Source organism: Pleurodeles waltl, chromosome 11 (genome assembly GCF_031143425.1).
Source record: "Pleurodeles waltl isolate 20211129_DDA chromosome 11, aPleWal1.hap1.20221129, whole genome shotgun sequence".
Lineage (NCBI taxonomy): Eukaryota > Metazoa > Chordata > Amphibia > Caudata > Salamandridae > Pleurodeles > Pleurodeles waltl.
The window spans coordinates 559,014,030-559,086,118 of NC_090450.1; positions in this window are offsets into that span (position 1 = coordinate 559,014,030).

The window sequence follows — 72,089 nt, forward strand, 5'->3', positions numbered from 1 at the left end:
GCTCCATCTTCCTAGCTATAGAGGTGTGCTGCACCTGTGATCCAAATAGCTGTAGCTCTACTCGTACGATTTCCTCCACCATGACCCTGAGCTCCTCCTCCGAAAACCTGGGGTGTCTTTGGCGTGCCATTGGGTGGTGTAGGTGATGTGTGGGGTGGTGTATATGGTGATGAGTGTGGTGATGTGTAGTGGTGTGTGGGGTTTTGTGCGTGGATGTTGTGTGGGTGATGGTGTTGTGTGCCTCTGTGTGGTGGGGTTGTCTATTGCTGTGCTCTCTCTCTGGCCTTCGTCTCTAATTTTTGGTCGTAGGGGTTTTTGGGTGATGTGGTTGTGTGTTTTATATTGTGTTGGGTGTGTGGGAGTGGCGTTTGTATGTGTATCAGGTGTGTGTATTTGGAATTGTCCAATGTGGCTGTGTTTTGGAGATGTGTGTGTATTTTGAGCGCAGCGGTGTGTACCGCCAATGGAATACCGCGGTTGAAAGACCGCCACGTGGATTCGTGGGTCGTAATAGCATGGGCATGTTTCTGTTGGCGGGACGGTGGAGGATTTGTTTTCGCCAGTTTATCACTGACCTTTGGTGTGGCGGACTTGTGTGGGTGTCTGAATTTCGGCAGATTCCGAGATGTGTGTCATAATAGCTGTGGCGGAATTCCGCGGCGGTATGTTGTCGGTCTTCTGCACGGCGGTAAGCGGCTTTTACCGCCAATGTTGTAATGACCACCTAAGTCTTCAATCTTGAGGAGAAACTGATCAAACTACAAACCTCAGTTGATGTCCCATCCTATATGACTAATATGAGTATTTCGCAACAGAGGGGCTTTTTTGGACCTTGAACCATACCACTTAACAAGAGCCCAGAGTGGCCAGCATGAGTAGACAAATCCATGAAGTTCTAAGAATATACAAACAAAACGTTTAAAACATATTAGTTGAGTTGTATAAAAAGCAAGTTGGCACTGCTATCCTCAATTAAATATGAATACATTGACATCAATGATTAGCAGGATCAAAGCTTGCCACATCAACTGCCAGCTTCCTTCCCTGGATTCATCAACTCTAAGACTGCTGCTCATCGCCAACAACTTCTGCATATAAAGGTACACTGTCCATGTGAGCTACCACTTTATTCCATTTCTAGAAATACATGGCTACACCCACACATCTTCTGCCACAGCTGCTTTGAAATTAAAAAAAAAAAACCTGGACACTCTTAACTGTACAGAACCAACTGGGAATAATGTTCCTAATGAAATAATATGTAAAATAACAATACTGATAAACATCACAAGCCCAAAGAGCAGACTACACTAAAATACAAGAATGTTCTGTGCACTCAAGATTTTGTTTCCATTTAATCCGATGGAGCTTTCCCTTTTAACCTTTTTTCACATTTTACATAGCACCTGTTTATATGTCAAAAAACAATGTAAATCTTGATGGAGAAAAGTGTATTGTAGTAGAAGCATTTTAATCATGAAATGGTGTATCTTGAAAAACATTGCATGTGGGGGTCTGTTAAGAGCACCCTACTAAAAGTGTGTCTTTTGCATCACAAATAAACCTTTCACAACAGGTAATCACAAAGCAACCCAATGGAACATGCCCTATGACATCCCACATGGACGCACAACAACAGAATATGTGACATCTCAACAAAACGTCAAACTAGGGAAGGTGGCTTCAGAAAAGATCCCAAAAGAATAGATCAGCAGATAGAGCATTTTCAAGTAAATCCATCACAGCAGTGGTTTAAAAGGTTTGAAATTTGCTCAGAAAGTGTGCTTGGTGTACATTCATAGAGCTATTTTAGACAAATTTGCATATAAACAAGATGCTTGGACCCGTCATGAAGGTGAGAAAGATAGATATACCTGGACCACTGGTGTCTAGCTATACTCTGATCAGTGGCGGCTGCTACTGAACGGGGGTGGTGGGGTTATAAAAAAAGAATACCTGCTCAATATGGAGACACATTTGTTTCTCCTCCTTCCTCTTCCTATTCCCGGCAGCACACAGGCTCTTACACTACCCACAGCCAATCATAACCCTGCTGTCACCAGCATTATAGCAGCATTGTGATTGGTGTGAGTGGCCTGCTTAGGCGCTCACACAGGGAGTGGGACCCTGTGCTCTTTCTCCTCCCAGCTGTGTTACCCAACACAGCGGGCCAAACAGACATGCACACTTATAGGTGCACATACCACTCGTCCTCCAGCCCTCACCCAGCGAGCCCTTCCAAACTCTAATCTGGCTCCAAATGATTTTTTTTTAAAATAACATTGCGTTATTATCATTTTATTTTTCCTTTTACTGAATGAAGTGGGGCAATGCTCCATATCCTTAGCAGAGGAGCAGCCGCTGGCTCTGATTGGTCCCTTTAGGTGGACTAGGCAAACCTGTTTGGCTGGCCAAAACAAGAACATGTTGAGGGAGCCATTGAAGGACTCAAGTGCATGTGCCCTGCTTTGTGAGTGGCATGGGGGGGCTCCCAGAAGGAATCCAACACTTGATTGACTGGCAGAATCATGGACAACAAGTTGTGGCAGCCAAAACAGGACTCTGGGTCACGGTCCTCATTGAAATGCACTGTAGTCAATTTCAGGTTTTGCAGGTCACTAAACGACGCACATATAAAGGGTGATAACACATTTTATTTACAATATACATAATTTTTTTGTGGTATTATACTCATTTTTGGAATTTGGTTGACTTCTCCGGTGGTTTTACCCTGTGAAAAATGCTGACCTTCTGCTTGGACATGATGAACCATGTGTGAGAGAGAACTGTAGTCTCTCATGATTTTCTCAAAGAGGTTATGGAAGGTGCTCCAGAAGCTAAAATGGGTACACAGTTTCCATAAATTCACTCTATCTTCCTCAGCTGTGTGAAAAAAACACTCTGATATTGTAAAAACTTTAACTTCCAACAGCAGCAGCAGCTTGTCTGTTGATTACGCAGTGTTTCTCCTGCAACTTCCCCCACTGTTCTAATGAACAGCTATAGTGCTAATATTCTGTATTTATGACAATGAGTGGCACATATGAAGCTATCTTGGTGGAATCAAAGCTGTAAAACTTAAAGGATTTCATTTAGAAATTAACCAGAGGCCTTGTGCAAGAGTCCAGGAGAGCCCTCTCCAGGGGGTCAAACTGTTCTTTTTTTTTTGGTTGGATGGGTACACAAAAACATGGAGGATCCACAGATTGAAGCCAGAAATAAAAAAGAAAGGCGTTCCTGCCCTTTTTCAGTAAAATCACCCCATCCATTATTTTCATTTAGTCCCGGGGAGGTGGTGGTTCTCTGGGCAGCCGTCCCTTTCCATTAATTAAATAAATCCCCGGGAAGGTGGTGGGCCCCCGGGGCTCATTTGAGCAGATGGAAGGGGGTCCGCACGGCCCCCCTCCAATATCATTATTAAACCCTGAGGAGGTGGTTGATCTCCAGGGCTCTTAAGAGCCTTAGGAGGTGGGCCCCCTGCACCCTCCTCCTTTTATTTTATGTATATATGAATATGCCCCCAGGACCTGGCCCACCAGGGGATTTCTTTGAAAAGAAGTGCAGGAACCATTGCATGCTTTTTTGTTATGTTTTGCAGCAAATTTGCTGTGAATTTTGGGATTCAGCTGAGTCTGAGTCCCACGATGGCGGCCAACACTTTTTGGTTGAAGTGTTGACAGCCAATCAGATCTCTACATGAGTTCAGGAGAATTTGTGAATTATTCTTCCAAGTAGATATACAAATTTAGATTTTTTCAATATCTCAAAATGCTAAATTGGTGTAAATTCGTTCAGTGGTTCAGGCTGCAGCCATGCCTAAAATCTCCATGAGAACCAACATGGGAAACACACTATTTTTGAACCCCTATTTTTCTCAGCCCCCAATTGACAGATCGCCCCAAAACCTTCTACCCACAAGTACAATCAGCGTCACACTTCTTTTTGCAAAACTTTGTGGAGATTCGTCAAACAGTGCCAAAGATATAGCAGAGTAAAAGACTGCTTGTCCTACGGAAACCTGGTCTTAACTATAACTACCTCTATATATATATATATATATATATATATATATATATATATATATAGTAGGGAAGCACTTATCTGAGAAGAAAAGAGGGATCCCAAAACACAAAATCCCCATGAGGATCTTCCCGGGGCTAAAATATGTATATATATATTTTTTTTTAAAGCTGTGATCCCGCAGGAGTCCCGTGGGTCTCCTGAGGAATTGTGGTGCCCCAAAAAAATGAAATGGTGGCTAGGAGATAATGTGATAAACTAAAGGGAAATGGGTGTATTGCCCCCTCCCCAAGCCTTATCGAGTCACCGGGGAACCCATCTCCCAGGGTCAAAGTATGAAGATAAGGGAGGGGCCCTCAGCACCTTCTCAAGGCCAATTATAGCCTCAATGATCCCATTCCCAGCGCCACTTCTTTTACTTTACTATTAAAAAAAGGGAGGTGACCCATCTACCTGAGCCTGTCTTGGCCCTAGGGACACAATTCCTCAAGCTTGAAATAATTATTAGCGGAGGGCAGCACTAATCCCCCCACTTCCCTGAACCCCCTTTGGGCGCTGGGGATCCTATCCTATGGGGCCATTACTTAACTAATGGGGAGGAGGTGTGCACCCCCCCCCCCCAGAGCCTTAAAGGGCCTCAGGGACCCCATCCCATGGGGCCTGCTAATATGCTGTATTGGAAAACCCATCCCTACGGCACAGTAGTTACCTGCCCGCAGGAACATGTGCAGGGGAAGTAAGTCAGCTCACACCATGCAGGAACTTTGAAAATGCTTCACCCCAGGTGAGAGCAGGCTTTTTTTCCTCTGCCTGTACTGTTGCAGGCAGGGAAACTCAGACTGCACCTACCCAGCGGAAGCAAAAAAAATATCTGCTCCTGCCAGATGCAAGCAATGCTGGTTCCCGATGCAATCAGGATGAGTGCATGTGTGGAGCTGGGTGGGGCTGCAGGGACCCAGGGTCTCCCCCCCAGTGTATTGTTTGGTGGGAGCCCCGGGTGGCACAGAAGGTCCTGGTGTATGAGGTCCACAGGGCACCTCTACAGGATCAGGTCTCCCCTTGTGAAAAAAGAAGGCCCCAGAGATGGAGTCCCCTGGGACCATAGTGGCATGGGGAGGGGCTGCAATTCCCCTTTCCCTTTATAAAAAACAAAGATGCAGAGGAATGGGGTCCCTGGGGCCAATGGTGGTACTGGAAGGGGGACTGTGTGCCTCCTCCCTTTCATAATAAAAGAAGTCCCAGAGGGATGGGTTCCTCTGACCTATAGTGGTATGGGGAGGGGGTTCCACACCCCCTTTCCTTAACATATTTATTTTGGGCCCTAGGGATTGAGGCCCCAGGGTAACTATTTGAAGGGGGAGAGGGGCAGTGTATTCCTCTCCCCTAAAGGCCCTGGGGGATAGGATCCCTGGGGCCCCGTGTGGTTTGGGGGGCCACACACCTCCTCCCCTTTACAAATATCTTTTGGCCTGGGGCCTACAGGGCCACTATTGGTTCTGGGATCCTTTGGGCTCTTAGTGGCTTGGGGAGGATGGACATATGCCCCCTCCCCTAAATAAAAAAACAAAGCTTCAAGAGATTCAATCCCTAGGGTCCAAAGTGGCTTGGGGAGGGGGGCCCTTCCCTTAAAGAAAACATAGACCCCAGGGGATGAGGACCACAGGGCACAAATTGACTCAGCGAGGGGGTTACAGACCTCCCTCCTAAAAAACATTTCCTGGGGGATGGAGTGCCCGGTGCTTGAAGTGGCTTGAGTAAGGGGGCTGTGCAAGTCAATTGGACAGCCCCCTGTGGCCAACCTCACACTTTGCATGGTGGGGTGTGAGCTGGCTGTGACAAACTCCACACCGCACATGGCTATAGGGCATGTGTGGTTTGAGGATAGCTGCCTCAGGAGGTTGGATGCAAGACCCAAGCGCAGGCCAGGTCCGGTGGCCAACTCCACAACGTGCACAGGTTTGCTGACTGTGGGGGGATTGGCTGAAAGGCCTGGTCACAGACCAAGCCCTGTAGCCAAGCCCCCACCACTCACAGCCAAAGGCTGTGAATAGTGGTGGATGGTTTTAGGTATGCTGATGAAATATTACTTTACATAAAAAAAAAAAAACTAATAATGGACTGAAAAAACAAAGGTTAGAAGTGATGTTATATTCAGGAGAAAGTTTCAGTGACAACATAACGTTTTAAACAACAAAAAACACAGAAAATCACCAGTTATAGTTATCTCTAGTAACTGTAACTCGTGCCCTAAAATAACTATAGCTCGCGCCCCCACAAAATATGTGGATAATGAAAGAACTTGTAGAAGATTGAGGATTTTTACAGTACCATTGTATTAAGATCCAGACCTAGCCATTCTCGAAGAGTGGGCAGCTAACAGGCCAGTGGAGACCATGGGGGTCATTACAACCCTGGCGGACGGTGTTAAAGGTGCAGTAATACCGCAAACAGGCCGGCGGACAAAAAAAGGGAATTATGACCGTGGTGGAAACCGCCAACATAGACAGCCAGTTTAACACACCGCCCGGCATGGAGGTATAGACAAGCAGCGCAGCGGTCACCGCCAACAGACAGGCGGAAGACAATGTACCGCCCACAGTATCACAACCCGCCAATCCGTCACCTTTTCCGGGGCGGATTCACTGTGGATAAAACACGGCGGAAACAGCTTTTGCAATGGATAAAATGCTCACCTCAACACACTCCACGAGGAAGGAGGACACCATGGAGCCGGAATTACAAATACTCCCTGCCCTTGTCTTCCTGCTCATCTACGAACACCAGCAACGGCGGCGCCGAAGACAACGGTGAGTACTGCACCTACAACATAGGGGAGGGGGGAGGCAAAAGTCAGGGACACACACATGCAACACCCCCACCCCCACCCTCGCACATTACAACACACACACCAATGCATTTCCAAACATCACAGTAACAACCCACAACCCCTCCAGAAGAATACAAAAACAAAAGGAAATCAGTCCAAACATTGTAATGTATCAAAATACAGTTCCAAATATATACAGATATATATACACATTCAAAATTATATACATTACGAGAAGTGGTGCAGGTATGCACATATCAATCTCCGTGCACCACTGGTCCAAAAATGCATGGGCGAGGCCCACACTAGATACCTGTCCAAAAACGGAGAGAACTCTAGCAGGGGCATCAGATAGAAATACAACAGGCACCTCAGGGGGAAGGGAAGGGGGGGCACCTCAGCCAGATTACAGCACCACGCCAGATCCACGACGGGGCTCCATGCCCATTGATGTTGAGGTACTGGGTTTTTCAGAACCGGTACTGATCCGGTAACCCAGCGGTGCCAGGGTACACCCAAAGACCTCGGGTACTTTCCTGATTCAGACCACAGAAACTCAGAGTCTTCTAGGTGAAGTCAAAGATCAAATTTATTGGCTGCAGCCAAGTAACAAGCGTCCTAGAAATACAACAGCGCGGTTTGTATGTTCTCAGGAGACTGTGTTTCAATGCAAAGTCAGGTTTCCTTATATACAGTTTTTTAAGCTTCAGGCAAACATTCTTGACCTTTTGGTTGGTCATTCACATGTTTTCACTACAAAGGAAAAAACATGTCATGATGAAACCTCATATTTCATGTCATCCAACCCATAATAAATTACCCGGCAAGGCCTAGTATTTTACATCAGATAAGTGTGGACCCCTAATAAAAACGGGCACCTCCCCCTCATAAAGTAAGAAGAAGAAAAGAGCAGGTGCAGGTGTGAGCAAGTTAGGCAGGGTGTGTGAGCGATAATAAGGGTTTTATGAGTCCAGGTCAATGTTTATAAGGCCATGGAGATGTTGCTGGAGCAAAATTCTAGTACTTGGTAACTCTCTCTGGACAGGTCTCCTCGAACATGAAGTAGCACAAAAGGCCACATATGGCAGGACAAAATAAGGAATACCTCTATCTGCAGTAGGTGGCATAAGATCACACACCCAACAATTAGTGATGTTCACTACTAACTAGTGTTGATGCAGAAGCTGTACAAAAGAATTGCTTACGAATTCTGATCTTCTAACCTGCTCATGTTCAGGAAAAGGGTGAAAAGAGTGCAAAGAAACAATAGTAGGAAAAGACATAGGTTGGGAAGTGGGTGCAGAAGTCAATTGAGTAGAGAAAAACAATCCCACCATAAATGACAACGTCATGTTTAAAAGACACTAGAAAACACGTTATTAAGAACAGATAGACAACGGGAGAAAGTAGTGACCACTATTACAAATTAAATAATAATTTTTCACAACCCTAACCAAAAAGCAAATCCTAAAATTATCTAGTAACATTTTTAGGGCTCCTCTGCATTTCAGTAATTTTTGTATGTTCAGGTGGAACAGTGGTGACTCTCATCAATGCTCTAAGGTGAAAAGGGGGTACTCTTTCCACAGAAAATGGACTTTATTCTGCTTTTACTAAACAGAATAGTACTTTAAAACAATGCCAGCAAAACAATCAGTCTCCTAACACCTAGTCTATACAATCACACGGAAACCTCTTGTGAAACCAACTATGCCCAGAGTCCGTTCAAAAAGCCTCTCTGGCAGGCTTCTATTGTCCATCAAATTTTCTTTTGTTGTTTTCTTTCGCATGGGCCTCTCAATTCAGGCCTCTTCGTGAGAAAAGTACTGCTTAGTTGGAGTGCCCTCCTGGCAAACACCCACAGCTCACTCGAAAGTCTCAATGTCTTAAAGCAATGCACCAGTGTCTCTCCTCTGTGGCAGACACTACAAACAATGTGCTCTTCATTGATCAAGGGCACAAATCATCTCGTGCAGACCCAAGCATCATTAATTGAGAAATAGCTCAAGCTCAGCAGCACTTTCAGACTCCAACACTCATTATTTAGTGTCAGAGGACACTCAAGCTGCTCTTTCATGGGCACCACAATATAGTGCCTTTTTCCAAACTTGAAATCTCCGGTGCACTGCCCTTCTTCCGTTGGAGCAAAGAAAAAGGGGGGGTGTGGCCAAAACTCAGGCCAAGGGGCTCAGGGGATTGCACACTGTCAAAGGTTACCAGCACATGACAGGTAGAGAAATGAAACCTCCAAACAGCTCTGCCATCAACAACAGGAATCCTTCTCTTTAGCTCTTTTACACTGAAACTTTGGTTTTGTGATGTCCAACGCCGTCTGATGGAGCAAGTACGATACCATGCGCTGGTGATCGCTGTCCAGCTTTGCTACTTTCTGGGTGCTGAGACTGTAGGGCCAAGACGTCCGTCTTTCATCTGTAGCTGTCACTGATGGGAATTAGGCTTAAATCAATGTCCTGCAGGTTATTATGACTTGATACCCGCAGAATCTAGTGACGTAGGAAATGTGCCACAGTTGTTAGTTTCCTTCAATTTAGTAAAAAAAACAGTTCATGGTTTTTAACAAGGGGACTGCAAGCAGGTGGTCTGCAATCTTCAAAGGAGTAGCCATACACCATGGGCATAAAATACAAAGACAAAGGCAGAAGGGCAAAACAGGGTCTCTAGCATCTTTAATTGGGTTCTCTCCATTATTCTCTGCCATCTATAGCTACATGAGAATTCTATCTGAATGGATTTCCTCACACAGTGGCATTGTCTAATGGGGTAAACACATATTTTCCTCAATGATTAAGTCTAGGTGTTCCTCCTTACCTTAGAACATCTCAATAGAGAAATCACATGATACCGATTATCAGGGACATGTAGAAACCTTCCTTTAAAAACTGTGCATCAGGTGCACTATGCAATACACAGGCTAATAGTCAAATGTGCAAACAAAAAGACAAGAACTAGAGGGTCCTGATATTTGCATGATTAGGACACATCTGATCCCACCAAAAATTAAAGTAGCAGGAACAGAAGGGAACCGAAAACCAAATTAAAATAGACATTGAAAATTCGTCATGTTCAAAAAGGTAAACATAAGATATCTCCTATTGAGATGGAAAACTTGTCTTACTATAATATTGAGTCAGTTAACCAGTCTATCGCTACCCTGACAGTCAGGCTGGAAAACATTGAAGCAGGCCTAAGGCAAATTCTTGAAAACCAGTCTGGTCATACCAAAAGGAATTATACATAACATGGGGGTCCCTGGTACATCACTGCAGTCTGGAAATGTGAACCTGAACAATACATCAATAATAATAAAAGGGCTGACTGGTGAAAGGAATTCGAAAAAGAGAAATGGGACTAGGACATAGGTAAAATCTCAATAACTAAGCATGATGCGACATTGGTCAGGCGAAGTAACAAAAGAAAAAATCTATAGGAAGAACAAAAAAAATTATTTGGGTGATAGTCAGGCATGTGACACAACACCGAGAGTACGGGTGATACACAAAGGCCAAAGTTACACAAATTTTAACTCTACCATTGGTGACTACACCATATACGGTACTCCTAGCTAATGTTTCAGTTCCTTCTTCAGGAAAAAATTAAAACCTGGTTTTCTTTTAAGGAACAAAAGCCATATGCTACTTAGGAAACAGAACATCATTAACTAATGTAATATAGAAATTAGGCCACCTTGAGTCACAGATCTATAATTTCATCCTTAGGTCCAATCAAGGCTACATAAATGTAGGGCTGCCTGTTCCTTTAAGGGAAGGGGCAGTAACGTGACTAACTGCAGGTGACACACTTTGATCCTGTATATCTCTTTTTATTTTCCTTCAATACCATTATAGCCAAATAGACATGCACTGGTGAAGTGTTGTCTTTTATGTTCACAGCATGAAATATCATTATCTGTGGAATTTAGTAACCAGAACAAGTTCAACCAACTGTTGCGTAGCGATGGGCATCGTCATGACCATCCCCTCACAACACAGGGGAGCTTGTAATAGTATCAAAAGCAGCAACAAACATGCAAAAAAAACAAATAAAAAATAATAAAAACGCACAAAACGTCAAGCTATCAGATATACTTGCTGTGTATCAAGCACAAAAAGCATAGACAAAACAATAGCATGTGTGAATAAGCGGTGACACACAACACCATGTCATGTACTTTATGCACTGTAAACCTGCAGCCCAAAACCCAATATTTGGGCCTGTTAAATTTGTCAGGTTTAAAATCCTTACCCTCCTTTTGACAGTAGATCACCAGGCAATGGAAATCTGCTGTCGAATATAACTTTACTGTTTCTCTTCTAACATACAGGACCAGCAAGAACAATTCATGATAGGACCAAATACATGAAAATAAATTTCCATTACTTAACTGTTACCCTCTTGTCAGTTACTTCGCAACATCAAGCCACCTTAGTTTTACCTTTCTAAAAGTAAAAATTGTTACACTGACACTCCATATTAATTTGGCACCTACAATTTCCACTGTGAAAAATAAGTCTTAATTGGCAAATCGTTCTCATTAAGGCATGTAGCCTTCAAAATTTTAGAAAAGGGCTGCATCTTATTTTCTGTTTAAGACTTAATGCAACACTTCGTTTTCTGTCAAATAAAAGCAACTAGCAGGTATCATTTTATTTTTTTAGAGCGGAGACACAAATGTATCAGTTCTGCAGAGCATTTAACATGATGTTGGGACTTTCGAAGAAACCCCTTTTTTTTATATTTTCCCTTTGGAATTAAGTTCTTTAATTGTGTTGATGTTCTTCTGGAGAAACCAGAAATCCCACTTTTAGAGGCCCGTAGGGTCATTCTGCATTTCACAGAGACAAGGCCCTAATTTAAAAGGTCACAAGTGTCAACATGACAGCCTCCTCCATTGTTTATGGGAAAACTAAAGATAGCATCTCAGCAGCGTGACTTGAGCCAGCCTCTGTAGCTCTCCTAGCTTCTGCCACTCTGAATCTGTCAAAGACAGTAGGCCTTCCTATTTTCCTTCTAACCTGCAATAATTCACTCTATTTAAAAAAAAAAAAAAAATTCCCTTTTAGGCGCTAAAAAAGAATTATCTCTATTTCCAGATTATTAAACTACATTTACTGTGAATAATTCACAAACCTTAATAACACACATACCAGTTGTTAGAATAAATGCTTGTTGCAATCCCATGCAATGGTACATATTTCATCAACCTCGAATGAATGAACGTCTTAGTAGGCCCAGCTGAAGTAAGAACCTTCAACCTCGATATTAAAACAAGCCTTTGTACTGGCACATTGACTCATTGAATCATAAGAAGGCACAACCTGCAAATATATATCAAACCTAAATGTATGCATTTACTGAAGCCTGAGACACTTTAAAAAGTACTCTGAATGAAAGAAAATGCAGTTTAAACAGTGCTTTTGCACAAAATCGACTTTGATATTTTAGGCATTAAAAAATCTATATCCTACAATTTTCTTGCATAATATGCATAACCAGAATGTCTATTACACATTCCATGAGTCAGCCATTGAAAATATTAACTTATACTTTATAGAAATGAGCTTGTTTGCTCCTGCGCCAAGGGAAAATTGCACATACAAATGTCATTTTAGCGGTGCAACATAACTTAAATTAAATTTTAATGTTAGGAGGTCATATTATAGGTATTAAGCTTTATAAATATTAAAAAACGATTTTGAAAGGCACTTATTTTTTAAATAATTTTTCCATAATTAATAATTTTCTTTAAAAAAAAAAAAAACAACAATTATTCTTTTTTTTGTGATAATTCCACATATAAAAGCAAGCTGCATCCCTTGCCTATTATTTGGGATACATTAACTCACAAGCCTAAGCGCATAAGCCTAACTTGAAATGCGTCACATTTTTGCGCCACTTTCATTTAAAAGGAAGGTTATGCAAAATTCCACCCGTGTTTAACTGGGAAAGTGCTGGCTGAATTGAACATTCCTATCAAATATACTGCAGCTGAAAAGTTTGCCTGTGAACATCTAATACAATGCATCTAAGAAAAATGCTGTAAATTTATTTATTTTTTTGCAAAAATAGATAATTTCGTTTTTTTTTTTTTGGGGGCCCTATTTATATCTATTGAATGTGTTTTCTAATTTATTAAGCATTTAACGGCAGTTTTATATATGTGCACAATTGCTCATTCTATAAATTAAAGAGCAATATATAGCTATGTTAGCACATCACATGGTTCATTTCTGGATTTTTTCTAAGTTTCTACTTAATATTAATTAACCAACATTTTACTTAACAAACTGTAAACATCAAGAAGACCCACAAACACACATTGAGCTCATTTCAGATATAAACAGAAAACACTCAGTACACACAATACAGCACGCTTTAGCCATTTTTCATAAATAGCGCCGTCGCAATTTACTTACAGAACCGTTTGCAGATCCTAGTTGTAAGTCATATTCACAAGAAAAAAAGAAAACTTTTCTCAATTATTTCCAAGAATAGCGGACCCATACTTTATTAAACGTGATGGGGCCTACTCCGTGCTTCACATATAGTTCATAGGTTGGAGTTCCAATCGGAGGAACCGGACATGAGTCCTCCAACCGGGAGTCCCTTTTACAACCAAGACAAAACAAATTTCCAAGTCTGCTAAGACCAGGCATCTTCGCTCACTAGTCTAGCTTCAAACTTCAAAGGATTATCGTTTACGATAGTCTCGTGAATACACAAGTCCTTCGGCTTTGGTACTTGCAAGTTCCAAATCAAAGTGATCCCGAAGGGATACCAAACCAAATGTCCAACTAAGGACCAAACCAAGTGTCCAACTAAGGACTGGGAGACACTCCACTTATACTTAACTAAAAATATCGATGACGTCACCAGAAGACTCGTCTTATCGTTTCGCTCTACCAAACATCAAGGGTCCAAATCAGGGCGATAGCCAGGGCAGCAGTCCTTCGTAGCCGTCGGGAAGCGGAGAACCTCGCAGCAAAGACTTTCGGACCACGTCGACATGCAGGGGTCGATGAAGTGGCGGCCTTCCTCCAGAATTTTCACACAAAGCTCCCCACGGACCTCAGGCTTGGACCGGTACCGCTGGTATCGCCCCACGTTTGGCGCCAACTGAGGTACTGGGTTTTTCAGAACCGGTACTGATCCGGTAACCCAGCGGTGCCAGAGTACACCCAAAGACCTCGGGTACTTTCCTGATTCAGACCACAGAAACTCAGAGTCTTCTAGGTGAAGTCAAAGATCGAATTTATTGGCTGCAGCCAAGTAATACGCGTCCTAGAAGTACAACAGCGCGGTTTGTATGTTCTCAGGAGACTGTGTTTCAATGCAAAGTCAGGTTTCCTTATATACAGTTTTTTAAGCCTCAGGCAAACATTCTTGACCTTTTGGTTGGTCATTCACATGTTTTCACTACAAAGGAAAAAACAGTGTCATGATGAAACCTCATATTTCATGTCATCCAACCCATAATAAATTACCCGGCAAGGCCTAGTATTTTACATCAGATAAGTGTGGACCCCTAATAAAAACGGGCACCTCCCCCTCGTAAAGTAAGAAGAAGAAAAGGGCAGGTGCAGGTGTGAGCAAGTTAGGCAGGGTGTGTGAGCGATAATAAGGGTTTTATGGCCTGGTGTGCCTTGATGCTATCTGATTCGGCCACTGGGAGAGGGACTGACCAAACAGGTTTGGCCTGAGGCAATGGTTCCAGCTTGCCCAGGTCAGAGAAAAGTCAATCAAGGTGTACGTGTCCTTGGAATCAAATCTGACTGTATTATAAGCCTATGTGAGGGCAACTTTTAAAAATGGCTGCCGTGTATAAAATGGGAGCCACGAGTGCAGGACGAAAATGGCGATTTCGAGGTGAAAACGCTGCTGGAATTGAGCGAAAATGCTCATGCTTAGTGTTCTAGTCATTATCGGTCTTTTGATACTAAAATCGTACTGCTGTGGCAAAGTAAATTACATGGGTCCAGAATTTTTAGAACCACAATGTATCCTGGGGAGTGCAAAGCCACAGTCTCTCAAGTCTCTACAGTGGGTGGTTTGCCCACTGTTCCATCCTGGGGAGTGCAAAGCCACAGTCTCTCAAGTCTCTACAGTGGGTGGGTTGCCCACTGTTACATCCTGGGGAGTGCAAAGCCACAGTCTCTCAAGTCTCTACAGTGGGTGGTTTGCCCACTGTTACATCCTGGGGAGTGCAAAGCCACAGTCTCTCAAGTCTCTACAGTGTGTGGTTTGCCCACTGTTCCATCCTGGGGAGTGCAAAGCCACAGTTTCTCAAGTCTCTACAGTGGGTGGTTTGCCCACTGTTCCATCCTGGGGAGTGCAAAGCCACAGTCTCTCAAGTGGATAACAGTCTCCACTGGTTCTGGAGGGGTACTGGTGCCCAGAGTGCTTCATCCTGTAAAGGACAGACGGAGCGGATGCATGTCTCCACTGGTTCTGGAGGGGGAATGGTGCCCAGAGTGCTTCATCCTGTTAAGGACAGACAGAGTGGATGCATGTGTCCACTGGTTCTGGAGGGAGAATGGTGCCCAGACTGCATCAGGCTCCCTGTGACGGTTCCTGTTCCGTCACTGTCCCAGCTGCACATGGGATAACGATGCTTGATGTGGTGGTGTTTTCCTTGTTCAGCGGTGCTTTGCCCTGTTCAGCGGTGCTTTGCCATGGTGGTCTCTGACCTGTTCAGCGGTGCTTTGCCCTGTTCAGCGGTCTTCACCATGGCGGTCTTTTCCTTGAGCAGCGGTGCTTTGCCATGGCGGTCTCTGACCTGTTCAGCTGTGCTTTGCTTTGTTCAGCGGTCTTCACCATGGCGGTCTTTTCCTTGTGCAGCAGTGCTTTGCCATGGCGGTCTCTGACCTGTTAAGCGGTGCTTTGCCCTGTTTAGCGGTCTTCACTATGGCGGTCTTTTCCTTGAGCAGCGGTGCTTTGCCATGGCGGTCTCTGACCTGTTCAGCGGTGCTTTGCCCTGTTCAGCAGTCTTCACCATGGCGGTCTTTTCCTTGAGCAGCGGTGCTTTGCCATGGCGGTCTCAGACCTGTTCAGCGGTGCTTTGCCCTGTTCAGCAGTGCTTTGCCATGGCGGTCTCTGACCTGTTCAGCGGTGCTTTGCCCTGTTCAGCGGTCTTCACCATGGCAGTCTTTTCCTTGTGCAGCGGTGCTTTGCCATGGCGGTCTCTGACCTGTGCATTGGTGTGTGGCATGACGCTCCCTCATTGCCCAGTGGGGCTGTGGCTGCCAGGGCCCTCCTGGGAACTGACTCCGGCGGTGGTCTCCTGACCAGTGACGATACTGCTGCCCTCTTGGGCACTGACTCCAGCGGTGGTCTCCTGACCAGTGACAATACTGCTGCCCTCCTGGGCACTGACTCCGGCGGTGGTCTCCTGACCAGTGACGATACTGCTGCCCTCCTGGGCACTGACTCCGGCGGTGGTCTCCTGAACAGTGATGACGGTGCTGGCGGTGGCGTCCCGGCCGCCAGGGAGGATGGCGCCCTTCTCCGCCGTGCTGCTCTTACCAGACTTCTTCTGGCCCCTCACCACCTTTGGAGGAGTCACAGCTGACTCTGCAATCCCCCTGGGACCCTTGTGAGCAGTTTTGCCGCCAGGAGTCTTCACCCTGTCCCGTCGGCCACTTTCCAACTTGAGGTGCTTCACAGGGGGTGGACTGGCAGTGCTTTGGCTCCGTGTCACATTGGCTGCCCTGGTGGCCGGTGCACTCCACACACCTTGAACACGCACCACAGGTCCTGGTGTATTTTGGGCTGAGGTGCTACTACGGGACTTATGAATTGGAGGGGTGGGGGTGGTGGCAAAGAGGTCAACGTTGCTGAGGAAGAGTTGCTGATGAAGACTGGGATGGGTAGCTGGAGGGGGTCTGGGAGTGGAGGAAGAGGAGGAGGTTGTAGGAGGTGTAACTTTAGGTGTTTTGGGTGCAGGTGCAGGTGCAGGTACTGGAGGCTGTCGTGAGGTGGATGGATGTTGGGTGTGTGGGTGCCCGTGTTTGTGTACTTTGGGCGGGGGCGTCACAGACACACTGGGAGTGGACACAGGGGACGTGTAAATCGTAGTGGGGGTAGTGAGTGCAGGTGAGCGGGGTGTGGTGCTGGGTGTTCTGGTGTGAGTCCTAGTGCCTGTAGATGTAGTGCATGCAGGTGAGAGTGTAGACGACACTGGGTGGGAGGAGGGAGACGACAAGGAGGGGGACACAGTGGAGGCAGTGGATGTTGCTGTGTCTGTATGTGGGTGATGCTAGCGTGAGTGCCTGTGGGTTGTATGGTGCCTATGTTTGCCTGAGCTACTTGTGTGTGTTGAGGTGTATGCATGCTTGTTTGATGGTGTGCTTGGGATAGGCTGGGGTACAGGGGATTGGGTCTGGGTGGATGAAGTTGGAGGGGGGAGGCTAGACACAGGGACAATGGCTACCATCAGTGCTGAGGCCAGAGATTGCAGTGTTCGATGATGGGCAGCCTGACCAGAATGAATGCCCTCCAGGAATGCATTAGTGTGTTGCAACTCCATTTCTACACCCTGGATGGCATTCACAATGGTAGACTGCCCAACAGTGAGTGACCTGAGGAAGTCAATGGCCTCCTCACTGAGGGCAGCAGGGGTGACAGGGGCAGGGGCTGAGGTGCCTGGGGTGAAGGTGATGCCCACTCTCCTGGGTGAGTGAGCACGGGGCGAACGCTGAGGGGCTGCTGGGAGGGCGGTGCTGGTAGCGGAGGTGACGGCTGTACCTGTAGAAGTGGGGGGCACAGATTTTGCCGCCACCACAAGGGAGCTCCCATCGGAGGATGAGTCCGTGTCGCTGGTTGCTGATCCGGAGACCGCCATGAAGCTCCCCTTGCCCTCCGTCCCACTGGTGTATTCGGAGTCCGTGGTGTGGCCCTCCATGGCCATGTGGGATGCAGCCCCCTTGTGCTCCTGTGCCACTGTACCTCCGCCTGATGATGCTGATGCACAAAAGAACAGGGAGAACAGAAAAAAGGGGGGTGGGGCGACAGAAGAAAGACAGGTTGAGTGCATGGCTTACCGCTACCGTTGGCGGACAATACAGACACAGCAGCCCCCTGCACTACGCCGTGCTCTTGGCCACTACAGATGCAATTCCTGGGATCTGGCCTACATGGCTATAGTGGACATCTGCACACATGGATGCCACAGGGGCATGTATACCTATTCTTGGCCCTCTACTGAGGTGCGGTGGAGTGGCACATGGCCTGCATTACAGAGGGGCCTAGCCTACGCAAGTCGCCCTGGCCTAGGGAAACCCACAGCCCTCCTCCCCCACCCAGACCCCTCCACTGTGCGTAAAGTCCCCAGAATGAGAATGTACTCACCCCCTTGTGTCTGCTGTGATGCCCTCAAGCGCCCATCCAACTCCAGGTAGGCCACCGCCAGGATCCTGAACATCAGGGGGGTCATGGGGTGACGGGCACCCCTCCCACGTTGGGAGGCCATCCCCATCTGAGCCTCCTCCGTCTTCTTGCTCCAGCGGCGAATGTCCTCCCATCTTTTCTGGCAGTGGGTGCCCCGTCTCTGGTGGACTCCCAGGGTCCAGACATCCTTGGCGATGGCATGCCAAATGTCCTTCTTCTGGTGGGCGCTGACCTACATGACATGCACAGGGGAAGAAGAGAAGACAATACCAACTGCCCGTCGATGTGAGTGGCCCCCATCCCTACCCTTGCCATGTGGCACATGCATTCACAGTCCTTCATGTTCCCTGAACTGTGCCCCCTTCCTTCTTAAAACCAGCCCTCTCCACCAAGGCATAGCCCATACAACGTACTCCCTGTGTACTTACCTGTTGGTCTGGAGGACCATAGAGTAGCGTGTACTGGGGGAGGACCCCGTCCTTGAGCTTCTCCAACTTCTGAGCAGTGAAGGCAGGGGCCCTTTCCCCAGACGCAGCAGCCATTGTCTCTTCCAGACCGAGATCACAGCAGCACTTGCAGTGTAGGTCCTCTCCTGTCGAAGATCAGGTATTGAGTGATTGAACAGATAGAAAATGGCGGTGACATCCGCGGCAGTGACGTCCGCGGGGGTGCGTATCATCACCGCCGGCGCACTTCATCATTGGCTCCTGGGACCCACAGGGTCCAATGTTAACCAATGCAGCATTGCGCCGCGGTCTACGACAGCCTACCGCAACGGTGTACAACGCCAGCGCAGATACCTCACATCCCATTGTCCCACTTTAGAGGTCAGGCAGCCGCAATTTCAGGGGCCCACATGACTTCATTCACACATACCTAGGCCTACACTCAACACACATACAGGAAGAGTTTTTTATTTGGTGTCGTGTTCTGTGTATCTGTGGGTACATACCTGGAAATTTGTTGACTCTGTGGTCGCTGTTGTCCTTCCTAGGCACCGTCAGCTTGGACATGTGAGAAGATGGCGGAATCCTCCGGTGTAACGACCGTTGGTGGACCTGTTGACAATGGAGGAGCAACATTTAATCATCACCTACAGGTTTGACCGTGCCAAACTATGTACCCAATTGGAGCCAGACCTGATGTCACCAATCCGCCATCCCACTGGAATCCCCTCTGACGTGCAGGTGCTGTCAGTGCTCCATTTCCTTGCAAGTGGGTCTTTTCAGACAACAGTGGCCATGGCATCAGGGATGTCCCAGCCTATGTTTTCCAACGTGTTGTCCAGAGTGTTGTCTACCCTGCTGAAACACGTAAGGAGCTACATCATTTTCCCTCAGGTGGAGGATTTGGCTACAGTTAAAGGTGACTTCTATGCCCTTGAACATATCCCCAACGTCATAGGTGCTGTTGATGGCACCCATGTAGCTCTGGTCCCCCCCCACAGGAGTGAACAGGTGTACAGGAACCGGAAGAGTTATCATTCGATGAATGTACAGATGGTATGTTTGGCAGACCAGTACATCTCCCAGGTAAATGCTATGTTCCCTGGCTCTGTGCATGACGCCTACATCCTGCGGAATAGCAGTATCCCGTATGTGATGGGTCAACTCCAGAGGCACCGTGTGTGGCTATTAGGGGACTCTGGTTACCCCAACCTGTCCTGGCTATTGACCCCAGTAAGGAATCCCAGGACCAGGGGCAGAGGAACACTACAATGAGGCCCATGGGCAGACTAGGAGGGTGATCAAACGCACCTTCGGCCTCCTGAAGGCCAGGTTCAGGTGCCTCCATATGACAGGTGGTTCCCTATTCTACTCACCAAGGAAGGTGTGCCAGATCATCATCGCCTGCTCGATGCTTCACAATCTTGCTTTGCGACGCCAGGTGCCTTTTCTGCAGGAGGATGGTCCAGATGGCGGTGTTGTGGCAGCTGTGGAGCCTGTGGAGCCTATGGACAGTGATGAGGAGGAAGCTGAGGAAGAAGACATAGATAACAGGGAGTCAGTCATACAGCAATATTTCCAGTGACACACAGGTGAGAACATTTCTTTCTTACCATGACATTCACTTTCACACTTCTACCTCTATCATGTCTGTCATTCCATAGCACTATTTGGTCTCTGAGTTGTACCTTTCCATTACGGTTTCACAGGTGTGGTTATCAACGTATGTCATCTGCTTGCATCCTTCAAGGACTTGCGATGTGTGACATAGGTATGTTGGCTTTACAATAGAAAACGCATTTTGACACTGTCATTGATAATACAAATTTACCAAATCACAGACTAACTCCAGATTGTTTTGTGGTTCAAGGGTGTTTATTTAAGTGCTCAAAAATGGAGGGGGGTTGTAAAATGGTGATGGGGGATGGTGGAGGAATGTCCATGGCAGAGTCCAGTCTATTGGTCACACAGGTGCACTGCCCATATGGGCATAGGAAGTGGAGCTGGGGCAGTTAAAGTATGGACAGGGTAATAAAGTGAGACAGCGGGATGACAATCAGGGTGGTCTCATTTCCTGGCAGGGGACTTGCCATCTTGCTCTGTCCTGTTCCTGGATCTCAGGGACCGCTTGCATGGTGGTTGTCCGTCTGCAGTGGGTGGGGTGCTGGTGTGGTGGTCCTGTGGCGGGGCGTCCTGTCCACTAGCGCCGGCGGAGGTGGTGGGCAGTTCATCGTCCATGCTAGTGTCAGGGGCCCCTTGGAGTGCCACGGTGTCCCGCATGGTGTTTTGTATGTCCTTCAGCACCCCTACGATGGTGCCCAGGGCGGAGCTGATGGTTCTGAGTTCCTCCCTGAAGCCCAAATACTGTTCCTCCTGCAGGCGCTGGGTCTCCTGAAACTTGGCCAGGACCGTCGCCATCGTCTCCTGGGAATGGTGGTATGCTCCCATGATGGAGGAGAGGGCCTCATGGAGAGTTGGTTCCCTTGGCCTGTCCGCCCCCTGTCGCACAGCAGCCCTCCAAGTTCCCCTGTGTTCCTGTGCCTCCGTCTCCTGGACTGTGTGCCCACTACCACTGCCCCCAGGTCCCTGTTGATGTTGGGGTGGAGGGTTATCTGGGTTCCCTGTAGTGGTGGACACACCGCTGATTGACGTGTCCTGGGTACGGAGGTATGGGCCCGCTGGGTGGGTGCTGTGCTGGTGTTACCAGAGGGTGGAAGATCAGTGTTGGGCTGTGCCTGTGCAAGGGGAACCGACTGTCCCGAGGCCCGCGATGGTCTGGGCTGGTCATCAGGATCCAGTAGGGCAGAGCTGCTGTCGTCACTGTGGGCCTCTTCTGTGGGTGGAGTGGAGATGTCTGGACCCTCTGGTGTGGTGACGTTCCTTAGTGGTCCTGCAGGGATATGAGAGCATGATTATTGCATGTGTGTGTGTAATGGTGTGCAATGGGTGGGTGTGCGTGTGCCCCAGTGCAAGCATTCCTGTGTGTGGGTTTGTGTGATGATGGTTAGGGGGTTGTTCTGGGTGTGTGCAGTGAGCATGCTTTGGTGAGGGGGGACCATGCTTAGTTGTGTCATGCAGGGCTTGGTGTTGGGATGAGTGGTTTGTGTTATTAGTACATTAGTGAGGAGTTGTAGTGATAGGGGAGGGGGTGAGGGTGAGGGTGGGGGTGTGTGATAGCATGCAGGTAGGGTGGGGGATATGATAGTTAAGATTTGACTTACCAGTGTCCATTCCTCCACCGACTCCTACGAGGCCCTCTGGATGCATGATGGTCAAGACTTGCTCCTCCCATGTTGTTAGTTGTGGGGGAGGAGGCGGGGGTCCGCCGCCAGTCCGCTGTACCGTGATGTTGTGCTTGGAGACCACAGAACGCACCTTCCCCCGTAGGTCGTTGCACCTCTTCCTGATGTCCTCCTGATTTCTTGGATGCTGTCCCACAGCGTTGACCCTGTCCACGATTCTGCGCCATAGCTCCATCTTCCTGGCTATGGAGGTGTGCTGCACCTGTGAGCCAAATAGCTGTGGCTCTACCCGTAGGATTTCTTCCACCATGACCCTGAGCTCCGCCTTGGAAAACCTGGGGTGTCTTTGGCGTGACATGGGGTGGTGTGCGTGATGTGTGGGGTGGTGTAAGTGTTGATATGTGTGGTGATGTGTAGTGGTGTGTGGTGTTTTGTGCGTGGAATGTTGTATGGGTGATGGTGTTGTGTGCCTCTGTGTGGTGTGGTTCTCAATTGCTGTGCTCTCTGTCTCTCTGGCCTTCGTTCGTGAATTATGGTCGTAGGGGTTTGTGGGTGATGTGGGTGTGTGTTTCATATTGTGTTGGGTGTGTAGGAGTGGTGTTTGTATGTGTCTCAGGTGTGTGTATTTGGAATTGTCCAGTGTGGTGGAGTTTTGGAGATGTGTGTGTATTTTGAGTGCAGCGGTGTGTACCGCCAATGGAATACTGCGGTTGAAAGACCGCCGCGTGGATTCATGTGTCGTGATAGCATGGGCGTGTTTCTGTTGGCGTGACGGTGAAGGAATTATTTTCGCCACTTTAACACTGACCTTTGGTGTGGTGGAGTTGTGTGGGTGTCTGAATATCGGCGGATTCCGAGATGTGTGTCATATTAGCTGTGGCGGTATTCCGCGGCCGCGGTGGTGTTTTGGCGGTCTCCTGCACGGCGGCAAGTGGCTTTTACCGCCGATGTTGTAATGAGGGCCCATGTTTTCACAGGACCCATTACGGAGTAGCACACCACTGTGGTCCAACCTCCACGTATTGGGAAGCGGAAACAAACAATACAAAGGGAGACACTCACCTCCAGGAAGCCATACACGTCCGGAGCCGCCACAGATCCTCCCCTAGACGTCATCCTACTGCTCCTGCTCTCAGAAAGACAGAGGAATCCACGCAGACGAGGACAAAAACAACCGTGAGTAAACACACACTCACCTGTGAACTGTTAAAAATTGTAATGTAACAAACCAAAACATAGGGAGTGGGCGCGAGGGGCTGCAAGCACACATCACAGCACATTGACACACACACTCACATAGATCATCAAGGAATCCCACACATAAACAACACTTCAATAACACATTTAAATGCACTGCAACACAACACAGGCCCAGGGTCACACAACCCCACACAACATACAAACTCACAACAACAAAACAGCTACTTCACACATACAAGTACAATTCACACACTCACACACAACACTGGCCACACATACAACAAACACATATATCCATGTACCATCGTTGAAACAAAATACATCCATCACACTACACAGCAATCGACACACATATCACACACACCCAGCACATAAGATCAACTAGGCCATGCACAATACATGCACACACAAACATACACAACACACTAAGGGGGTCATTCTGACCCTGGCGGGCCACGGATGACGGAAGCACCGCCAACAGGCTGGCGGTGCTTCCTTGCCCATTCTGACCGCGACGGTAAAGCTGCAGTCAGAAAACCGGGGCCGGCGGTTTCCCGCCGATTTAGCCCCGGTTGGGCGAATCCGCCATGGCAGTGTTGCAAGCAGCGCTGCCATGGGGATTCTGACCACCTTCCCGCCAGCCTGTTTCTGGTGGTTGTCACCGCCAGGAAGAGGCTGGCGGGAACGGGTGTCCTGGGGCCCCTGGGGGCCCCTGCACTGCCCATGCCACTGGCCACTGGCATGGGCAGTGCAGGGGCCCCCTAACAGGGCCCCAGCCAGCTTTTCACTGTCTGCCTAGCAGACAGTGAAAAGCGCCACGGGTGCAACTGCACCCGTCGCACGGCCGCAACACCGCCGGCTCCATTCAGAGCCGGCTCCTGTGTTGCAGCCCTCCTTCCCGCTGGGCCAGCGGGCGCTAACATAGTTAGCGCCCGCCGGCCCAGCGGGAAGGTCTGAATGCTGTCAGCGGTCTTTTGACCGCGTAGCGGCCAATTGGCGATTCCCGCCTGGCGGGCGGCGACCGCCGCCCGCCAGAGTAGGAATGAGGGCCTAAGTGACACACCACAACAAGACCGGTACAGCAGCAATGACAGTAGCAAGACCACATATGGAAGGAGCCAATACTGGGACATATGTAATGTATAACTAGGCCCAAAATAACATATCCACATGAACTGGCCACATTCACAACTCAGACACAAGCATTACCAACAACAAAGGTACTACACAGGTAAACATATGGGTGAAGGGCAAGTATACAAAGCATGTACCACTCCAGGCATCATATAAAACACCAGATAGCCCTGAGGGACACACACCTACACTGTCACATGCACACAAAGGCAAAGCAAAAAAGTACAACTCAACACACTTAGGGCCTGATTACAACTTTGGAGGACGGTGTTAATCGGTCGCAAATGTGACGGATATACCACCTACCGTATTACGAGTCCATTATATCCTATGGAACTCGTAATACGGTAGGTGGTATATCCGTCACATTTGGGACGGATTAACACCGTCCTCCAAAGTTGTAATCAGGCCCTTTATGTCTGCATTGACAAAACTCCACAGCACACACCACATGCACACAATAGCCACATCAGGGTACAAGGCATACACCATACATGTCCACATTGCACATTACCACAACAAACACATGCCACTACAAACACAACACAATACCATGACAACAACATTTATGATACACACACAGACCTAACATACTACATAACCCTTCCCTTGGGGGACCACAACACTGCACACAAACCTATATACATCAAACCACACATGGATCTGCAAGCAGCACACACACACAAATATTTACATGCAACCAATGTCAGCCAGGAACAACATACACCTAGGGAATCAAATGCAGGGCAAAGATGTACCCAAAAAAACAAGAACTGGTTGGCTTTAATATCATAGATATGAGAAATGTCACAGTCCAAGGCCATTGGCCTGTCCACAATAGTGCCATAAACACCAAAGGCACAAAAAGGTGTCCCAACTTGACTCCTGACTGCCATGTAACTTCCACAAGTAGGGGCATCAAGGGAGCAGACAGGCACCTCAGGGGACACTGGGAGGTGATGGGGGAGGGGGCTTGGGAAGTGTGGGTTTAGGTTTGGGTTTGGGAGAGGGGACCATCTTGGGGAGAGTAGACTTCTTCTTGGCAGAGGGAGGGACATGGGGGCTTGCCGAGGGGGTAGAAGAGGCCTTACATGTAGGAGGGATGAACTTTTGGGATGCCGCAGGGGGTGGAGTAGGGAAAAGGTCAAGAATATATTGGAAGACTTTCTTAGACACATGGTGACGGTCATTAGAAGAGGACTTGAGTGTGGAGGGTGAGGGAGTGGTTGTATAACATGTAGGTGTGGATGTTTTGGGTGCGTGTTTGTGGGAGGTGGACTTGTGTGTGGTGTCTGTCTGTTGGGTGGGTGACTGAGGATGTTTATGTGCTTTGGGCTGAATGGGGGTAGAGGTGCTGGGGGATGCCGAGGTAGGTGGGTGGCTTTCTGTTGGGGTGGTGGGTGCAGGTATTGTGGATGTGCTGTATAGGTGTGTCTGTGGTTGTGGTGACAGCAAGTGTGGTGACTGGGGTGAATGTCTGATGGTCTGCTGGGGTGGTGTCTGCAGGTAGGATATACGCAGTGGCTCGGTCAGTGAATGTTGGTGTGGTGTCTGTAGATGTGCCTGGTGTTGTGTTTGTGATGCTCGGGCGGAGGGGGTGTCAGGGCAGGTTGTGACTGTTGACGTGTCTGCAGGTGGATGTTGTTTGTGTTCATGCCTGTGGTGTGTCTTGTGGTGCTTCTGTTTGTGTGTACTTCCCTTGTATGTTGAGGCAGATGATTCCAAATCTGTCTGTGTGCTTTGGCTGGGTCAGGGAAGGGGGATTTGGACTGGGAAGAGGAAGGTGGAGGGGGTACAGGAGACAAAGGGTGACTGGCTGCCATCAGTGTGGATGGCAGAGCCTGAAAAACCTCTGTAGGCCAGCCATTGCACCACGAATGCCACCCAGGAATGCATTTCTTTGTTGGATCTGGCTTGCCAGTCCCTGGATGGCTTTCACAATGGTGGACTGACCCACAGAGATAGACCTCAGGAGGTCAACGGCGTCCTCACTGAGAACAGCAGGCCTAACAGAGGATTGGGCAAATTCGCCTGGGGCAAAGGTGACGCCCACCCTCTTGGGTGAGCGGGCACGGCTAACTCGGTGGGGAGTTACAGGGAGGTGGTGATCGAACTTGGGTGGGGGACACAGTTATTACTGGGGGGATCCCCGATGGGACTGCCACCACTAGGGAGTGGTTACTGGAGGAGGATTCGGAAGATGTAGTGGAAGATCCGATCCCCCCAAACCCCTCCCATGGCACTCCCACCGCCCTCTGGGCCACGGGGTCCCTCCTTGTCAGTGGTGTCTTAACCAGAGGTGCCGTGGCCAGAAGCTTCCCCACTCAGCTGTGCCCCATCTCTTTTGCCTGCTGGTGCTAAAAACAGATAGTGAAGTAGGTTCAGGACATACACATAAGAACACTTCCCGCATAATACAGATGGACAATACATATCCTATGAACAACTGCCCCTTCGTAGGAAGTGGGCAAAAAATGGCTACATCATGTACCAACACAAAACAATGCATGTGTATCATATACATTAGGAAAACACACCATCAGAGCTACCTTTTTGAAATTACATTAGCACAGATTACCTAGAACAACCACAGTAGCCAAACCATCCCTGACCTCCTAGATGACCTATCTACCAATAATGGGTGGCATATACTGCAATAAAAAAAGAAGCAGTAGACATGCAATGGATTCCCATTGCCAAGGTAGCTAAAGATTGACACAGACTCAATGCCATCCTCACTAATCCTTGCCCTGAATCATTTAGCAAACCATTGTATAGATTGCCAAGTAAAGAAAGGCAATGCTGGTATAAGAAAGCCATACCTACATCAAGTGACATTGGATGTTCCAAATCACCATGGACACCTACCATAATATAACATATCAACATGTAACAAATGCCCAATGCAATAAGAGAAAAGTATCCTTGGTCTATGTATCACATTGTCAACAGCATTGTGCAGGAGGAGGGAGACAGAGCCTGATATCACTACATGGAATACACCTAATGTCGGCAGAATGAAAAACAACATCAGTACCCACAAATCAGAAATGGTAAGCATGGCATCCTTCAGTCGGGTTAACCTAGACTCGCTACATCTGTAAGATGAGCATGGTTGGAACACAATCCATGATGGGAAGCCATACTCAGAGGACACATCCCAAACTATACACAGAAGTATTAGAACCAACACAATAGCCCCAGTGATGTCAAAAGTCAAACATAATGTAGCCAAAATCCCTGGCCTCATGTGCTAGATCAATCATAGATATAGCAGGGACATATTACAAAATGCAATCAGTGAGGTATGATAATTGAAGGCAGTATACACATGATGTTGGCACATGACTGTCTGGTCCATTGCTGTGATTGGACATCCATTGCCTATGTAGCATTCCTACTAATTGAGTCAGAAGGACACCATTGCCAGATGTCTCATGCATGAGGAGATCATATTGTATATAACTCACTTAAAAAAGGGGAATAACCCTGCAACAGCTGACAAGAGTTCATCTCTGTAAATCATGTAAAATGTATGATGGACACAAATGCATCACAGAAAGCTGTGACACATCAGTGAGCAATATACAATTGAGATGCCTTTCCCATCTCACATAGCCATATCCTACGATACAGAATAGTGGACAGGGTGCTAGAACCTATCCTGTAGTATTAGAGATTTTCATTCTCAGGGTAATATAACAAAGAACTTGGCAAAGAAGCTGAAATATGAAAAGACATCTTTATTAAACTCAAATGAGTGAGACTACGTCTCCCAGAAGCTGACCTATAGCAACTGAAAGAGGCAGTCTCCTGAAATGGTCTTAGCTCAGACCTTTTATATCATTTATTATGCCCTAGGCATGCAAGGGGCTGTACCAGTCACATTCCTAAACAAATGAGAAAAGCTAGAGAGGCAACATGTGAGTAGCCTTTGGGGTTTTAACAGGATTACAGTTGACCATTCACATATTTCACTACAAAGAAATAGCAGGGTTATGATGATAAGCCCATATTCCAGTTTGTCCAGCCCTCAATCAATTACCCGGAAAGGCTTAGTACTTTCATCAGATATCGATGGACCCCCAATATAAACGGGCACCTCCTCCTTGTAAAGCAAGTCATAAAGAAAGAAACAGAGACAGGTGTGTGTAAGATTAGGCATGGTTTGTGTGTGATGAAAGGTTTATGATGTGTTGTGCCTTGATACTAATCTCATTCGGCCACTGGGAAAGAAACTGGCCGAACAGGTTTGGCTTCAGGCAGTGGAGTCAGCTTGCCCAGGTCACAGAGGAGTCAGCAAAGGTGTACGTGTCCTTCAGACTCGTTTTCAGCATTAGACATTGGCCTATGTGAGGGCAATCACAAAATGGCTGTCGTTCTAAAATGGGATCAATATGCAGTATCATATGCAAGGTCATTCCATTGATGAAACGCGATAAAAACACTCGTACATATCGTATTTGCCATTTGCGGCTCTCTGATACTAAAATCGGCATGATAGGGCCATGCCTCCAGTGTGGTTCCGAAATTTAAAGTACCACAGACCCTCCTTTTGCCCTTACATAGGCAACAACTATACTCATACTAATCTGAGTCCGGGTCTATATTCATAAGGCCATGGAGATGTTGCTGGAGCAAAATTCTAGTACTTGGTAACTTTCTCTGGACAGGTCTCCTCGAACATGAAGTAGCACAAAAGGCCCCATATGGCAGGACAAAATAAGGAATACCTCTATCTGCAGAAGGTGGCATAAGATCACACACCCAACAATTAGGGATGTTCACTACTAACTAGTGTTGATGCAGAAGCTGTACAAAAGAATTGCTTACGAATTCTGATCTTCTAACCTGCTCATGTTTAGGAAAAGGGTGAAAAGAGTGCAAAGAAACAATAGTAGGAAAAGACATAGGTTGGGAAGTGGGTGCAGAAGTCAATTGAGTAGAGATAAACAATCCCACCCATAAATGACAACGTCATGTTTAAAAGACACTAGAAAACACGTTATTAAGAACATATAGACAACGGGAGAAAGTAGTGACCACTATTACAAATGAAATAATAATTTTTCACAACCCTAACCAAAAAGCAAATCCTAAAATTATCTAGTAACATTTTTAGGGCTCCTCTGCATTTCAGTAATTTTGGTATGTTCAGGTGGAACAGTGGTGACTCTCATCAATGCTCTAAGGTGAAAAGGGGGTACTCTTTCCACAGAGAATGGACTTTATTCTGCTTTTACTAAACAGAATAGTACTTTAAAACAATGCCAGCAAAACAATAAGTCTCCTAACACCTAGTCTATACAATCACACGGAAACCTCTTGTGAAACCAACTATGCCCAGAGTCCGTTCAAAAAGCCTCTCTGGCAGGCTTCTATTGTCCATCAAATTTTCTTTTGTTGTTTTCTTTCGCATGGGCCTCTCAATTCAGGCCTCTTCGTGAGAAAAGTACTGCTTAGTTGGAGTGCCCTCCTGGCAAACACCCACAGCTCACTCGAAAGTCTCAATGTCTTAAAGCAATGCACTAGTGTCTCTCCTCTGTGGCAGACACTACAAACAATGTGCTCTTCATTGATCAAGGGCACAAATCATCTCGTGCAGACCCAAGCACCATTAATTGGGAAATAGCTCAAGCTCAGCAGCACTTTCAGACTCCAACACTCATTATTTAGTGTCAGAGGACGCTCAAGCTGCTCTTCCATGGGCACCACAATATAGTGCCTTTTTCCAAACTTGAAATCTCCGGTGCACTGCCCTTCTTCCGTTGGAGCAAAGAAAAAGGGGGTGTGTGGCCAAAACTCAGGCCAAGGGGCTCAAGGGATTGCACACTGTCAGAGGTTACCAGCACATGACAGGTAGAGAAATGAAACCTCAAAACAGCTCTGCCATCAACAACAGGAATCCTTCTCTTTAGCTCTTTTACACTGAAACTTTGGTTTTGTGATGTCCAACGCCATCTGATGGAGCAAGTACGATACCATGCATTGGCGATCGCTGTCCAGCTTTGATACTTTCTGGGTGCTGAGACTGTAAGGCCAAGACGTCCGTCTTTCATCTGTAGCTGTCACTGATGGGAATTAGGCTTAAATCAATGTCCTGCAGGTTATTATGACTTGATACCCGCAGAATCTAGTGACGTAGGAAATGTGCCACAGTTGTTAGTTCCCTTCAATTTAGTACAAAAACAGTTCATGGTTTTTAACAAGGGGACTGCAAGCAGGTGGTCTGCAATCTTCAAAGGAGTAGCCATACACCATGGGCATAAAATACAAAGGCAGAAGGGCAAAACAGGGTCTCTAGCATCTTTAATTGGGTTCTCTCCATTATTCTCTGCCATCTATAGCTACATGAGAATTCTATCTGAATGGATTTCCTCACACAGTGGCATTGTCTAATGGGGTAAACACATATTTTCCTCAATGATTAAGTCTAGGTGTTCCTCCTTATCTTAGAACATCTCAATAGAGAAATCACATGATACCGATTATCAGGGACATGTAGAAACCTTCCTTTAAAAACTGTGCATCAGGTGCACTATGCAATACACAGGCTAATAGTCAAATGTGCAAACAAAAAGACAAGAAGTAGAGGGTCCTGATATTTGCATGATTAGGACACATCTGATCCCACCAAAAATTAAAGTAGCAGGAACAGAAGGGAACCGAAAACCAAATTAAAATAGACATTGAAAATTCGTCATGTTCAAAAAGGTAAACATAAGATATCTCCTATTGAGATGGAAAACTTGTCTTACTATAATATTGAGTCAGTTAACCATTCTATCGCTACCCTGACAGTCAGGCTGGAAAACATTGAAGCAGGCCTAAGGCAAATTCTTGAAAAACAGTCTGGTCATACCAAAGGGAATTATACATAACATGGGGGTCCCTGGTACATCACTGCAGTCTGGAAATGTGAACCTGAACAATACATCAATAATAATAAAAGGGCTGACTGGTGAAAGGAATTCGAAAAAGAGAAATGGGACTAGGACATAGCTAAAATCTCAATAACTAAGCATGATGCAACATTGGTCAGGGGAAGTAACAAAAGAAAAAATCTATAGGAAGAACAAAAAAATTATTTGGGTGATAGTCAGGCATGTGACACAACACCGAGAGTACGGGTGATACACAAAGGCCAAAGTTACACAAATTTTAACTCTACCGTTGGTGACTACACCATATACGGTACTCCTAGCTAATGTTTCAGTTCCTTCTTCAGGAAAAAATGAAAACCTGGTTTTCTTTTAATGAACAAAAGCCATATGCTACTTAGGAAACAGAACATCATTAACTAATGTAATATAGAAATTAGGCCACCTTGAGTCACAGATCTATAATTTCATCCTTAGGTCCAATCAAGGCTACATAAATGTAGGGCTGCCTGTTCCTTTAAGGGAAGGGGCAGTAACGTGACTAACTGCAGGTGACACACTTTGATCCTGTATATCTCTTTTTATTTTCCTTCAATACCATTATAGTCAAATAGACATGCACTGGTGAAGTGTTGTCTCTTATGTTCACAGCATGAAATATCATTATCTGTGGAATTTAGTAACCAGAACAAGTTCAACCAACTGTTGCGTAGCGATGGGCATCGTCATGACCATCCCCTCACAACACAGGGGAGCTTGAAATAGTATCAAAAGCAGCAACAAACATGCAAAAAACAAATAAAAAATAATAAAAACGCACAAAACGTCAAGACATCAGATATACTTGCTGTGTATCAAGCACAAAAAGCATAGACAAAACAATAGCATGTGTGAACAAGCGGTGACACACAACACCATGTCATGTACTTTATGCACTGTAAACCTGCAGCCCAAAACCCAATATTTGGGCCTGTTTAATTTGTCAGGTTTAAAATCCTTACCCTCCTTTTGACAGTAGATCACCAGGCAATGGAAATCTGCTGTCTAATATAACTTTACTGTTTCTCTTCTAACATACAGGACCAGCAAGGACAATTCATGGTGGGATCAAATACACGAAAATAAATTTCCATTACTTAACTGTTACCCTCTTGTCAGTTACTTCGCAACATCAAGCCACCTTAGTTTTACCTTTCTAAAAGTAAAAATTGTTACACTGACACTCCATATTAATTTGGCACCTACAATTTCCACTGTGAAAAATAATTCTTAATTGGCAAATCGTTCTCATTAAGGCATGTAGCCTTCAAAATTTTAGAAAAGGGCTGCATCTTATTTTCTGTCTAAGACTTAATGCAACACTTCGTTTTCTGTCAAATAAAAGCAACTAGCAGGCATCATTTTATTTTTTTAGAGCGGAGACACAAATGTATCAGTTCTGCAGAGCATTTAACATGATGTTGGGACCTTCGAAGAAACCCCTTTTTTTTATATTTTCCCTTTGGAATTAAGTTCTTTAATTGTATTGATGTTCTTCTGGAGAAACCAGAAATCCCACTTTTAGAGGCCCGTAGGGTCATTCTGCATTTCACAGAGACAAGGCCCTGATTTAAAAGGTCCCAAGTGTCAACATGACAGCCTCCTCCATTGTTTATGGGAAAACTAAAGATAGCATCTCAGAAGCGTGACTTGAGCCAGCCTCTGTAGCTCTCCTAGCTTCTGCCACTCTGAATCTGTCAAAGACAGTAGGCCTTCCTATTTTCCTTCTAACCTGCAATAACTCACTCTATTTAAAAAAATAATTTTTCCTTTTTAGGCGCTAAAACAAATTATCTCTATTTCCAGATTATTAAACTACATTTACTGTGAATAATTCACAAACCTTAATAACACACATACCAGTTGTTAGAATAAATGCTTGTTGCAATCCCATGCCATGGTACATATTTCATCAACCTCGAATGAATGAACGTCTCAGTAGGCCCAGCTGAAGTTAGAACCTTCAACCTTGATATTAAAACAAGCCTTTGTACTGGCACATTGACTCATTGAATCATAAGAAGGCACAACCTGCAAATATATATCAAACCTAAATGTATGCATTTACTGAAGCCTGAGACACTTTAAAAAGTACTCTGAATGAAAGAAAATGCAGTTTAAACAGTGCTTTTGCCCAAAATCGACTTTGATATTTTAGGCATTAAAAAATCAATATCCTACAATTTTCTTGCATAATATGCATTACCAGAATGTCTATTACACAATCCATGAGTCAGCCATTGAAAATATTAACTTATACTTTATAGAAATGAGCTTGTTTGCTCCTGCGCCGAGGGAAAATTGCACATACAAATGTCATTTTAGCGGTGCAACATAACTTAAATTAAATTTTAATGCTAGGAGGTCATAGTATAGGTATTAAGCTTTATAAATATTAAAAAACGATTTTGAAAGGCACTTATTTTTTTAAATAATTTTTCCATAATTAATCATTTTCTTTTTTTTTAAAACCCAATTATTCTTTTTTTTGTGATAATTCCACATATAAAAGCAAGCTGCATCCCTTGCCTATTATTTGGGATACATTAACTCACAAGCCTAAGCGCATAAGCCTAACTTGAAATGCGTCACATTTTTGCGCCACTTTCATTTAAAAGGAAGGTTATGCAAAATTCCACCCGTGTTTAACTGGGAAAGTGCTGGCTGAATTGAACATTCTTATCAAATATACTGCAGCTGAAAAGTTTGCCTGTGAACATCTAATACAATGCATCTAAGAAAAATGCTGTAAATTTATTTATTTTTTTGCAAAAATAGATAATTTTGTTTTTGTTTTTTTGGGGCCCTATTTATATCTATTGAATGTGTTTTCTAATTTATTATGCATTTAACGGCAGTTTTGTATATGTGCACAATTGCTCATTCTATAAATTAAAGAGCAACATATAGCTATGTTAGCACATTACATGGTTCATTTCTGGATTTTTTCTAAGTTTATACTTAATATTAATTAACCAACATTTTACTTAACAAACTGAAAACATCAAGAAGACCCACAAACACACATTGAGCTCATTTCAGATATAAACAGAAAACACTCAGGACACACAATACAGCGCGCTTTAGCCATTCTTCATAAATAGCACCGTCGCAATTTACTTACAGAACCGTTTGCAGATCCTAGTTGTAAGTCATATTTACAAGAGAAAAGAAAACTTTTCTCAATAGTGTTCCAAAAAACTGCAAAAACAGCCTCACAGACATTTATTTCCAAGAATAGCGGACCCATACTTTATTAAACGTGATGGGGCCCACGCCGTGTTGATAATAGAACTCATAAGTTGGAGTTCCAATCGGAGGTATCAGACATGAATCCTCCAATCGGGAATCCCTGTTGCCACCAAAAACCAAACCAAGTACCAAATTTGCTACGATTAGGCATCTTCGCTCACTAACCGAGCTTCAAACTTCAAGGGGCTATCTCTATCGATACACTCGCAAATGTACGAGACCCTCGGTTTTTGAAAATTGCAATCTTCAAATAAAACTAAGGACCAATACTAAGAACCAAGAACCAAAAACTAAGAACCAAAGGACCAAAGAACTAAGGACTGGGAGCAACCCACTTATACTTCAACTAAAGCAGATGGAGAAAAAGTCTCTTCATTACCTGCCTACACAAATTGCAATTCGCGTATACAAACCTATACAAACCTATCAAAGCTATACCAAACAAATAGTTGTCCAAATTCTAATTGCCAAGTTCTAAATGACCTAACAGTCTTTTTTTTAATTTTATTTTTTACTTACGCCAAAAAGGTTCTCAGTCAGGGGTGACATCATGTGGAGGATCAAAATCAGGAAGATAAGAAATATACTGGGCTGCATAATCAAAGAATCTCCAGAATCCCTGCGCACAGAGTACCTTCTTGGTAGAATCCTGTTCTGTCCTCCTCAGTAGATTTCAGTCTCCTGACAAGATCACTCCCACAGAAAGTCACTTCTCTGATGAGCCCCACGTTGGGCGCCATTTGTAGTATTAGAGATTTTCATTCTCAGGGTAATATAACAAAGAACTTGGCAAAGAAGCTGAAATATGAAAAGACATCTTTATTAAACTCAAATGAGTGAGACTACGTCTCCCAGAAGCTGACCTATAGCAACTGAAAGAGGCAGTCTCCTGAAATGGTCTTAGCTCAGACCTTTTATATAATTTATTATGCCCTAGGCATGCAAGGGGCTGTACCAGTCACATTCCTAAACAAATGAGAAAAGCTAGAGAGGCAACATGTGAGTGGCCTTTGGGGTTTTAACAGGATTACAGTTGACCATTCACATATTTCACTACAAAGAAATAGCAGGGTTATGATGACAAGCCCATATTCCAGTTTGTCCAGCCCTCAATCAATTACCCGGAAAGGCTTAGTACTTTCATCAGATATCGACGGACCCCCAATATAAACGGGCACCTCCTCCTTGTAAAGCAAGTCATAAAGAAAGAAACAGAGACAGGTGTGTGTAAGATTAGGCATGGTTTGTGTGTGATGAAAGGTTTATGATGTGTTGTGCCTTGATACTAATCTCATTTGGCCACTGGGAAAGAAACTGGCCGAACAGGTTTGGCTTCAGGCAGTGGAGTCAGCTTGCCCAGGTCACAGAGGAGTCAGCAAAGGTGTACGTGTCCTTCAGACTCGTTTTCAGCATTAGACATTGGCCTATGTGAGGGCAATCACAAAATGGCTGTCGTTCTAAAATGGGATCAATATGCAGTATCATATACAAGGTCATTCCATTGATGAAACGCGATAAAAACACTCGTACATATCGTATTTGCCATTTGCGGCTCTCTGATACTAAAATCGGCATGATAGGGCCATGCCTCCAGTGTGGTTCCGAAATTTAAAGTACCACAATCCACCTTCCTACTTTAAGATTAGAGATAATCTTTCTGTTAGCGTGAAGTTACACCCACCTGGGAAGTAACAGCTGGTCATACTAAGACAATACGAAATCAAATGTTAGCCCTTCTGCTCTATAGGACTGAGGGGAATCCATGGTATGTACCAGGTCCAGAGCCCAAATGGATGTGCATACATGTTGGCAATACATTACCCAAGTACACTAATGTGGGCACAGACCAACTATGACACTTCCCACATACTCAGATGTAGCATTCAGTCCCTCAATCATTTACCTGATAAGTAGTCAAACATGAATTCGGACTGCAACACCCCCTTGTGGCTGCTGTGCTGCCTTCAAATGCCCAGCCAACTGAAGATAGGCTAATGCGGGGGATTACGGGGGTCATGGTACAACCGGCACTCCATCCTCTTTGGGAGGACAGCCCCAGCTGGGCCTCTGCGATCTTCTGGGCCCAGCGTCTCAGGTCCTCCCACTTCTTCCGACAGTGGGTGCTCCGCCTGCTGTGGATCCCAGGGTCTGCTCCTTGTTGGCGATGGCACACCAAATTCCCTGCAGAAGACACAAAAGAAAATCATGTTCACAAGTCACACACAAGAACAGCCAGTGTCATATTCTACTAATGGCAATAAGCCAATGGGAACCTGTCCACCTGTGGCACATAGTAGTGATTGGATGGATGCAAATCACTGCCCATACTCACCATAAGGGTGCACATCACACACCTTAGCTACACATGAGTATCATTTCCATGGTGGGTCAGAGAACACTCAATGAACATTGTGCATGTTGTCCCTGGACTCCAAAGCTGTCACCTCACGTAGTTACATGCACAGTAACTCTACCATGTATCTACACTGATAACACCTACAGGGATTAAATGACACAATCTAACTGTTAACCCATACGCTTGGGCAGGACTAACTAATGTTGGAGATGAGCAACTGAAACAGACCTGCACACTGGTGCACCATAGAGCTGTCCATACAGAGGAAGGACCCCCTCTGCAAGCTTCTTCAGCTTTTCTTGTGAGAAGGCAGGGACCCTTTCACCTGTAGGGTGTGGTATGATTGCTCCCAGAGGCAGTCCATAGCAGCTCAGGACGTGGAGGTCTTGCTGGCAGCAGTATCAGGAGTCAAGTGAGAGATTCAGCAGGTGATGAAGGTCACTTCTGCCATGTACGCGACCATCACCGCCGTTCGGGCACTGCCATTGGCCTAGGACCGCCACAGGCAGCAATGTTATCCAATGGCTATGTCTGTCGCAGTAGCAACCTCCTACTGCCATGATGACTTTGGCCGGTGGTCACGGTCGTTTCCATTGACCAGTGGAATAGGTCAGGCAGTTGCCATTATAATGCCTTTATATAGTAGGGAAATGGATTTTTATGATGCGCCACAATGTTGAAAAAAGTACTACATCCTACACATTTGTGTTGGCCTTGACTACAAATATGTGTATTTACTGATAGATGGGTCATGTAGTTATGTTGGAATGCTAATCTCAAGGAAATCGAGGTGGGTACTATCACAACCCTCTCGGCCATGGACTGACATGTGTTTTGGGCAATTGACCACAACCAATGTCTGGTGTTAATTTCTCATACTGTCGCTGTGGCATGATGTCAGGTATATATCTATTTTTTTGACATTGTGAAGAAATGTCAGTATGGTGTCACTGATCACATTGGTATGTTCTGTGTGACATGTTTTCACTGTTTCAATTGGCATGTCAACATTTTTATGTGACACATGTGTTGTCACGTACAAATGGCAGAATACTTGATGGAAGTACCTTCTTATTTCCTCTCACATAGTTACCCTGTAATAAGAAGAGTCAGACAACCTCCTGTGTTCCATCCACTGACAGATTTGCAGACGATGGAGAGTCGTCATGTGATACAAACTTACCACCTGGATAGGCAATCAAGGATCTCTGTTGTCAGTTGGAGCCAGATCTAATGCCTGCCATCAATCATCCAAATAGCATATCAACCATTGTGCAAGTCATGTCTGTGCCCCATTTCCTGGCTACAGGTTTTTTCCAAAATACAGTAGCACTAACTGCAGGCATGTCCCAGCCTATGTTCAGTCTTGTCTTAAAGGATTTACTAACTGCAATATTAAAACATCTGGACAGCTACATCAGTTTTCCTAATATGAGGATTGTGCCCATGTAAAGGCACAGTTCTATGGTTTGGCACAAATCTTACATGTAGTGGGATCCATAGATGGTACCCATGTAGCCTTGGTTCCTCCACATGGCAACGAACAGTTCTATAGGATCAGGAAAAACTTTAATTCCATAAATGTCCAGGTAGTTTGTTTGGTGACCCTCTACATCTCCCAAGTATGTGCCCATACCCCGGGTCAGTCCATGATGCCTTTCAGTCCATCAATATCTCTTTCTGAGTATATCATTTATCAAAGCCTAGAAAACTCTCTATCTCTCTCTCTCACTTTCAATCTCTCTCTGAATTCTCTTTTTCAATATCTTTCTCCTACTCACACACCCGCTCAGATCCTTACGCACCCATTCACAGACCCACTCAGGCACTCATGAACCCACTCACAGACCCACACAGACCCTTGTGCACCCACTCACAGCCCCACTCAGACACTCACACACACACTCACAGACTCACACAGACACTGACATACCCACTCTCATACCCAGACACTCTCACAGCCACTCTCAACCCCAGATACACCCTCTCACACCTATTCCCACACTAAGGCCCATATTTATACTTTTTTAGCACCGCATTTGCGCCGCTTTTGCATAACAAAATGATGCAAATGCGGCACTAAAAAAAGTATAAATATGGGCCTTAGAGAGAAAGGCCACAGCCAAATCCCACTGCACACGGCCAAAGGGTCATGCGCAGAGAGGGGTCGGATGGTTAGGGGGTTGGTCGCAGGGTCTGGCTGCAGCCCAGGCCTTGCGTGCAACCCCTGCCGCGCACGGGTGAAGGTTGGGTGTTTAGAGGGGGTTGGCCTCATGGCCTGGCAGAGATTGGATTAATGTATAGTAATGAAAATTACAATACGTTAAAAAAATATAGAAATTCACTGAAAAAAACAAAGGCTACAGGGACGTTATAGTTAGGACATAGAATTTTTTTTAAACATAGAAATTCACTTAAGAAACCAAAGGTTACAGGGACGTTATAGTTAGGCTCACATTTTAAATGTACAAAACCATAGAAATTCAACTGTTAGAGTTATCTCAAGTAACTATAACTCGTGCCCTAAGGTAACTATAACTCACACTCTCATCATGCACTGCTAATTACCCCACAAAGTCCGACACTCATGACATCTTTGATAACATCATTGATAAGAGCAATCTAATATTTGCAGTAAAGTCTTTGAAGAAACAACTATACATGGCACAATAACGAGTTAACTGACAGACTGCTGCTGGTATTGGAAGTATGTTTCATTTTGCATGTCAGAATGCTTTGTTGACATGGGTAAGAAGCACCTAACTTGAGAACTCATAGTAAATGTTTTGCAGCAGATTTGCACCTAGCAGTTTGCTGGTGCAAAATCAAGTACAAGCTGCAGTCAAGGAGATGGACCTTATCTCCTGGGCAGAGGCATTACACAATAAATCAAATAAAATTCAATATTGTGACGCACATTAGGCCCGCAATGAAAGATGGAGGATGGCAGATTTGCAAACTATGAAGGTTTATGAACAGATCAGCAAAGTTACAAACTCAAATCATTCAAATTAGTCATACATTACTACTAAATGCATGAATGTATTATGCAATATAATTCAAAGCATTTCAAAATTGCAAACACAAAGACAATGGGGGTCATTACAACCCTGGCAGACGGTGTTAAAGTGGCGGTAAGACCGCAAACAGGCCAGCGGAAAAAAAAGTGAATTATGACTGTGGTGGAAACCGCCAACAAAGACAGCCACTTTAACACTCGGACCGCCACGGTGGTACAGACAAGCAGCGCCAACAGACAGACGGGAGACAAAGTACCGCCCACAGTATCACAACCTACCAATCCGCCACCTTTTCCGGGGCGGATTCACCGTGGATAAAAACACGGCGGAAACAGCCATTTCAAAGGGAAAACGCTCACCTCAAACCCTCCACGAGGAAGGAGGGCACCATGGAGCCGGAACTCCAAATACTCCCTGCGATAGTCTTCCTGCTCCTGTACGATGACCATCAACGCCGGCACCGAAGACAACGGTGAGTACTGCACCTACGACATAGGGGAGGGGGAGGCAAAAGTCAGGGACACACACATGCAACACCCCCACCCCCACCCCGACACTCACCCACTACAACACACACACCAATGCATATCCAAACATTACAGTAACAACCCCCAACCCCCCCGGAAGAATGCAAAGACAAAAGGAAATGAGTGCAACCATTGTAATGTATAAAAATACAGTAAGCTAATATATACATATATATATACACATTCAACAAAATATACATCACGATTAGTAGTGCAGGTATGCACCATTCAATGTCCGTGGACCACTGGCCCCAAAATGCATGGGCGAGACCCACACTAGATACCTGAGCAAAACGGAGAGAACACTGCTGGGGCATCAGATCGAAATATAACAGGCACCTCAGGGGGAAGGGTATGGGGGGCAGCTCAGCCGGATGACAGTACCACGCCAGATCCACGAAGGGGCTCCATGCCCATTGATGTATCCTGGGGAGTGCAAAGCCACAGTCTCACAAGTCTCTATAGTGGGTGGTTTGCCCACTGCCTTATCCTGGGGAGTGCAAAGCCACAGTCTCACAAGTCTCTATAGTGGGTGGTTTGCCCACTGCTTTATCCTGGGGAGTGCAAAGACACAGTCTCACAAGTCTCTATAGTGGGTGGATTGCCCACTGCTTTACCCTGGGGAGTGCAAAGCCACAGTCTCACAAGTCTTTTCAGTGGGTGGTTTGCCCACTGTACCATCCTGGGGAGTGCAAAGCCACAGTCTCTCAAGTCGATAACAGGCTCCACTGGTTCTGGAGGGGGACTGGTGCCCAGAGTGCTTCATCCTGTTAAGGACAGACGGAGTGGATGCATGTCTCCACTGGTTCTGGAGGGGGACTGGTGCCCAGAGTGCATCACTGTCCCCGTGACAGTCCCAGTTCCGTCACTGCCCCTGCCACACATGGGCTAGCGGTGCTTGAGTTGGCGGTGCTTGCCCTGTTCAGCGGTGCTTGCCATGGCGGTCTTTGCCCTGTTCAGCGGTGCTTGCCCTGTTCAGCGGTGCTTGACTTTGCTGTCTCTGACCTGTTCAGCGGTGCTTGCCATGGCGGTCTTTGCCCTGGTCAGCGGTGCTTGCCCTGTTCAGCGGTGCTTGACTTTGCTGTCTCTGACCTGTTCAGCGGTGCTTGCCATGGCGGTCTTTGCCCTGTTCAGCGGTGCTTGCCCTGTTCAGCGGTGCTTGCCCTGTTCAGCGGTGCTTGACTTTGCAGTTTCTGACCTGTTCAGCGGTGCTTGCCATGGCGGTCCCTCATTGCCCAGCGGGGCTGTGGCTGCCGGGGCCCTCCTGGGCACTGACTCTGGCGGTGGTCTCCGGACCAGTGACGATGGGACTGCCCTCCTGGGCACTGACTCTGGTGGTGGTCTCCTGACCACTTACAATGACAATGGGACTGGCCTCCTGGGCACTGACTCTGGCGGTGGTCTCCTGACCATTGCCGATGGGACTGCCCTCCTGGGCACTGACCCTGGCGGTGGTCTCCTGACCAGTGACGATGGGACTGCCCTCCTGGGCACTGACTCTGGCGGTGGCGTCCTGGCCAGTGACAATCGGGCTGGCGGAGGCCTCCTGGGCAGCGGGGATGATGGCGGCCTTCTCCGCCGTGCTGCTCTTCCAAGACTTTGGTGCTTTCTTCTGCCCCTTCCCCACCTTGGGAGGAGTCACAGCTGAGTCAACACTCCCCCCGGGACCCTTGTGAGTGGCTTTGCCGGCTGGAGTCTTCCCCCTATCCCGCCGGGCACTGGCCAACTTCTGGTGCTTCACGGGGGGACTGGCTGTGCTTTGGCTCCGTGTCACACTGGCTGCCCTGGTGCCCGGTGCACTCCACATACCTCTAACAGGCACCACTGGTACCGGAGATGTTTTGGCTGAGGTGCTAGTACGGGACCTATGAATTGGAGGGGGGGGTGGTGGGAAAGAGGTCAACGTTGCCCAGGAAACGTTTCTGATGAACACTGGGACGGGTAGCTGGAGGGGATCTGGGAGTGGAGGAAGAGGAGGTGGTTGCAGGAGGCGTAACTTTGGATGATTTGGGTGCAGGTGCATGTTCTGGAGGCTGTCGTGAGGTGGATGGATGTTGGGTGTGTGTGTGCCCCCGTTTGTGTACTTTGGGAGGGGGCGTCACAGACACACTGGGAGAGTACACAGGGGACGTGTAAATGGTAGTGGGGGTGGTGAGGGCAGGTGAGCGGGGTGTGGTGGTGTGTGTGCTGGTGCGAGTCCTAGTGGCTGTAGTAGACGACACTGGGAGGGAGGAGGGAGATGACGAGGAGGGGGACACAGTGGAGGCAGTGGATGTTGCTGTGTCTGTATGTGGGTGATGCTTGTGTGAGTGCCTGTGGGATGTGTGGTGCCTATGTTTGCCTGAGCTTCCCTTGTGTGTTGACGTGTGTGCAGGCTGGTCTGATGGTGTGCTTGGGATAGGCAGAGGTAAAGGGGATTGGGTCTGGGTGGAGGAAGTTGGAGGGGGGAGGCTAGACACAGGGACAATGGCTGCCATCAGTGCTGAGGACAGAGATTGCAGGGTTCGATGATGGGCAGCCTGACCAGAATGAATGCCCTCCAGGAATGCATTAGTGTGTTGCATCTCCCTTTCTACACCCTGGATGGCATTCACAATGGTAGACTGCCAAACAGTGAGTGACCTGAGGTGGTCAATGGCCTCCTAACTGAGGACAGCAGAGGTGACAGGGGCAGGGGCTAAGGTGCCTGGGGCGAAGGTAATACCCACCCTCCTGGGTGAGCGGGCACGGGGCACACGCTGAGGGGCTGCTGGTAGGGGGGGTGGCGGCTGTACCTGTAGAAGTGGGGGGCACAGATTTTGCCGCCACCACAAGGGAGCTCCCATCGGAGGATGAGTTCATGTCGCTGGTTGCTGATCCGGTGACCGCCGTGAAGCTCCCCTTGCCCTCCGTCCCACTGGTGTATTCGGAGTCTGTGGTGTGGCCCTCCATGGCCATGTGGGATGCAGCCCCCTCGTGCTCCGGTGCCACTGTACCTCCGCCTGATGATGCTGATGCACAAAAGAACAGGAAGAGCACAAAAAGGGGGGGGGACAACAGAAGAAAGACAGGGTGAGTGCATGTCTTACCGCTACAGTTGGCCGACAATACAGACACAGAAGCCCCCTGCACTATGCCGTGCTGTTGGGCTCTACAGATGCAATTCCTGGGATATGGCCTACATGGCTATGGTGGACATCTGCACACATAGATGACACAGGGGCATGTATACCTGTACTTGGCACTCTACAGAGGTGGGGTGGAGTGGCATATGGCCTGCATTACGGAGGGGCCTAGCCTACGGAACTCGCCCTGGCCTAGGGAAACCCACAGCCCTCCTCCCCCACCCAGACCCCTCCACTGCACGCAAAGTCAGCTGAATGAGAGTGTACTCACCCCCTTGTGTCTGCTGTGATGCCCTCAAGCGCCCATCCGACTCAGGGTAGGCCACCGCCAGGATCCGGAACATCAGGGGGGCCATGGTGCGACGGGCACCCCTCCCACGTTGGGAGGCCATCCACAGCTGAGCCTCCGCCGTCTTCTTGCTCCAGCAGCGAATGTCCTCCCATCTTTTACAGCAGTGGGTGCTCCGTCTCTGGTGGACCCCCAGGGTCCGGCCGTCCTTGGCGATGGTACGCCAAATATCCTTCTTCTGGTGGGCGCTGACCTATATGACATGGACAGGGGAAGAAGAGAAGTCATTACCAACTGCACCGTCGAAATGAGTGGCCCACATCCCTGCCCTTGCCATGTAGCACATGCATTCACAGTCCTTCATGCTCACAGAACTCTGCCCCCTTCCTTCTTACGACCAGCCCTCTCCACCCAGGCATGGCCCATACAACTTGCACCCTATGTACTCACCTGTTGGTCTGGAGGACCGTAGAGTAGCGTGTACTGGGGGAGGACCCCGTCCACGAGCTTCTCCAACTCCTGTGCAGTGAAGGCAGGGGCCCTTTCCCCAGACGCACGTGCCATTGTCTCTTCCAGACCGAGGTCACAGCAGCACTTGCAGTATAGGTCCTCTCCTGTCGAAGATCAGGTATCGAGTGAATCAACAGATAGAAAATGGCGGTCACGTCCGCGGCGGTGACGTCCGCGGCGGTGCGTATCATCACCACCGGCGCACTTCGTCATTGGCTCCTGGGACCATAGGGTCCAATGTTAACCAATGCAGCATTGCGCCGCGGTCTTCGACCGCCTACCGCGACGGTGTACGCCAGCGCAGTTACCTCACATCCCATTGTCCCACTTTAGAGGTCAGGCAGCCGCCATTTAAGGGGCCCACATGGCTTCATTTTCAACTGCGTCACACATGCCTAGGCCTGGACTCAACACTCCTACAGACAACTTTTTGGATTATGTTTCGTGTTCTGTGTAGATGTGGGTACATACCTCTGAGTTGCTTGACTCTGTGGTCGCTTTTGTCCTTCCTAGGCACCGTCAGCTGGGACATGTGAGGAGATGACGGAATCCTCCGGTGTACCGCTGTTGGACCTGTTGACAATGGAGGAGCGACATTTAATCATCACCTACAGGTTTGACCGTGCCACTATCCAGGAACTATGTACCCAGTTGGAGCCAGACCTGATGTCAGCAATCCGCCATCCCACAGGAATCCCCCCTCAAGTGCAAGTGCTATCAGTGCTCCATTTCCTTGCAAGTGGGTCATTTCAAACAACAGTGGCCATGGCATCAGGGATGTCCCAGCCTATGTTTTCCAACGTTTTGTCCAGAGTGTTGTCTGCCATGCTGAAACACATAAGGAGCTACATCGTTTTCCCTCAGGTGGAGGATTTGGCTACTGTTAAAGATGACTTCTATGCCCTTGGACATATCCCCAACATCATAGGTGCCACTGATGGGACCCATGTAGCTCTGGTCCCACCCCACAGAAGTGAACAGGTGTACAGGAACCGGAAGAGTTATCATTCGATGAATGTACAGATGGTATGTTTGGCAGACCAGTACATCTCCCAGGTAAATGCTATGTTCCCTGGCTCTGTGCATGACGCCTACATCCTGCGGAATAGCAGCATCCCTTATGTGATGGGTCAACTCCAGAGGCACCGTGTGTGGCTGTTAGGGGACTCTGGTTACCCCAACCTGTCATGGCTATTGACCCCAGTGAGGAATCCCAGGACAAGGGCAGAGGAACGCTACAATGAGGCCCATGGGCGTACTAGGAGGGTGATCGAACGCACCTTCGGCCTCCTGAAGGCCAGGTTCAGGTGCCTCCATATGACAGGTGGCTCCCTATTCTACTCACCAAGGAAGGTGTGCCAGATCATCATCGCCTGCTGGATGCTTCACAATCTTGCTTTGCGACGCCAGGTGCCTTTTCTGCAGGAGGATGGTCCAGATGACGGTGTTGTGGCAGCTGTGGAGCCTGTGGACAGTGCTGAGGAGGAAGCAGAGGAAGAAGACATTGACAACAGGGACTCAGTCATACAGCAATATTTCCAGTGACAAACATGTGAGAACACTTTCTTGATTACTACAAGTACTTTCACACTTCTACCTCTATCCTATCTGTCAATTTCAACCAGTATTTGGTAACTGAGTTGTACATTTCCCTTACGGTTTCACAGGTGTGGTTACCAACGTGTGTCATCTGCTTGCATCCTTCATGGACTTGTGATGTGTGACATAGGTATGTTGACATTACTATTGAGAACGGATTTTGTCATTGTTATAGCTAATACGCATTTTCAAAATCACAGACTGACTCCAGATTGTTTTGTGGTTCAAGGGTGTTTATTGAAGTGCTAATTATTGGAGGGGGTCGTAATATGGTGATGGGTGATGGTGGAGGAATGTCCATGGCAGAGTCCAGTCTATTAGTCTCACAGGTGCACTGCCCATATGGGCATAGGAAGTGGAGCTGGGACAGTTCCAATATGGACAGGGTTACAAAGTGGGACAGTGGGATGACAATCAGGGTGGTCTAATTTCTTGGTTGGGGTCTTGCCATCGTGCTCTGTCCTGTTCCTGGATCTCAGGGACCGCTTGCGGGGTGGTTCTCTATCTGCAGGGGGTGGGGTGCTGGTGTGGTGGTCCTGTGGCGGGGCGTCCTGTCCACTAGTGCCGGCAGAGGTGGTGGGCAGTTCATCATCCAGGCTAGTGTCAGGGGCCCCTTGGAGTGCCACAGTGTCCCTCATGGTGTTCTGTATGTCCTTCAGCACCCCTACGATGATGCCCAGGGCGGAGCTGATGGTTCTGAGTTCCTCCCTGAAGCCCAAATACTGTTCCTCCTGCAGGCGCTGGGTCTCCTGAAACTTGGCCAGGACCGTAGCCATCGTCTCCTGGGAGTGGTGGTATGCTCCCATGATGGAGGAGAGGGACTCATGGAGAGTGGGTTCCCTTGGCCTGTCCGCCCCCTGTCGCACAGCAGCCCTCCCAGTTCCCCTGTGTTCCTGTGCCTCCGTCCCCTGGACCGTGTACCCACTACCACTGTCCCCAGGTCCCTGTTGTTGTTGGGGTGGTGGGTTATCCTGGGTTCCCTGTAGTGGTGGACACACAGCTGATTGATGTATCCTGGGTACGGAGGTATAGGCCCGCTGGGTGGGTGCTGTGCTGGTGTTTCCAGAGGGTGGAAGGTCTATGTTGGGCTGTGCCTGTGTGAGGGGAACCGAATATCTTGAGGCCCACGATGGTCCGGGCTGGTCATCTGGATCCAGTTGGCCAGAGCTGCTGTCATCACTGTGGGCCTCTTCTGTGGGTGGGGTAGAGATGTCTGGACCCTCCTGTCTGGTGACGTTAGGTAGTGGTCCTGCAGGGGTGTAAAAGTATGATTATTGCATGTGTGTGTGTCATGGTGTGCAATGGGTGGGTGAGCTTGTACCCCAGTGCTAGCATTCCTGTGTGGGGGCTTGTGTGATGATGGTTGGGGGGGGTGTTATGGGTATGTGCCGTGGGCATGCTTGAGTGAGGGGTGTCCATGCTTTGTTGTGTCATGCAGGGCTTGGTGTTGGGATGGGTGGTTTGTGTTATTAGTACATTAGTGAGGAGTTGGAGTGATAGGGTAGGGGGTGAGGGTGGGGGGGGTGATAGCATGCAGGTAGGGTGGGGGATATGATAGTTAAGATTTGACTTACCAGTGTCCATTCCTCCATCGACTCCTCCGAGGCCCTCAGGATGCATAATGGTCAAGACCTGCTCCTCCCATGATGTTAGTTGTGGGGGAGGAGGTGGGGATCCGCCACCAGTCCGCTGTACCGCGATGTTGTGCCGGGAGACCACGGAACGCACCTTCCCCCATAGGTCGTTCCACCTCTTCCTGATGTCATCCCGATTTCTTGGGTGCTGTCCCACTGCGTTGACCCTGTCGACTATTCTTCACCATAGCTCCATCTTCCTAGCTATGGAGGTGTGCTGCACCTGTGCTCCAAATAGCTGTGGCTCTACCCGGACGATTTCCTCCACCATGACCCTGAGCTCCTCCTCAGAGAACCTGGGGTGTCTTTGCCGTGCCATGGGGTGGTGTAGGTGATGTGTGGGGTGGTGTATGTGGTGATGAGTGTGGTGATGTGTAGTGGTGTGTGGTGTTTTGTGCGTGGATGTTGTGTGGGTGATGGTGTTGTGTGCCTCTGTGTGGTGGGGTTGTCTATTCTGTGCTCTCTCTCTGGCCTTCGTCAATAATTTTGGGTCGTAGGGGTTTGTGGGTGATGTGGGTGTGTGTTTTATATTGTGTTGGGTGTGTGGGAGTGGTGTTTGTATGTGTATCAGGTGTGTGTAATTCAAATTGTCCAATGTGGCGGTGTTTTGGAGATGTGTGTGTATTTTGAGCACGGCGTTGTGTACCGCCAATGGAATACCGCGGTTGAAAGACCTCCGCGTGGATTCGTGGGTCGTGACAGCATGGGTGTGTTTCTGTTGGCGTGACGGTGGAGGTTTTGTTTTCGCCAGTTTATCACTGACCTTTGGTGTGGCGGACTTGTGTGGGTGTCTGAATTTCGGCGGATTCTGAGATGTGGGTCATAATAGCTGTGACGGATTTCCACGGCCGCGGTGGTGTATTGGCGGTCTTCTGCACAGCGGTAAGTGGCTTTTACCGCCAATGTTGTAATGATCCCCAATCTGTTTAAAGTTGTCATAAACTAGATTAAAACAGGTACAGGAGGGAAGTTCCCTAATTTGCTAAGCTGGTAAATTAGATAAATTGGGGCTAAGTATTGCAGAAAGTGTCAGCAGGTAAAGTCTCCAAAGGCATAATCAAATAAAGATTCAGTCAAGCAAGTGAGAAAGGAATCTGCCCATTAGTATAAGTGTTTCCGGCAAGGGCAAAAAATTGTCTCCTCTGAGGAGAGAGGAATATCTGAACCTAACTAACGCAGCATGGCATAGTTAAATAATGTCTTCCACAAGAGTTTAAACAACCCTCCAATTCCCATGAAAAACCAATAAGGATCGAACATGCTGTGATGTTAAAGGTTTTAGGGCCTGATTACAACTTTGGAGGAGGTGTTAATCCGTCCCAAAAGTGACCGTAAAGTGACGGATATACCACCAGCCATATTACGAGTCCATTATATCCTATGGAACTCGTAATACGGCTGGTGGTATATCCGTCACATTTGGGACGGATTAACACCTCCTCCAAAGTTGCAATCAGGCCCTTAGTCTGCTTCCCAGCTATCACGCAATCAAGTCTCTGCTGCATGACTTTCAGCTGGATAGCTATAGTGCTATGACACAATTCTGTCAGTTTTTCCCTTTTGCAGGTGAGGGGCACATTATTCTGCTCTCCAAGGAGCATACACACATAAACATTCACACAGTAGGCAAAACAATTTAATGTATTTGAATTAAGTTTGACTGGTGCAGCTTGCTACTTCAACGAGAAAGAGAAAAAATACAAAGCAGGCAAAAGGCATGACAACTTAATATGAACCATTTCAGCCTGTACTGACTGTGGTCAACTTAACATGCGTATCACACAGTGTAGAAGTATGGGTGCTCCAGATTAATGTGAACATGTGTGCAAAAGCATTCAGATATAAAATCTCCAACAGATGTGCCCTCTATTTATCTTTCTACAATCACTAACAACACTTCTTATGACAAAATGAATCCTCTAAATGTGTTCATTTCTAAAAACAAATGCATTCACTTTTTTAGCTTTGAATCCAACAAGTCTTCAGGTATGCAACACTTCTCTCATAAATACAGAACTTTAACACTCTAGTTCATGAGAACCCTGTGAGTAGTTTCAGTACAACACTGCACTGGAACATCGACCGATAAGCTGCTGCTGCTGTTAGGAATACATTTTACTCAGAATATTAAACTTTATTCTCATATGGCTTAAGACCATAGTATGATTTTCTAGAAATGTGCTCTCATTTTAGCTCCTGGAGCATCTTCCATAATGTCAGAGAGTTTTTGATGGCTCGTTCACATCTGTCAAGCCTTAAATCAGGCCCCAAGTGTCCAACTGCAAATTTTAAATGTATTTATAAAGAGCCTACACCACCTGATGAGGCACTAAAGGGTTTTTTGAAGCACGTAGCAGGCTACTCTGGAATCCAAGATTTGTAATTCGCGGGCTAGTATATTCATTTTTAATTTATTTGTGTTAGGATTGTGATCTTGATTTCTTGTTTGTTTAGTAGAAGTTGGGGTAGGAATAGATTGATAGGAGTGGATTTGAAAATGAGAAATACTGAGTTGTTTTGTAAGTAATGTTGGTCTGTGCTTGTTGGTTGGATAGCATGGCTTAAAAAAAGAGGTGTGAAAGTTTGAGAAGGATGTTAGGATAGTAGTCAGAAGGTTTGAGATAAGTCAGAGGAAGGAAGGATGGGAATGAGAGAAGAATCTTTATAGTATCAAAATGTGAATACCTTATTCAGATACACACAAACATAGACAGTGGTGGGCAAAATATTCTGTTCCACCAGTGGAACTGATCGGATTTTGGCGACTCCACATTACACTTGTAACACAGAGTTCCGGCCAAATTCCTACAATTTCAGTGTGGCAGAATGTTTTGTCATGCACTGCTCCAAAACAGTAAGTTTGCGAGGCAGAGCTGTGGTCGCGTCTGTCCACGGTCAGAAGGCTGCTGCACAAGTAGAAAATCTACTTGAGTGACAGCAAGATCAAGCTTGGGTAGCTGTGCTCTCTGGCATGCTGTGTGGTGCTGTCCCACTGATTATTCATTGCGGGACACACTTGGCACCAAATAACAGCGCAAGCAGCATGACATAGTTATTTCCATCCGCTGGCAGAACTCCACTGAATCTCGCAGAGTTCTTATTTAAATGTCAAATTCCATGAGTTCAGCCCACCCCTAGCATAAACATGATGCTTGGTAAATTTAGTTTGCTCAATTAAACCCGCTAAATAAATATCAATATGTACATTGAAGCAGCAATATTTACAGCAATATTTACATGGTCTGCTATCAATCATTCATCATGTGGTACATTTTTATGGTATCAAATGACTGTAATTAACCTATATCTACATAAATATAAGCATGACATTTACTGTAGCTATTACTAGCAGGCTTAGCCCTGTACATATGTGTTAGAACTGTGGTCTCTAGTTGACAGTCAGTTTACACCCTGTTCAAGAAGGGACCCTCATTCTAGTCAGAGCAAGGGAGATACACAGCTCAGATAACCCCTGCTCACCCCCTTGGTAGCTTGGCAAAAACAGTCAGGCTTATCTCAGAGGCACTGTGTAAAGTATTTGTACCAACACACACTCTAACACAGGGAAAACACCACAAAAGCACTCAACACCAGTTTAGAACAATAGCCAGTACTTATCTAAGTAGAACAAAACCAAAACAACAAAAATACAACATACACAAGCAAATTTATGAATTTTCAAAGATGTATGACGATTAGAAACACTAGTGCTTCAATTTGATGTTATCATGGCGTCATGACGGAGTCGTTCCCAACAATTGGGCGCCAATGGCGCCAGTCACGGAGTCGCAAGGACCCCCCAGTAAGTATCTTTCGTAACAAAGAAACAAGCAGGTGCACAAGTCAAGGAGGTGAGGAGTTCCTGGTTCCGGTGCAACGATGGTTCCTTACTACAGAGCAGGGGAGCTGATGTGGCATCGGTGCGAAGCGTCGGGTCCTTATGCTCCAGCGGGGTCGATGTTCAGTGGGTCAAGATGCAGTGGGGTGCCCTCACTGGGTCACGGTCATACTTAACAGGAGGCAAGTTCAGTCCAAGCCCTTGGAGACAATTCATAAGCAGGATTGCAGAAAACAGTGTCCAGTCCTTTCCCTCTTAGGCAGAAGCAGCCGGCCAGCACAGCAAAGCAACAGGCAGAGTGGCAGGTCCTCTTCAAGTATCAAGCACTTCTCCTTGGCAGAGGTTCCACTTAATTCAGAAATAATCTAAAAGTCTGGGACTTTGGGTCCACTACTTATCCTAATTTCTGCCTTTGAAGTAGGCAAACTGTAAAGGAAAGTCTCTGTTGTTCACAAGATCCTATCTTGCCAGCCCTGGCACCAGACACACTTCAGGGGGTCGGAGTCTGCATTATATGAGGACAGACACAGCCATTTCAAGTGCAATTGTCAGCTTCTCCCTCCCCACTCCAGCCCAGGAGACTTACCAGGATACGCAGGACACTCCTCAGCTCCCTTTGTGTCACTGTCTAGAGCAGAGGTCTTCAAACTGGGGGGCGGGCCCCCTAGGGGGGCCTCAAGTGATCCCAGGGGGGGGCCCAGACTCTGGCCAAAATACATATTATACAGATAACAGGCCTTTGTTTTAAGCAGAAGCATATTATTGCAGTTTTAAAAAGGTAACAGTACTTAACTGCAATGTTTAAATAGGTTTAGACATATTTAAACATTGCCATGTTTATAAAATAATTGTGAAAAATTCTGAGGGGGGCCCAGTGATTTTTATTTTTCAACTGGGGGGGGCGCGGCATTAAAAAGTTTGGAAACCTCTGGTCTAGAGGGAATTCACAAACAGGCCAACTGTCAGTCTGACCCAGACGTGGATTCCACAGGCAGGCAGAGGCACAGAATGGTTACGTAAGAAAATGGTTACTTTCTAAAAGTTGCATTTTCGACCAGACAATCTAAAAACCAAATCTACCAAAAGATGTATTTTTAAATTGTGAGTTCAGAGACCCTAAACGCCATACCTCTATCTGGTCCAAATGAGAAACTGAACCTAAAAGATAGTTAAAGGCAGTCCCCATGTTAAACTGCGGGAGAGATAGGCCTTGCAATAGTGAAAACCGAATTTGGCAGTATTTCACTATCAGGACATGTAAAACACAACAGTGCATGCCCTACCTTTTAAATACACTACGCACAGCCCATGTGGCTACTTAGGGCCTACCTTAGGGGTGACTTACATGTAGTAAAAGAAAAGGTTTGGGCATGACAAGTGGGTACACTTGCCAGGTCGAACTGGCAGTGCAAAACTGCACTCACAGACACTGTAGTGGCAAGTCTAAGACATGTTTTCAGGGCTACTCGTGTGAGAGGCACTATCACTGCTGCAGGCCCATTCGTAGTGTTTGATTTACAGGCTCTGGGCACTCATTGTGTGCTTTACTAGGGATGTACCAGTAAATCAAATGTGCCAATCATGGAAAACCAATTGCCAATATCTTTGAGACAGAGAACACTTTCACTTCAGCGCTGATTAGCAGTAGAAAAGTGTTCAGAGTATTCAAACCAGCAAGAACTAATTACAGCACAGGATGACAAAACAGGAGGTCAGAAGCATAAAGGTACCCTGGAATATTCCATTTGCTATAGGTCAGTAGAGTAGTTGTGGGGTTCTTGATTTCTCATCTACATGCTGATAACACACAGGTCTTCTCTCCCATAGACGTTCACAACCCAGCGTACACAATCCCAGATATGTTCAAGACTGCATGACCTTTCATCATTAAAATCTCATCAAATCCAAAATGCAATTTCTCCATCTCCTCTTTGAAGTCACCACTTCTACTTCAATCATGTATTGACTCAATTAGCGTTCTACAGATAAATCCAGCTGCACCAAACCTATATGTGGCATGCATGACACAAAACTTTACCTCCATATGCAGATGAACATTATGTCCAGAAATTTGCATCTTCAATTGCAACTGTTTTTGGTGATTCGTCATTTCATCCTTGAGGAAGATATTATGACACCTGTCCAATCACTGATGCTGTCAAAGATTGACTATTGAAATCTTCTCACCTTTCTACCAAAGCCACATGTTGGGCCTCTCACTCTCAAAGCAGTGCTTCATGCTGCAACCTGGTCCATTTTCGGCATCAAATGACCTGACTCAATTTCACCAGTATCTCTAACACTAGAGTGGCTTCCTTTAGAAGCACAAGCTGCCAGTGTACAAATCAGGGCGTGATCATGTCCTGGCTGCTGAGCTCTTATTCTTCTCCTATACTCTTCTCTGTCGCTTACCATACAATTCAACCACACCAATTATATCCTGCATGTTCACTATATAGAATCCTCCCTTGTTTTGGGCAAACACCCCTGAACTAATCTTTCATGAGACGCTACAGCTTTGTTGATAACAACAGCATGGACAGAGCTGTGTTTATTTTACTTATCATCCTTCTCTCTATTTCTTTCTGTAAAACTTGTGCAACTCAGTACTTGATTTGAAACTGACATTTCATATGCAAAGTTGCGAAATATGCTAAATTTATGTGATTCTTTTCTATGTAAAGTGCTCTAGCACTTTCCAGTAATGTAAGTGCTATTTAAAATTGCATACATTATTAATTGGAGCACACACCTTTTTGGTGGGGGGAGGTGCAGTTGGTAGTATTATTCACCTCCTCACATACCTGTATAGCTCCTGCTGTCCATGCTGAAAGGGGGTGGTTGGGAAATGGTGGGCTATTGGTTAGTCGGAGCTCCATGACATGCAATGGAAGAGGCACTCTATCTAGCCCACACACTCACTTCTTTCATAAGCTCTGTTGACGTGAGGTTTCACCTTCAGCACACTACAGAGATACATAGGTGGTCATTACAACCCTGGCGGACGGTGTTAAAGCTGCGGAAATACCGCAAACAGGGCGGCGGACAAAAAAAGGGAATTATGACCCTGGCGGTAACCGCCAACAAAGACAGCCACTTTAACACACCGCCCGCCACAGCGGTACAGACAAGCAGCGTGGCGGTCACCGCCAACAGACAGGCGGGAGACAATGTACCGCCCACACTATTACAACCCGCCAATCCGCCACCTTTTCCGGGGCGGATTCACCGTGGATAAAAACACGGCGGAAACAGCTTTTGCTATGGGAAAACGCTCACCTCAACATACTCCACGAGGAAGGAGGACACCATGGAGGCCGAATTACAAATCCTACCTGCCCTTGTCTTTCTGCTCCTCTACGACCAACAGCTACGTAGGCGCTGAATACACCGGTGAGTACTGCATCTACGACACGGGGGGGGGAAAGTTAGGGGGACACCCACCAAACACCCCCACCCTTGCATATTACAACATACACACCAATGCATTCACAAAAATCACAGTAACAACCCACAATCCCCCCGGAAGAATGAAAAGACAATATGAAATTCGGTCAAACATTGTAATATGCCAATATACATGTCATACAAAAATATACAGATATATATATCTCAAAATCACTCTTATTTACACATACAATCCGAGAAGTAGTGCAGATATGTACACAACAATGTCCGTGCACCAACAATCCAAAAATGCATGGGCGAGGCCCACAAACTATACCTGACCAAAATCGGAGAGAACACTGCTGGGGCATCAGATAGAAACACTACAGGCACCTCAGGGGGAAGGGAAGGGGGGCACCTCAGCCAGATGAATGCAAAGCCAGATCTACGACGGGGCTCCATGCCCATTGATGTATCCTGGGGAGTGCAAAGCCACAGTCTCTCAAGTCTCTCGAGTGGGTGGGTTGCCCACTGTGCCATCCTGGGGAGTGCAAGGCCACAGTCTCTCAAGTCTCTACAGTGGGTGGCTTGCCCACTGTGCCATCCTGGGGAGTGCAAAGCCACAGTCTCTCAAGTAGATGCAGTTCTCTACTGGTACTGGGGGGGACTGGTGCCCAGACTGGATGAGTCTCCCCGTGAAAGTTCATGTCCGGTCACTGTCCCAGCTGCACATGGGAGAAGGATGCCTGATGTGGTGGCCTTTTCATTCCTACACGGTGCATGCCCTGTTCAGCAGTGCTTTGCCATGGCGGTCTTTGCCCTGTTCAGCGGTGCTTTGCCATGGCAGTCTTTGCCCTGTTCAGCGGTGCTTTGCCATGGCGGTTCTGTACTGTTCAGCGGTGCTTTGCCATGGCGGTCTTTGCCCTGTTCAGCGGTGCTTTGCCATGGTGCTTCTGGACTGTTCAGCGGTGCTTTGCCATGGCGGTCTTTGCCCTGTTCAGCGGTGCTTTGCCATGGCGGTTCTGGACTGTTCAGCGGTGCTTTGCCATGGCGGTCTTTGCCCTGTTCAGCGGTGCTTTGCCATGGTGGTCTTTGCCCTGTTCAGCCGTGCTTTGCCATGGCGGTTCTGGACTATTCAGCGGTGCTTTGCCATGGCGGTCTTTGCCCTGTTCAGCGGTGCTTTGCCATGGCGGTCTTTGCCCTGTTCAGTGGTGCTTTGCCATGGCGGTTCTGGACTGTTCAGCGGTGCTTTGCCATGGCGGTCTTTGCCCTGTTCAGCCGTGCTTTGCCATGGCGGTTTTGGACTGTTCAGCGGTGCTTTGCCATGATGGTCTTCGCCCTGTTCAGCGGTGCTTTGCCATGGCGGTCTTTGCCCTGTTCAGCGGTGCTTTGCCATGGCGGTTCTGGACTGTTCAGCCGTGCTTTGCCATGGCGGTCTTTGCCCTGTTCAGCTGTGCTTTGCCATGGCGGTCTTTGCCCTGTTCAGCGGTGCTTTGCCATGGCGGTCTATGGACAGTTCAGCGGTGCTTTGCCATGGTGGTCTATGGACTGTTCAGCGGTGCTTTGCCATGGCAGTTCTGATACGGACATTGGTGTGTGGCATGACGTTCTCTCCAATGGGCATTGGTGTGTGGCATGACGTTCTGTCCAATGGGCATTGGTGGGTGGCATGACGTTCTCTACAATGAGCATTGGTGGGTGGCAGGACGTTCCATCATTGCCCAGCGGGGCTGTGGCATCCGCGCCCCTCCTGGCCTGTGACTCCGGCGGTGGTTTCTGGACTAGTGACGATACTTGGGCCCTCCTGGGCTGTGACTCTGGCGGTGGTCTCTGGACCAGTGACGATACTTGGGCCCTCCTGGGCTGTGACTCTGGTGGTGGTCTCTGGACCAGTGACGATACTTGGGCCCTCCTGGGTTGTGATTCCGGCGGTGGTCTCCTGGCCAGTGACGATACTTGGGCCCTCCTGGGCTGTGACTCTGGCGGTGGTCTCTGGACCAGTGACGATACTTGGGCCCTCCTGGGCTGTGACTCTGGCGGTGGTCTCTGGACCAGTGACAATACTTGGGCCCTCCTGGGCTGTGACTCCGGCGGTGGTCTCCTGACCAGTGACGATACTTGGGCCCTCCTGGGCTGTGACTTTGGCGGTGGTCTCTGGACCAGTGATGATACTTGGGCCCTCTTGGGCTGTGACTCCGGCAGTGGCGGTGGTCTCCTGACCAGTGACGATACTTCAGCCCTCCTGGGCTGTGACTCTGGCGGTGGTCTCTGGACCAGTGACGATACTTGGGCCCTTCTGGGCTGTGACTCTGGCGGTGGCCTCTGGACCAGTGACGATGGTGCTGGCGGTTGTGTCTGGACCGCCGGAAATGATGGCACACTTCTCCGCCGTGACACTCACAACAGGCTGGGCAGATTTCCTCTGGACCTTCCCCACCTTTGTTGGAGTTACAGCTGACTCACCAATCCCCTTTGAACCCATGTCACTTGTTGTCCCACCAGGAGTCTTAACACGGTCCCATCGTCCACTCTCCAATTTTGGAGCCTTTACAGGGGGTGGGCTGCCAGTGCCTTGGCTCTGGGTCCTACTGCCTGCCCTGGTGGTCGGTGCACTCCACAAACCTTGAACAGGCACCACTGGTATTGGAGGCTTTTTGGCTGAGGCGCTACAACGGGACTGATGAATTGGAGGGGGGGTGGGGCAAAAAGGTCAATTTGACATAGGGACAGTTTCTGACGAACACTGGGATGGGTAGCTGGAGGGGGTCTGGGAGTGGAGGAAGAGGAGGTGGTTGTAGGAGGTGTCACTTTAGGTGTTTTGGGTGCAGGTGCAGTTACTGGAGGCTGTCGTGAGGTGGATGGATGTTGGGTGAGTGATTGCCGGCATTTGTGTACTTTGGGAGGGGGCGTCACAGACACACTGGGAGAGGACACAGGGGACGTGTAAATGGCAGTGGAGGTGGTGAGTGCAGGTGAGCGGCTTGTGGTGCTGGGTGCCCTGGTGCGAGTCCTAGTGCCTGTAGATGTGGTGCATGCAGGTGTGTGTAGATGAGACTGGGAGGGAGAAGAGGAGGAGGGGGACACAGTGGAGACCGTGGATGTTGCTGTGTCTGTAGGTGGGTGAGGCTTGTGTGAGTGCCTGTGGTGTGTGTGGTGCCTATGTTTGCTTGAGCTACTTGTGTGTGTTGACTTGTGTGCATGCTGGTCTGTAGGTGTGCTTGGGATGGGCTGGGGTACAGGAGATTGGGTCTGGGTGGAGGAAGTTGGAGGGGGGAGGCTGGACACAGGGACAATGGCTGCCATCAGTGCTGAGGCCAGAGATTGCAGGGTTCGCTGAAGGACAGCCTGACCAGAATGAATGCCCTCCAGGAATGCATTACCGTGTTGCAACTCTCGTTCTACACCCTGGATGGCATTCACAACGGTAGACTGCCCAACAGTGAGTGACCTGAGGAGGTCAATGGCCTCCTCACTGAGGGCAGTAGGGGTGGCTGGGGCAGGGCCTGAGGTGCCTGGGGCGAAGGTGATGCCCACCCTCCTGGGTGAGCGGGCACGGGGCGAGCGCTGAGGGGCTGCTGGGAGGGCGGTGCTGGTAGGGGAGGTGGCGGCTGTACCTGTAGAAGTGGGGCGCACAGATGGTGCCACCACCACAGGGGAGCTCCCATCAGCGGACGAGTCCGTGTCGCTGGTTGGTGATCCGGTGGCCGACGTAAAGCTCCCCTCGCCCTCCGTCCCACTGGTGCATTCAGAGTCTGTGGTGTGGCCCTCCATGGCCATATGGGATGCAGCTCCCTCGTGCTCCGGTGCCACTGTACCTCCGCCTGATGATGCTGAAGTAGAAAAGGACAGGGAGAGGAGGAAAAGGGGGGGAGACAGAAGAAAGAGAGTTTTAGTGCATGGCATTCCGCTACCGTTGGCGGACAAGACAGACGCAGCAGCCCCATGCATTACGCCGTGCTCCTGCCCTCTGCACATGCCATTTCTGGGATATGGCCTACATGGCAATGGTGGACATCTGCGCACATGGATGCCACAGGGGCAACTATACCTCAACTTGGCACTCTGGTGAGGTGGGGTAGAGTGCCACATGGCCTACATTACGAAGGGGCCTTGCCTACCGAATTCGCCCTGGCCTAGGGACACCCACAGCCCACCTCCCCCACCCAGACCCCTCCACTGCACGCAAAGTCCGCTGAATGAGGTTGTACTCACCCCCTTGTGTCTGCTGTGATGTCCTCAAGCGCCCATCCAACTCCGGGTAGGCCACCGCCAGGATCCGGAACATCAGGGGAGTCATGGTGTGACGGGCACCCCTCCCACGTTGGGAGGCCATCCCCAGCTGAGGCTCCGCCGTCTTCTTGCTGCAGCGGCGAATGTCCTCCCATCTCTTACGGCAGTGGGTGCCCTGTCTCTGGTGGGCCCCCAGGGTCCGGACCTCCTTGACGATGGCACGCCAAATGTCCCTCTTCTGGTGGGCGCTGACCTACATGACATGCACAAGGGAAGAGGTACAGTCATTACCAACTGCACCGTCAATGTGAGTGGCCCCCCTCCCTACTCTGGCCATGTGGCCCATTCATTCCCGTGCATAACTGTTCTATGTACTCTGCCCCCTTCCCTCTTCCACCTAGCCCTCTCCACCCAGGCCTAGCCCATACAACGTGATCCCTGTGTACTAACCTGTTGGTCTGGAGGACCGTAGAGTAGCGTGTACTGGGGGAGGACCCCATCCACAAGTTTCTCCAACTCCTGTGCAGTGAAGGCAGGGGCCCTTTCCCCAAACGCAGCAGCCATCGTCGCTTCCAGACCGAGGTCACAGCAGCACTAGCGGTGTAGGTCCTCTCCTGTCGAAGGTCAGGTATCTAGTGAGTGAACAGATAGAAAATGGCGGTGACATCCACGGCGGTAACGTCCGCGGCGGTGCGCATCATCACCACCAGCGCACCTGTTCATTGGCTCCTGGGACCCATAGGGTCCAATGTTAACCAATGCAGCATTGCGCCGCGGTCTACGACCGCCTACCGCGACAGTGTGCAACGCCAGCGCAGTTACCCCACAATCCCATTGTCCCAGTTTAGAGGTCAGGCAGCCGCCATTTCAGGGGCCCACATGGCTTCATTTACTACTGCGTCACACATAGCTAGGCCTACACTCAACGCACATACAGGAAGGGTTTTGTGTCTGGTGTAGTCTTGTGTGTAACAGTGAGTACATACCTGGAGGATCAATGACTGGTTCTTCGCTGTTATCCTACGTAGGCACCATCAGCTGGGACATATGAGAAGATGGCGGAATCATCCGGTGTACCGACAGCTGGTGGACCTGTTGACAATGGAAGAAGGACATGTCATCGTCACCTACAGGTTTGACCGTGCCACTATCCAGGAACTATGTACCCAGTTGGAGCCAGACCTGATGTCACCGATCCGCCATCCGACTGGAATCCCCCCTGACGTGCAGGTGCTGTCAGTGCTCCATTTCCTTGCAAGTGGGTCATTTCAGACAACAGTGGCCATGGCATCAGGGATGTCCCAGCCTATGTTTTCCAACGTCTTGTCCAGAGTGTTGTCTGCCCTGCTGAAACACGTAAGGAGATACATCATATTCCATCAGGTGGAGGATTTACCTACAGTGAAAGGTGACTTCTATGCCCTTGGACATATTCCCAACGTCATAGGTGCCATTGATGGGACCCATGTAGCTCTGGTCCCCCCCGCAGGAGTGAACAGGTGTACAGGAACAGGAAGAGTTATCATTCAATGAATGTCCAGATGGTCTGTTTGGCAGACCAGTACATCTCTCAGGTAAATGCTATGTTCCCTGGCTCAGTGCATGACGCCTACATCCTGCGCAATAGCAGCATCCCTGATATGATGGGTCAACTCCAGAGGCACCGTGTATGGCTATTGGGGGACTCTGGTTACCCCAACCTTTCCTGGCTATTGACCCCAGTGAGGAATCCCAGGACCAGGGCAGAGGAACGGTACAATGATGCCCATGGGCGGACTAGGAGGGTTATCGAACGCACCTTCGGCCTCCTTGAGGCCAGGTTCAGGTGCCTCCATATGACAGGTGGATCCCTATTCTACTCACCGAAGAAGGTGTGCGACATCATCGTCGCCTGCTCCATGCTCCATAATTTGGCATTGCGACGCCAGGTGCCTTTTCTGCAGGAGAATGATCCAGATGACGGTGTTGTAGCAGCTGTGGAGCCTGTGGAGCCTGTGGACAGTGATGAGGATGAAGCTGAGGAAGAAGAAAACGACAACAGGGATTCAGTCGTACAGCAATATTTCCAGTGACACACAGGTGAGAACATTTTCTGGTTTAACATTACATTAACTTTCACACGTCTACCTCTATCCTGTACCTACATTTCACTCACTATTTGTTAATTGAGTTGTACCCTTCCATTTCAGTTTCACAAGTGTGGTAACCTACGTGTCAACTGCTTGCATCCTTCAATGGCTTCTGATGTGTGACATAGGTATGTTAGCCTTACAATGGGTAACCCATTATGACACTGTGATTGATAATACAAAGTACCAAATCATAGACTGACTCAAGATTTTTTTGTGTTTCAAGGGTGTTTATTTAGGTGCTCAAAAAATGAAGGGGGTTGTAAAATGGTGATGGGTGATGGTGGAGGAATGTCCATGGCAGAGTCCAGTCTATTAGTCTCACAGGTGCACTGCCCATCTTGGCATAGGAAGTGGAGCTGGGGCAGTTCGAATATGGACAGGGTAACAAAGTGGGACAGTGGGAGGACAATCAAGGTGGTCTTATTTCCTGGCGGGGGTCTTGCCATCTTGCTCTGTCCTGTTCCTGGATCTCAGGGACCGCTTGCGTGGTGGTTGTCTGTCTGCAGGGGGTGGGGTGCTGGTGTGGTGGTCCTGTGAGGGGGCGTCCTGTCCACTAGCGCCGGCGGAGGTGGTGGGCAGTTCATCGTCCATGCTAGTGTCAGGGTCCCCTTGGAGTGCCACGGTGTCCCTCAAGGTCTTTTGAATGTCCGTCAGCACCCCTACGATGGTGCCCAGGGCGGAGCCGATGGTCCTGAGCTCCTCCCTGAACCCCAAATACTGCTCCTCCTGCAGGCGCAGGGTCTCCTGCAACTTGTCCAGGACCGTCGCCATCGTCTCCTGGGAGTGGTGGTATGCTCCCATGATGGAGGAGAGGGCCTCGTGGAGAGTTGGTTCCCTTGGCCTGTCCTCCCTCTGTTGCACAGCAGCCCTCCCAGTTCCCCGGTGTTCCTGTGCCTCCGTCCCCTGGACCGTGTGCCCACTACCACTGCCCCCAGGTCCCTGTTGTTGTTAGGGTGGTGGGTTAGCCTGGGTGCCCTGTAGTGGTGGGAGGTTTGGGCCCGCTGGGTGGGTGCTGTGCTGGTGTTACCAGAGGGTGGCAGCTTGGTGTTGGGCTGTGACTGGGAAAGGGGAACCGACTGTCCGGAGGCCCATGATGGTCCGGGCTGGTCATCAAGATCCAGTGGGGCAGAGCTGCTGTCGTCACTGTGGGCCTCTTCTGGGGGGGGAGTGGTGTTGTCTGGACCCTCTGGTGTGGTGACGGTCCTTTGGGTTCCTGCAGGGATATGAGAACATGATTATTGCATGTGTGTGTTTCATGGTGTGCAATGGGTGGGTGTTTGTGTACCCCAGTGCAAGCATTCCTGTGTGGGTGCTTGTGTGATGATGGTTGGGGGGGTGTTCTGGGTATGTGCAGTGAGCATGCTTTAGTGAGGGGTGCCCATGCTTAGTTGTGTCATGCAGGGCTTGGTGTTGGAATGGTGGTTTGTGTTATGGGTAGATTAGTGATGATTTGGGGTGATAGGGGAGGATGTGAGGGTGGGGGTGTGTGATAGCATGCAGGTAGGGTGGGGGTTGTGATAGTTGAGATTTGACTTACCAGTGTCCCATTCTCCACCGACTCCTCTGAGGCCCTCAGGATGCAAGATGGTCAAGACTTGATCCTTCCATGTTGTTAGTTGTGGGGGAGGAGGTGGGGGTCCACCGCCAGTTCGCTGCACCGCGATGTTGTGCCTGGATACCGTGGAACGCACCTTCCCCCGTAGGTCGTTCCACCTCTTCCTGATGTCCTCCCTATTTCTTGGGTGCTGTCCCACGGCGTTCACCCTGTCCACTATTCTGCGCCATAACTCCATCTTCCTGGCTATTGATGTGTGCTGTACCTGTGAGCCAAATAGCTGTGGCTCTACCCGTACGATTTCCTCCACCATGACCCTGAGCTCCTCCTCGGAGAAGCGGGGGTGTCTTTGGCGTGACATGGGGTGGTGTGTGTGAGGTGTGGAGTGGTGTATGTGGTGATGAGTGTGGTGAGTGTAGTGGTATGTGGTGTTTTGTGCGTGGATGTTGTGTGGGTGATGGTGTTGTGTGCCTCTGTGTGATGGGGTTGTCAATAGCTGTGCTCTCTCTCTGGCCTTCTCTCAGAATTTCTGGTCGTAGGGGTTTGTGGGTGATGTGGGTGTGTGTTTTATATTGTGTTGGGTGTGTGGGAGTGTTGTTTGTATGTGTATCAGGTGTGTGTATTTGGAATTGTCCAATGTGGCGGTGTTTTGTAGATGTGTGTGTATTTTGAGCGCGGCGGTGTGTACCGCCAATGGAATACCGCGGTTGAAAGACCGCTGCGTGGATTCGTGGGTCTTAATAGCATGGGCGTGTTTCTGTTGGCGTGGAGGTGGAGGATTTGTTTCCGCATGTTTATCGCTGACCTTTGGTGTGGCGGTGTTGTGTGGGTGTCTGAATTTCGGCGGATTCCATGATGTGTGTCATAATAGCTGTGGCGGTCTACCGCCGCCGCGTTGTATTGGCTTTCTTCTGCACGGCGGTAAGCGCCTTATACCGCCAATGTTGTAATGACCCCCATAGTGTACTCCGTCAATTTCTGATATCAGATGTATTTGTTAATCTTGGAGTTAGGTTAGTTCTTCAGTTTTTCCTCTGGTTCAGATTTCCAGCAGTAGCACATGTGGCTCTCCTGACATCACACAATACACAAGTCTGGCTTGCATCTTTGACTTTGGCTTTGTCTTTTATTTTTGTCTCAGTAAAGCTTGCAACAATGCTCCCATACCCTTCCAGGAAACTCTAGGACAACCCGTGTGGCTCTGGATCTGAGTGGTAATGAATCCCAAGCCAAACCAGAGTTAATGTTAATGTGAGAATGGACATGACCAATGTGAATCTGATAGCTTAAGTACACCACTGACAGGATGTGTGTTCCTGCATGTCTGCAGTGACTTTTTCAACACAAATAGTGCCAATCGCTGCCAATGTTGTCATGAATGGGGAATAATTGCATGAAGTAGAGTGGTGTAATTTCTGAAATTTTGAATAACTAGTGTAGCACAAATTCCCCAAATTTTGCAAATTACGCCAGCGTAATTTAAATTTCACCCAGGCCTACTTATATCCCAGCCGACAAAACGTAGTTGCTGACATCTTATCCAGAGCGCATCCAGAAAGTTGGTTCTTCCATCTAATGAAAATGACCTTTCTGCTACTGTGTTTGAAATCTCAATTGCCATTTCTTTCATGGAAGATATTGAACAAAATACTTTAAAACCATAACAAAATAATTGTTCAATCAATCAATCAATCAATCAAGAATTTGTAAGGCACACTACTCACCTGTGAGGGCCTCAAGGCGCTGAGGTGGGGGAGGTGCTGCTGCTGCTTGAACAGCCAGGTCTTGAGAAGTTTCCTGTAGGTAAGGAGGTCTTTGGTCTGACGCAGGTGGGTGGGAAGAGTGTTCCACGTCTTGGCTGCGAGGTGTGAGAATGATCTGCCGCCCGTTGTAATTCTGCGGACGCGTGTAACAGTTGTGAGGGTGAGGTCGGTGGAGCAGAAATGCCGGGTCGGGGCATAGAAGGAGAGCAGTCTGTTGAGGTATTCTGGTCCGGTGTTGTGCAGTGCTTTGTGAGCGTGGTGGGGAGTTTGAAGGTGATTCTCTTGTTGACTGGGAGCCAGTGCAGGTCTCTCAGATGGCCTGTGATGTGACAGTGGCGGGGGATGTCCAGGATGAAAAAAAATGAAATAAACTATGTTTATATTGGAAAGGGCTAATTGTTTTTGACAACGTTTGCATTTGCTTTAAGATTGTGTCATGATTCTGTTAATGCTGGTCATCACGGTTTAAGAGTTACCAAGGAATTAGTCAGTGATCAATTTTGGTGCCTAAAGTTACAGGAATGCATTCAGAATTATTGTGATCATGTGAAGTCAGAGTTCAGGCCAAAGGGCTAAAAATAAAATAGGATTCTTACGATCTCCTGCGATTCCTCCCAGACCATCGGAATTTATCTTTGCATATTTTATCTCTAACTTACCATGTTCTGAAGGTTATACTAGATCATGGACACTGTGAACTCTCTTACTAAATTAGCTAACTTTTCATCTCTACCAACCCTTTAAATAGCTCTTTACATGGCAACAGTTTTTCTTACAGGTCTATTTTGATTTTATGGACTTTCCAGTAAGAGAGTGAGATAGCGCCTGATTTCGAACTTGAGAGACAGGTTACTCTGTCACAACGGTGGCAGATATCCCATCCGCCGAAATCTAAATCTCATTACATTCTATCAGATTTAGATTTCAGCTGATGGGATATTCGGCATCATTTTGATGGATTAGCCGTTCCACCAATATCTACATCAGGCCCATATTGTTTGACAGAGGAATCCAGTGTATTTGAAAATGTTGGTACTATTTGTGCCTCTAACTTCAGACACAAAAAGTTCTTTCACCTGGGGTTGATCCCCAAAAGAATGGGCAAACAGAAAGACTGAATCAATTCCTTGGCTCTCACCTTTGATGCTGCTCAAATAAATTGTAGGACACAACTTCCCAACGAAGAGACAGAAAGCAATAATGCTATACAATAATGTTCTGGTTTTAGTCCCTTTCCACTTATTGATGTCATTGCTTGATCTATATCCAGCATCTGATTCTGAAGACTCTGTTCCAGCTGTGTAAGGAATCCCATCTGATTTAAACAGTATAGGGATAACCTGGCTAAGGCCCAACTAATGACAGGCAGACCAACAAGCATTGAAGACTGGCAACACCATATGTAGCTTGAGAGAAGGCTTCACTTTCATCTTCTCTCCTGCCTTCTACTATTCACTGTTCTAAGCTAAGTCCCAATTTTTATAGACCATTTGTCATTTCTTATATCATCAATCTTATACCACTCTCATTAAAACTTCCTTATTCTTGCAAGATACACCAATATTTTTGTTTCAAGTCTAAGCTAGCTACTTTTCAAAAGGCCATAAGAAAACACAAAATCTCCCTTCACTTGTATTAATAAATAAACACAAAGACTATAAAGCCAATGAGATCTCTGACTCCTAAGTCAAAAAAGGTACCTTACAGTTTAGGCCACAAGCAATATCTGGTATCTGAAAGATATTGGGCACCTGCCTCAAGTGGCCATGTTTCATGCTGGTTAAGAGATTTTTCTAAATAATCATCCTGGGGAGACAAGGTGTCAAGTTTGTAAGCAGCCCTTGAGAAGAATTCACTTCTGGGGCCAGTGCTAAGCCTTGTGCCAGTGTAGAATTTCTACTCTAGAGCAGTGCTGAGTGACTCTTCTTCACATTTCAGATGGAGAAACTACTTGTTATTTGGTGTGAAGACATATAAGTCATCTATGACAATGTACAGGCTTGTGGCTTCAATGTGCTCACTTTTACTGGTAAATTAACATTCTAACATGTGTTTATTTCTTTACCTCCTCAGCCTTCCTGTGCATCTGCATATTGTGCTAGCAGATTCTTCTAATGTAAAGTAATGTAAGGTGGACTTGTAGCACACTGCTTGTCATCCTTGAGGGTATTCAGGCACTGAGTAGGTGAGTGTAGGCATATGGTGAGGCTGGGCCTCAATACATGCAGTCTTGATGGTCCCACCAGAAGACTTATTGGATAGCCAGGCCTTCAACTTCTTGTGAAATTCAACCAGTGAGGAGGAAGGACTGGTGTGTTTGGGGAGGTCGTTCCAGGATCTGGCGGCTTGGTAGGAGAATGATTTTCATTTGTGTTGCTGGAAGTGAAGCTGATGATTGAGGTATGCATGTACCAGTGGCGGCCGGCAGCTTTGGGAGGGGGGCGGGCGGGGCACACACACACACACACACACACACACACACACAGACTCATTCTTTCACACACAGACACGCACGCACGCACGCTCATCCATTAATAACACTCATTCCATTCAAACATGCACACATGCACCAAACATTCATTTTACAAGATCACACACATTCATTCTTTCACACATGCACGCATGCACATCCATTAACAACACTCATTCCATTCAAACATGCACGCACGCACCAAACATTCATTTGACAAGATCACACACATTTATTCTTTCACACACACACGCACGCATGCACATCCATTAACAACACTCATAACACTCAAACATGCACGCGCGCACCAAACATTAAATGTAAAATATAACACACATACATACACACACACACACACACACACACTTATCTTTAGCCTCCAGGTCCCAGGAGGGTTGGGACTGCTGCCTTCCCTCATTGGCTGACCACAGGTCAGCCAATGAGGGAAGGCAGCAGTCCCAGCCTCGTCACAGAGTGGGATGGGGTCAGTGAGACTGCTGACCCCACCCCACTCTGTGACGAAGTGTCACTGATTGATACTCGCCCTGGGCGCTTCAGGGCTTAAACTGAAGCGCCCAGGGAGAGTGTCAATTGGTGATGCTTTCCTCGTCACCCAGGGGAGGGCCTCGAGGCACCTTTGCTGGGCCGAGGAGGTCACGCCCAGAGGAGCTGTGATCTCCTCAGCCCAGCACAGTTCAGCTCAGGCAGCCAGGAGTCTGCGCAAATCGCACATGTCTACTCCTGGCTGCCTGACCTGAGCATGAAGAGTGTCTGTCAGGCTGACCTTTGTTCAGCCTGACAGACACTCTTCATGGGGTGGGGGGGCGTGGCCCCTCCGCCCTAAAGGACGGGCCGCCACTGGCATGTACCGTGTTGTATATTGACTTAAATGCATGTGTGAGAAGTTGGAACTGGCAATGTTTCTCGATGGAGAGTCAGTAGAGCTCTCTGAGGAGTTGTGCGGGTTCAGTGCAGGAGTTTGAGGATGAGTCTGGTGGCAGCATTTTGGATGGTTTGAAGTCTTTGGAGGAGTTGTGCTGGGATGCCAGCATAGAACGAATTGCTGTAGTCCAATCTGCTTGTGATTAGGACCTCCGTGATGGTACTTCTGGTGTCCAGTAGGAGCCACATGAAGATTTTGTGTACCATGTGGAGGATGTGGAAGCAGGAGGAGGTGACAGCATTGACCTGGGATTTCATAGAGAGGTTGATGTCCAGAAGAGGCCTAGATTCCCAGCATGGTTGTTTGGAGTTGGTGTGGGTCCAGGATCAGTTGGCCACCGGGTAGAGTCCCAAGGTGATCTCTTATTCCTGAAGCTCAGCACTACAGTTTTGTCAGTGTTGAGCTTGAGGCATTTTTCTTTCATCCAATTGGCCACGCTGATCATGCATTGTTGATGTTTGTCTTAGAGGTGACCAAGTTGTCTGAGTGAGAAAAAATGAGCTGGGTGTTGTGGGCATAGGAGATGATGTTGATTCTGTGGGATCTGATATGGTTTACCAGATGAGTCATGTACATGTTGAAGAGTTTGAGGCTCAGTGATGATCCTATGGGACTTCGCAGATGAGGTCCCGGGGTGTTGAAGTGAATAGGGGGAGACTGACTTGTTGTGTTACTCTAGAGAGAAAGGAAGCTATCCATTTAAGAGCTTGTTTAAGTTCTCCTCCTTCTATTCCCATTGTATGTTCTGGAGATGAGTGTGTAGTGGAAGATATTGTCAAAAGCGGTGGAGAAATCGAGGAGGATGAGGGCGTCAGTCTGTCCATGGTCGAGGATGGTGCATATGTCATCTGTGGCATTGATGAGAGCTATTTCAGCCTTGTGGTTGTTTCGGACCCTGACTGAAAGTTATCCAGGAATTTGTGGCATTCAAGGTGGTCAAAGAGCTGTCTGTTGATGGCCTTTTCAATGTCCTTGGCAGGGAAGGTGAGCAACAAGATGGGTCAGCAGATGCTGAGTACTTCGGGGTCAGTTGAGAGTTTTCTGAGAAGGGCAGCGAATTAGCGTGTTTCCAGCTATCTGGGAAGGTCACTGTCTTGAGCAAGTGTTGATGATGAAAGAGAGTGCAACGCTATTTTTAACTCTTCCCCGGTTGTAGCTAAGGTGGAGGTAGGGTCCCCTGAGAGGACTGTCTTTGTTATTGCTGCAGTGTTCTTGATGGATAGAGGGTCTCATGCTGTCACTTGGTAATCTTTGGTTAATGAGGTTAGCAGAGGGGGTGACTGGGGTTCGAACTTGCTTTACATCTTTGTGATTTTTTGTGGAAGAAGTCGGGGTGGTTGTTTCAGATTTCATGTGTAGGGGTGATGATTTACGTTGCAGCTCTTTGGTTGGTGAATTCCTTTACAATGGCAAAAAATTCCTTGCAGTTGTTGGAGCTAGATTAAATTATCAGGTTTGGGATCTGGGTTTAATCCATCATTCTTTTGCTCATCATGCCACTCTAGTTTGTACCCAGCCATTTGCAAATCAATCTTGACCCTGTTCCCCATGGGAACATTCTATCTGGAACTACCAGGCTAGGTCCTCCCTGGACCGGAAACAACCATCCTGGGACTGGTTTCAGGGTATCACCCTTCATCAGCCTGACTAGCTTGAATCCAATAGCACAGTGAGCAAGGAACCCACGTCTGGGCATAACCTTCCCACTTAGGGCAACTTTAGCAAAACAAAAAGGTGATGGATGGTGTGTTGAAACTTTTCAAACACTCACTTCCAGTCAGAGATCTGGGTAACTGTTTGATTTGCTCTGCATTCCATCCATCATCTGTTGTTTTTGCATTTGTCGCCCCAAGTGGGAAGGGTATGCCCGGACGTGGGTCCCGTGCTTACTATGCCACAAGATTCAAGCTAGCCTGGCTGATGAAGGGTGATACCCTTAAACCAGTCCCAGGATGCTTGTTTCTGGTGCAGGAAGGACCTAGTCAGGCAGTTTGCGATGGACTGTCTACCACTTAAAAGTATAGGAGGGCAGTTCTAATGCTAGTCTATGAGAGGAGCAGACCTAACAGTAGTGCAAAATGAATTTGTGTGTTTTTCATTACCAGGACATGCAAAACACAAAAGTACATGTCCGACGTTTTACTTACGTGGCACCCTGGCCTGTGGGTTACCTAGGGCCTACCTTAGGGTGACTTCTGTGTAGAAAGGGTAGAGTTTAAGGATTCACAAGTAGTTTTAAATCCCAAGTCCAAGTGGCAGTGAAGCTGCACAGACAGGCCGTGCAATGGCAGGCCTGAGGCATGGTTAAGGGGCTACTTATGTGGGTGGCACAATCAGTGCTGCAGGCCCACTAATAGAATTTAATTTACAGGCCCTGGGCACCTCTAGTGAACTTTACTAGGAACTTAAGTAAATTAAATACGCCAGTTGGGTAGAGACCAATATTACCATGTTTAGGGGAGAGAGAGCACATGCACTTTAGCACCGGTCAGCAATGGTAAAGTGTGCAAAGTCCTAAAACCAGCACAAACAGGGTCAGAAAAATGGACGGAGGCAGGCAAAAAGTTGGGAGATGGCCACCCTAAGGTTGTCATGTCTAACAGAGTCACTTTAAAAATACAAAGGACAACCTACCTTTACTTTGCACTTGTGATTTTCAGCAGTTGCATTTCCACAAATATTCCTTTAAAACAGGCCTGTCTTATGGCTCACTGTGTCATCCCATTGGACACTTAGGGGGATATTTATAGTCCCCTAGTGCCACCTTGCACCCCATTAATGTAATTATTTATGATGTTAATGTGGCCCAACAAGGTCTAAATCTCGGCACAGGGTGGTGCAATGCATGCGTTGCGGCACCTTGTAAACCTCTGCAACACATTATGCCTGCGCCAGGCGCCTGTTAGGGAAGCCAGAAAAATGGCGCAAGGAAATCTATGAGATTTCCTTGCACCATTTTTTACGCCACTTTTAATGCCTGCTCAAAAGCAGGCGTAAAAAGGGGGCTTCCATTCCTTAGACTGGAGCCCTTGGTACTCTGCAGGAGTAACGCCAATATTGTGGCGCTATTCCTGCAGAGTATATCAATAGGGTCATGCGAAATGTCGCTATTGCCCCCTACCCTGAGCCATGGTGCGCCATATTTTAAATACGGCGCACACATGGTGGCGATGGGGGGTGCTAAGGGGCACAGAAAAAGTGGTGCTGCACTCGGTGCAGCACCACTTTCCATAAATCTGCCCCTTACTTGCTAGTTCTTTGCTGCATTACTCACCAGTTCTGGGCTACAACTAGTAAAGTATCTTCATCCAGAAACCCTTTCACTCCTTGAGGGGTTGAGATGCAGAACTTGACAAATTAAACTTTACATATGTGCAGCATAAGAAAATAGAAACAAACTAGGTAGTAGTTACAGTTTTCCAAATTCCGTATGCACCGTCAGTCCTTAGTAATTTTCTGCCCCAAGGGACATCTGAAGGAAACAGCATCTAAAGGGTTACACACTCTCAAGGATCATTCATAGGTGCCTCTGAGGGCAGTCAGATGGTGTGGAATGATGGGTGTTGGGAAGGTTGCAGGCAGTGTTTATTTAGAGCCTGTGTTTGCTGGTGGAGGTCACTGACACTCATTTTTGGGGACCAGCACTTATTTTTCTGCATCAGACATTTAGGCCCATATTTATACTTTTTGACGCAAACCAGCTCCGGCGCTGGTTTGCGTCAAAAAATTTGCCGCCGCCTAACGCCATTCCAACATGCCAGGCGGGCGCCTTATTTATGGATTGACGTTAGCTGGCGCTGCGGCTGGTCAGAGTAAAAAAAATTACTCTAACCAGGCAGCGCCGGCGTAGGGAAGAATGTAGGTTGTGCATAACAAATTGGTGCAGGTCAGGTTAGAGTAAAAAATCATGACTCTAACAGGACTTGCACCATTTATTGACGCACAACCCCCATTGAAATGACTCCTGTCTCACAAAGACAGGAGTCATGCCCCCTTGCCCAATGGCCAGGCCCAGGGGACAGAGGGGGGCCCAAGATAGGCCCCCTATGCCACTTTAAAAAAACAAAAAAAATTATACTTACCTCAACTTACCTGTACTTACCTGGGATGGGTCCTCCAGGGGTGGGAGAGGGTGGCAGGGGGTGTCCCTGGGGGCAGGGAAGGGCACCTGTGGACTCCTTCCATGGTCAGAGACCATGGAAATGAGCCCACAGGTCCCTTAACGCCTGCCCTCACCCAGGCGTTAAAAAACGGTGCACATCAGGATGTGCGCCATTTTTTAAGGGCC